The sequence below is a fragment of the Bombus pascuorum genome, chromosome 6 (genome assembly GCF_905332965.1).
Source record: "Bombus pascuorum chromosome 6, iyBomPasc1.1, whole genome shotgun sequence".
Lineage (NCBI taxonomy): Eukaryota > Metazoa > Arthropoda > Insecta > Hymenoptera > Apidae > Bombus > Bombus pascuorum.
The window spans coordinates 1,815,156-1,887,244 of record NC_083493.1 but is presented as its reverse complement, the minus strand read 5'-3'; positions in this window follow the sequence as shown (position 1 = coordinate 1,887,244).

Genomic DNA, 72,089 nt, shown 5'->3' with positions numbered 1-72,089 from the left:
ATATAATACTACGTACTAACTTACAACGATATAAACTATTACGTAATAACGTAAAACGTTATATACTATTACGTAATAACGTATAACGTTATATAGTATTACGTAATGACGTATAACGTTATTTACTATTACGTAATAACGTGTAACGTTATATACTATTACGTAATGACGTATAACGTTATATAGTATTACGTACTAACGTATAACGTTATATACTATTACGTACTAACGTATAACGTTATATAGTATTACCTGATTACGTATAACGTTATATACTATTACGTACTAACGTATAACGTTATATAGTATTACCTGATTACGTATAACGTTATATACTATTACGTACTAACGTATAACGTTATATACTATTACGTACTAACGTATAACGTTATATAGTATTACCTGTTTACGCATAACGTTATATACTATTACGCAGAAACGTATAACGTTATGTAGTATTACCTTATGACGTATAACGTTATGTAGTATTACCTTATAACATATAACGTTATATCCTATTACGTACTAACGTATAACGTTATATAGTATTACCTGATAACGTATAACGTTATATACTATTACGTAATAACGTATAACATTATATACTGTTACGTAATGACGTATAACGTTATATACTATTACGTACTAACGTATAACGTTATATAGTATTACCAGATTACGTATAACGTTATATGCTATTACGTACTAACGTATAACGCTATATACTATTACGTACTAACGTATAACGTTATATAGTATTACCTGATTACGTATAACGTTATATCCTATTACGTACTAACGTATAACGCTTTATACTATTACGCAATAACGTATAACGTTATATACTATTACGTAATAACGTATAACATTATATACTGTTACGTAATAACGTATAACGTTATATACTATTACGTAATAACGTATAACGTTATATGCTATTACGTAATGACGTATAACGTTATATACAATTACGTAATAACGTATAACCTTATATACTATTACGTGCTAACGTATATCGTTATATAGTATTACCTGATTACGTATAACGTTATATACTATTACGTACTAACGTATAACGTTATATACTATTACGTACTAACGTATAACGTTATATACTATTACGTACTAACGTATAACGTTATATACTATTACGTACTAACGTATATCGTTATGTAGTATTACCTTATAACGTATAACGTTATATAATACTACGTACTAACTTAAAACGATATAAACTATTACGTAATAACGTATAACGTTATATACTATTACGTACTAACGTATAACGTTATATAGTATTACCAGATTACGTATAACGTTATATGCTATTACGTACTAACGTATAACGCTATATACTATTACGTACTAACGTATAACGTTATATAGTATTACCTGATTACGCATAACGTTATATACTATTACGCAGAAACGTATAACGTTATGTAGTATTACCTTATGACGTATAACGTTATGTAGTATTAACTTATAACATATAACGTTATATCCTATTACGTACTAACGTATAACGTTATATAGTATTACCTGATTACGTATAACGTTATATACTATTACGTACTAACGTATAACGTTATATAGTATTACCTGATTACGTATAACGTTATATACTATTACGTACTAACGTATAACGTTATATACTATTACGTACTAACGTATAACGTTATATAGTATTACCTGTTTACGCATAACGTTATATACTATTACGCAGAAACGTATAACGTTATGTAGTATTACCTTATGACGTATAACGTTATGTAGTATTACCTTATAACATATAACGTTATATCCTATTACGTACTAACGTATAACGTTATATAGTATTACCTGATAACGTATAAAGTTATATACTATTACGTACTAACGTATAACGTTATATACTATTACGTACTAACGTATACCGTTATATAGCATTACCTGTTTACGCATAACGTTATATACTATTACGCAGAAACGTATAACGTTATGTAGTATTACCTTATGACGTATAACGTTATGTAGTATTACCTTATAACATATAACGTTATATCCTATTACGAACTAACGTATAACGTTATATAGTACTACCTGATTACGTATAACGTTATATACTATTACGTACTAACGTATAACGTTATATACTATTACGTACTAACGTATAACGTTATATAGTATTACCTGATTACGTATAACGTTATATACTATTACGTACTAACGTATAACGTTATATACTATTACGTACTAACGTATAACGTTATATAGTATTACCTGTTTACGCATAACGTTATATACTATTACGCAGAAACGTATAACGTTATGTAGTATTACCTTATGACGTATAACGTTATGTAGTATTACCTTATAACATATAACGTTATATCCTATTACGTACTAACGTATAACGTTATATAGTATTACCTGATAACGTATAAAGTTATATACTATTACGTACTAACGTATAACGTTATATACTATTACGTACTAACGTATACCGTTATATAGCATTACCTGTTTACGCATAACGTTATATACTATTACGCAGAAACGTATAACGTTATGTAGTATTACCTTATGACGTATAACGTTATGTAGTATTACCTTATAACATATAACGTTATATCCTATTACGAACTAACGTATAACGTTATATAGTACTACCTGATTACGTATAACGTTATATACTATTACGTACTAACGTATAACGTTATATACTATTACGTACTAACGTATAACGTTATATAGTATTACCTGATTACGTATAACGTTATATACTATTACGTAATAACGTATAACGTTATACACTATTACATAATAACGTATAACGTTATATACTATTACGTACTAACGTATAACGTTATATAGTATTACCTTATTACGTATAACGTTATATAATACTACGTACTAACTTACAACGATATAAACTATTACGTAATAACGTAAAACGTTATATACTATTACGTAATAACGTATAACGTTATATAGTATTACGTAATGACGTATAACGTTATTTACTATTACGTAATAACGTGTAACGTTATATACTATTACGTAATGACGTATAACGTTATATAGTATTACGTACTAACGTATAACGTTATATACTATTACGTACTAACGTATAACGTTATATAGTATTACCTGATTACGTATAACGTTATATACTATTACGTACTAACGTATAACGTTATATAGTATTACCTGATTACGTATAACGTTATATACTATTACGTACTAACGTATAACGTTATATACTATTACGTACTAACGTATAACGTTATATAGTATTACCTGTTTACGCATAACGTTATATACTATTACGCAGAAACGTATAACGTTATGTAGTATTACCTTATGACGTATAACGTTATGTAGTATTACCTTATAACATATAACGTTATATCCTATTACGTACTAACGTATAACGTTATATAGTATTACCTGATAACGTATAACGTTATATACTATTACGTAATAACGTATAACATTATATACTGTTACGTAATGACGTATAACGTTATATACTATTACGTAATAACGTATAACGTTATATACTATTACGTACTAACGTATAACGTTATATAGTATTACCTGATTACGTATAACGTTATATACTATTACGCAGTCACGTATAACGTTATGTAGTATTACCTTATGACGTGTAACGTTATGTAGTATTACCTTGTAACATATAACGTTATATCCTATTACGTACTAACGTATACCGTTATATAGTATTACCTGATTACGTATAACGTTATATACTATTACGTACTAACGTATAACGTTATATAGTACTACCTGATTACGTACAACGTTATATACTATTATATACCAACGTATAACGTTATATACTATAACGTAATGACGTATAACGTTATATAATATTACGTAATTACGTATAACGTTATATATTATTACGTAATAACGTATAACGTTATATACTATTACGTACTAACGTATAACGTTATATACTATTACGTACTAACGTATATCGTTATGTAGTATTACCTTATAACGTATAACGTTATATAATACTACGTACTAACTTAAAACGATATAAACTATTACGTAATAACGTATAACGTTATATACTATTACGTACTAACGTATAACGTTATATAGTATTACCTGATTACGTATAACGTTATATACTATTACGTACTAACGTATAACGTTATATACTATTACGTACTAACGTATAACGTTATATACTATTACGTAATAACGTATAACGTTATATACTATTACGTACTAACGTACATCGTTATATAGTATTACCTTATAACGTATAACGTTATATAATACTACGTACTAACTTAAAACGATATAAACTATTACGTAATAACGTATAACGTTATATACTATTACGTACTAACGTATAACGTTATATAGTATTACCAGATTACGTATAACGTTATATGCTATTACGTACTAACGTATAACGCTATATACTATTACGTACTAACGTATAACGTTATATAGTATTACCTGATTACGTATAACGTTATATCCTATTACGTACTAACGTATAACGCTTTATACTATTACGCAATAACGTATAACGTTATATACTATTACGTAATAACGTATAACATTATATACTGTTACGTAATAACGTATAACGTTATATACTATTACGTAATAACGTATAACGTTATATGCTATTACGTAATGACGTATAACGTTATATACAATTACGTAATAACGTATAACCTTATATACTATTACGTGCTAACGTATATCGTTATATAGTATTACCTGATTACGTATAACGTTATATACTATTACGTACTAACGTATAACGTTATATACTATTACGTACTAACGTATAACGTTATATACTATTACGTACTAACGTATAACGTTATATACTATTACGTACTAACGTATATCGTTATGTAGTATTACCTTATAACGTATAACGTTATATAATACTACGTACTAACTTAAAACGATATAAACTATTACGTAATAACGTATAACGTTATATACTATTACGTACTAACGTATAACGTTATATAGTATTACCTGATTACGTATAACGTTATATACTATTACGTACTAACGTATAACGTTATATACTATTACGTACTAACGTATAACGTTATATACTATTACGTAATAACGTATAACGTTATATACTATTACGTACTAACGTACATCGTTATATAGTATTACCTTATAACGTATAACGTTATATAATACTACGTACTAACTTAAAACGATATAAACTATTACGTAATAACGTATAACGTTATATACTATTACGTACTAACGTATAACGTTATATAGTATTACCAGATTACGTATAGCGTTATATGCTATTACGTACTAACGTATAACGCTATATACTATTACGTACTAACGTATAACGTTATATAGTATTACCTGATTACGCATAACGTTATATACTATTACGCAGAAACGTATAACGTTATGTAGTATTACCTTATGACGTATAACGTTATGTAGTATTACCTTATAACATATAACGTTATATCCTATTACGTACTAACGTATAACGTTATATAGTATTACCTGATTACGTATAACGTTATATACTATTACGTACTAACGTATAACGTTATATAGTATTACCTGATTACGTATAACGTTATATACTATTACGTACTAACGTATAACGTTATATACTATTACGTACTAACGTATAACGTTATATAGTATTACCTGTTTACGCATAACGTTATATACTATTACGCAGAAACGTATAACGTTATGTAGTATTACCTTATGACGTATAACGTTATGTAGTATTACCTTATAACATATAACGTTATATCCTATTACGTACTAACGTATAACGTTATATAGTATTACCTGATAACGTATAAAGTTATATACTATTACGTACTAACGTATAACGTTATATACTATTACGTACTAACGTATACCGTTATATAGCATTACCTGTTTACGCATAACGTTATATACTATTACGCAGAAACGTATAACGTTATGTAGTATTACCTTATGACGTATAACGTTATGTAGTATTACCTTATAACATATAACGTTATATCCTATTACGAACTAACGTATAACGTTATATAGTACTACCTGATTACGTATAACGTTATATACTATTACGTACTAACGTATAACGTTATATACTATTACGTACTAACGTATAACGTTATATACTATTACGTACTAACGTATAACGTTATATAGTATTACCTGATTACGTATAACGTTATATACTATTACGTAATAACGTATAACGTTATACACTATTACATAATAACGTATAACGTTATATACTATTACGTACTAACGTATATCGTTATATAGTATTACCTTATTACGTATAACGTTATATAATACTACGTACTAACTTACAACGATATAAACTATTACGTAATAACGTAAAACGTTATATACTATTACGTAATAACGTATAACGTTATATAGTATTACGTAATGACGTATAACGTTATTTACTATTACGTAATAACGTGTAACGTTATATACTATTACGTAATGACGTATAACGTTATATAGTATTACGTACTAACGTATAACGTTATATACTATTACGTACTAACGTATAACGTTATATAGTATTACCTGATTACGTATAACGTTATATACTATTACGTACTAATGTATAACGTTATATAGTATTACCTGATTACGTATAACGTTATATACTATTACGTACTAACGCATAACGTTATATACTATTACGTACTAACGTATAACGTTATATAGTATTACCTGTTTACGCATAACGTTATATACTATTACGCAGAAACGTATAACGTTATGTAGTATTACCTTATGACGTATAACGTTATGTAGTATTACCTTATAACATATAACGTTATATCCTATTACGTACTAACGTATAACGTTATATAGTATTACCTGATAACGTATAAAGTTATATACTATTACGTACTAACGTATAACGTTATATACTATTACGTACTAACGTATACCGTTATATAGCATTACCTGTTTACGCATAACGTTATATACTATTACGCAGAAACGTATAACGTTATGTAGTATTACCTTATGACGTATAACGTTATGTAGTATTACCTTATAACATATAACGTTATATCCTATTACGAACTAACGTATAACGTTATATAGTACTACCTGATTACGTATAACGTTATATACTATTACGTACTAACGTATAACGTTATATACTATTACGTACTAACGTATAACGTTATATAGTATTACCTGATTACGTATAACGTTATATACTATTACGTAATAACGTATAACGTTATACACTATTACATAATAACGTATAACGTTATATACTATTACGTACTAACGTATATCGTTATATAGTATTACCTTATTACGTATAACGTTATATAATACTACGTACTAACTTACAACGATATAAACTATTACGTAATAACGTAAAACGTTATATACTATTACGTAATAACGTATAACGTTATATAGTATTACGTAATGACGTATAACGTTATTTACTATTACGTAATAACGTGTAACGTTATATACTATTACGTAATGACGTATAACGTTATATAGTATTACGTACTAACGTATAACGTTATATACTATTACGTACTAACGTATAACGTTATATAGTATTACCTGATTACGTATAACGTTATATACTATTACGTACTAACGTATAACGTTATATACTATTACGTACTAACGTATAACGTTATATAGTATTACCTGTTTACGCATAACGTTATATACTATTACGCAGAAACGTATAACGTTATGTAGTATTACCTTATGACGTATAACGTTATGTAGTATTACCTTATAACATATAACGTTATATCCTATTACGTACTAACGTATAACGTTATATAGTATTACCTGATTACGTATAACGTTATATACTATTACGTACTAACGTATAACGTTATATAGTATTACCTGATTACGTATAACGTTATATACTATTACATACTAACGTATAACGTTGTATACTACTACGTAATGACGTATAACGTTATATACTATTACGTAATGACGTATAACGTTATATACTATTACGTAATAACGAATAACGTTATATACAATTACGTAATAACGTATAACCTTATATAATATTACGTGCTAACGTATATCGTTATATAGTATTACCTGATTACGTATAACGTTATATACTATTACGTACTAACGTATAACGTTATATACTATTACGTACTAACGTATAACGTTATATACTAATACGTACTAATGTATAACGTTATATAGTATTACCTGATTACGCATAACGTTATATACTATTACGCAGAAACGTATAACGTTATGTAGTATTACCTTATGACGTATAACGTTATGTAGTATTACCTTATAACATATAACGTTATATCCTATTACGTACTAACGTATAACGTTATATAGTATTACCTGATTACGTATAACGTTATATACCATTACGTACTAACGTATAACGTTATATAGTATTACCTGATTACGTATAACGTTATATACTATTACGTACTAACGTATAACGTTATATACTATTACGTACTAACGTATAACGTTATATAGTATTACCTGTTTACGCATAACGTTATATACTATTACGCAGAAACGTATAACGTTATGTAGTATTACCTTATGACGTATAACGTTATGTAGTATTACCTTATAACATATAACGTTATATCCTATTACGTACTAACGTATAACGTTATATAGTATTACCTGATAACGTATAACGTTATATACTATTACGTACTAACGTATAACGTTATATACTATTACGTACTAACGTATACCGTTATATAGCATTACCTGTTTACGCATAACGTTATATACTATTACGCAGAAACGTATAACGTTATGTAGTATTACCTTATGACGTATAACGTTATGTATTATTACCTGATTACGTATAACGTTATATCCTATTACGTACTAACGTATAACGTTATATAGTATTACCTGATTACGTATAACGTTATATACTATTACGCAGTCACGTATAACGTTATGTAGTATTACCTTATGACGTATAACGTTATATAGTATTACGTACTAACGTATAACGTTATATAGCATTACCTGTTTACGCATAACGTTATATACTATTACGCAGAAACGTATAACGTTATGTAGTATTACCTTATGACGTATAACGTTATGTGGTATTACCTTATAACATATAACGTTATATCCTATTACGAACTAACGTATAACGTTATATAGTATTACCTGATTACGTATAACGTTATATACTATTACGTACTAACGTATAACGTTATATACTATTACGTACTAACGTATAACGTTATATAGTATTACCTGTTTACGCATAACGTTATATACTATTACGCAGAAACGTATAACGTTATGTAGTATTACCTTATGACGTATAACGTTATATACTATTACGTACTAACGTATAACGTTATATAGTATTACCTGATTACGTATAACGTTATATACTATTACGTACTAACGTATAACGTTATATACTATTACGTACTAACGTATAACGTTATATACTAATACGTACTAACGTATGACGTTATATAGTATTACCTGATTACGCATAACGTTATATACTATTACGCAGAAACGTATAACGTTATGTAGTATTACCTTATGACGTATAACGTTATGTAGTATTACCTTATAACATATAACGTTATATCCTATTACGTCATAACGTATAACGTTATATAGTATTACCCGATTACGTATAACGTTATATACTATTACGTACTAACGTACAACGTTATATAGTATTACCTGGTTACGTATAACGTTATATACTATTACGTACTAACGTATAACGTTATATACTATTACGTACTAACGTATAACGTTATATAGTATTACCTGTTTACGCATAACGTTATATACTATTACGCAGAAACGTATAACGTTATGTAGTATTACCTTATGACGTATAACGTTATGTAGTATTACCTTATAACATATAACGTTATATCCTATTACGAACTAACGTATAACGTTATATAGTATTAGATGATTACGTATAACGTTATATACTATTACGTACTAACGTATAACGTTATATAGTATTACCTGATTACGTATAACGTTATATACTATTACGTACTAACGTATAACGTTATATAGTATTACCTGATTACGTATAACGTTATATACTATTACGTACTAACGTATAACGTTATATACTATTACGTACTAACGTATAACGTTATATACTATTACGTTCTAACGTACATCGTTATATAGTATTACCTTATAACGTATAACGTTATATAATACTACGCACTAACGTATAACGTTATATAGTATTACCTGATTACGTATAACGTTATATCCTATTACGTACTAACGTATAACGTTATATAGTATTACCTGATTACGTATAACGTTATATACTATTACGCAGTCACGTATAACGTTATGTAGTATTACCTTATGACGTATAACGTTATATAGTATTACGTACTAACGTATAACGTTATATAGCATTACCTGTTTACGCATAACGTTATATACTATTACGCAGAAACGTATAACGTTATGTAGTATTACCTTATGACGTATAACGTTATGTGGTATTACCTTATAACATATAACGTTATATCCTATTACGAACTAACGTATAACGTTATATAGTATTACCTGATTACGTATAACGTTATATACTATTACGTACTAACGTATAACGTTATATACTATTACGTACTAACGTATAACGTTATATAGTATTACCTGTTTACGCATAACGTTATATACTATTACGCAGAAACGTATAACGTTATGTAGTATTACCTTATGACGTATAACGTTATATACTATTACGTACTAACGTATAACGTTATATAGTATTACCTGATTACGTATAACGTTATATACTATTACGTACTAACGTATAACGTTATATACTATTACGTACTAACGTATAACGTTATATACTAATACGTACTAACGTATGACGTTATATAGTATTACCTGATTACGCATAACGTTATATACTATTACGCAGAAACGTATAACGTTATGTAGTATTACCTTATGACGTATAACGTTATGTAGTATTACCTTATAACATATAACGTTATATCCTATTACGTCATAACGTATAACGTTATATAGTATTACCCGATTACGTATAACGTTATATACTATTACGTACTAACGTACAACGTTATATAGTATTACCTGGTTACGTATAACGTTATATACTATTACGTACTAACGTATAACGTTATATACTATTACGTACTAACGTATAACGTTATATAGTATTACCTGTTTACGCATAACGTTATATACTATTACGCAGAAACGTATAACGTTATGTAGTATTACCTTATGACGTATAACGTTATGTAGTATTACCTTATAACATATAACGTTATATCCTATTACGAACTAACGTATAACGTTATATAGTATTAGATGATTACGTATAACGTTATATACTATTACGTACTAACGTATAACGTTATATAGTATTACCTGATTACGTATAACGTTATATACTATTACGTACTAACGTATAACGTTATATAGTATTACCTGATTACGTATAACGTTATATACTATTACGTACTAACGTATAACGTTATATACTATTACGTACTAACGTATAACGTTATATACTATTACGTTCTAACGTACATCGTTATATAGTATTACCTTATAACGTATAACGTTATATAATACTACGCACTAACGTATAACGTTATATAGTATTACCTGATTACGTATAACGTTATATACTATTACGTACTAACGTATAACGTTATATACTATTACGTACTAACGTATAACGTTATATAGTATTACCTGATTACGTATAACGTTATATACTATTACGTAATAACGTATAACGTTATACACTATTACATAATAACGTATAACGTTATATACTATTACGTACTAACGTATATCGTTATATAGTAATACCTTATTACGTATAACGTTATATAATACTACGTACTAACTTACAACGATATAAACTATTACGTATTAACGTAAAACGTTATATACTATTACGTAATAACGTATAACGTTATATACTATTACGTAATGACGTATAACGTTATTTACTATTACGTAATAACGTGTAACGTTATATACTATTACGTAATGACGTATAACGTTATATAGTATTACGTACTAACGTATAACGTTATATAGTATTACCTGATTACGTATAACGTTATATACTATTACGTACTAACGTATAACGTTATATACTATTACGTACTAACGTATAACGTTATATAGTATTACCTGTTTACGCATAACGTTATATACTATTACGCAGAAACGTATAACGTTATGTAGTATTACCTTATGACGTATAACGTTATGTAGTATTACCTTATAACATATAACGTTATATCCTATTACGTACTAACGTATAACGTTATATAGTATTACCTGATTACGTATAACGTTATATACTATTACGTACTAACGTATAACGTTATATAGTATTACCTGATTACGTATAACGTTATATACTATTACGTACTAACGTATAACGTTATATACTATTACGTACTAACGTATAACGTTATATAGTATTACCTGTTTACGCATAACGTTATATACTATTACGCAGAAACGTATAACGTTATGTAGTATTACCTTATGACGTATAACGTTATGTAGTATTACCTTATAACATATAACGTTATATCCTATTACGTACTAACGTATAACGTTATATAGTATTACCTGATAACGTATAAAGTTATATACTATTACGTACTAACGTATAACGTTATATACTATTACGTACTAACGTATACCGTTATATAGCATTACCTGTTTACGCATAACGTTATATACTATTACGCAGAAACGTATAACGTTATGTAGTATTACCTTATGACGTATAACGTTATGTAGTATTACCTTATAACATATAACGTTATATCCTATTACGAACTAACGTATAACGTTATATAGTACTACCTGATTACGTATAACGTTATATACTATTACGTACTAACGTATAACGTTATATACTATTACGTACTAACGTATAACGTTATATACTATTACGTACTAACGTATAACGTTATATAGTATTACCTGATTACGTATAACGTTATATACTATTACGTAATAACGTATAACGTTATACACTATTACATAATAACGTATAACGTTATATACTATTACGTACTAACGTATAACGTTATATAGTATTACCAGATTACGTATAGCGTTATATGCTATTACGTACTAACGTATAACGCTATATACTATTACGTACTAACGTATAACGTTATATAGTATTACCTGATTACGCATAACGTTATATACTATTACGCAGAAACGTATAACGTTATGTAGTATTACCTTATGACGTATAACGTTATGTAGTATTACCTTATAACATATAACGTTATATCCTATTACGTACTAACGTATAACGTTATATAGTATTACCTGATTACGTATAACGTTATATACTATTACGTACTAACGTATAACGTTATATAGTATTACCTGATTACGTATAACGTTATATACTATTACGTACTAACGTATAACGTTATATACTATTACGTACTAACGTATAACGTTATATAGTATTACCTGTTTACGCATAACGTTATATACTATTACGCAGAAACGTATAACGTTATGTAGTATTACCTTATGACGTATAACGTTATGTAGTATTACCTTATAACATATAACGTTATATCCTATTACGTACTAACGTATAACGTTATATAGTATTACCTGATAACGTATAAAGTTATATACTATTACGTACTAACGTATAACGTTATATACTATTACGTACTAACGTATACCGTTATATAGCATTACCTGTTTACGCATAACGTTATATACTATTACGCAGAAACGTATAACGTTATGTAGTATTACCTTATGACGTATAACGTTATGTAGTATTACCTTATAACATATAACGTTATATCCTATTACGAACTAACGTATAACGTTATATAGTACTACCTGATTACGTATAACGTTATATACTATTACGTACTAACGTATAACGTTATATACTATTACGTACTAACGTATAACGTTATATACTATTACGTACTAACGTATAACGTTATATAGTATTACCTGATTACGTATAACGTTATATACTATTACGTAATAACGTATAACGTTATACACTATTACATAATAACGTATAACGTTATATACTATTACGTACTAACGTATATCGTTATATAGTATTACCTTATTACGTATAACGTTATATAATACTACGTACTAACTTACAACGATATAAACTATTACGTAATAACGTAAAACGTTATATACTATTACGTAATAACGTATAACGTTATATAGTATTACGTAATGACGTATAACGTTATTTACTATTACGTAATAACGTGTAACGTTATATACTATTACGTAATGACGTATAACGTTATATAGTATTACGTACTAACGTATAACGTTATATACTATTACGTACTAACGTATAACGTTATATAGTATTACCTGATTACGTATAACGTTATATACTATTACGTACTAATGTATAACGTTATATAGTATTACCTGATTACGTATAACGTTATATACTATTACGTACTAACGCATAACGTTATATACTATTACGTACTAACGTATAACGTTATATAGTATTACCTGTTTACGCATAACGTTATATACTATTACGCAGAAACGTATAACGTTATGTAGTATTACCTTATGACGTATAACGTTATGTAGTATTACCTTATAACATATAACGTTATATCCTATTACGTACTAACGTATAACGTTATATAGTATTACCTGATAACGTATAAAGTTATATACTATTACGTACTAACGTATAACGTTATATACTATTACGTACTAACGTATACCGTTATATAGCATTACCTGTTTACGCATAACGTTATATACTATTACGCAGAAACGTATAACGTTATGTAGTATTACCTTATGACGTATAACGTTATGTAGTATTACCTTATAACATATAACGTTATATCCTATTACGAACTAACGTATAACGTTATATAGTACTACCTGATTACGTATAACGTTATATACTATTACGTACTAACGTATAACGTTATATACTATTACGTACTAACGTATAACGTTATATAGTATTACCTGATTACGTATAACGTTATATACTATTACGTAATAACGTATAACGTTATACACTATTACATAATAACGTATAACGTTATATACTATTACGTACTAACGTATATCGTTATATAGTATTACCTTATTACGTATAACGTTATATAATACTACGTACTAACTTACAACAATATAAACTATTACGTAATAACGTAAAACGTTATATACTATTACGTAATAACGTATAACGTTATATAGTATTACGTAATGACGTATAACGTTATTTACTATTACGTAATAACGTGTAACGTTATATACTATTACGTAATGACGTATAACGTTATATAGTATTACGTACTAACGTATAACGTTATATACTATTACGTACTAACGTATAACGTTATATAGTATTACCTGATTACGTATAACGTTATATACTATTACGTACTAACGTATAACGTTATATACTATTACGTACTAACGTATAACGTTATATAGTATTACCTGTTTACGCATAACGTTATATACTATTACGCAGAAACGTATAACGTTATGTAGTATTACCTTATGACGTATAACGTTATGTAGTATTACCTTATAACATATAACGTTATATCCTATTACGTACTAACGTATAACGTTATATAGTATTACCTGATTACGTATAACGTTATATACTATTACGTACTAACGTATAACGTTATATAGTATTACCTGATTACGTATAACGTTATATACTATTACATACTAACGTATAACGTTGTATACTACTACGTAATGACGTATAACGTTATATACTATTACGTAATGACGTATAACGTTATATACTATTACGTAATAACGAATAACGTTATATACAATTACGTAATAACGTATAACCTTATATAATATTACGTGCTAACGTATATCGTTATATAGTATTACCTGATTACGTATAACGTTATATACTATTACGTACTAACGTATAACGTTATATACTATTACGTACTAACGTATAACGTTATATACTAATACGTACTAATGTATAACGTTATATAGTATTACCTGATTACGCATAACGTTATATACTATTACGCAGAAACGTATAACGTTATGTAGTATTACCTTATGACGTATAACGTTATGTAGTATTACCTTATAACATATAACGTTATATCCTATTACGTACTAACGTATAACGTTATATAGTATTACCTGATTACGTATAACGTTATATACCATTACGTACTAACGTATAACGTTATATAGTATTACCTGATTACGTATAACGTTATATACTATTACGTACTAACGTATAACGTTATATACTATTACGTACTAACGTATAACGTTATATAGTATTACCTGTTTACGCATAACGTTATATACTATTACGCAGAAACGTATAACGTTATGTAGTATTACCTTATGACGTATAACGTTATGTAGTATTACCTTATAACATATAACGTTATATCCTATTACGTACTAACGTATAACGTTATATAGTATTACCTGATAACGTATAACGTTATATACTATTACGTACTAACGTATAACGTTATATACTATTACGTACTAACGTATACCGTTATATAGCATTACCTGTTTACGCATAACGTTATATACTATTACGCAGAAACGTATAACGTTATGTAGTATTACCTTATGACGTATAACGTTATGTATTATTACCTGATTACGTATAACGTTATATCCTATTACGTACTAACGTATAACGTTATATAGTATTACCTGATTACGTATAACGTTATATACTATTACGCAGTCACGTATAACGTTATGTAGTATTACCTTATGACGTATAACGTTATATAGTATTACGTACTAACGTATAACGTTATATAGCATTACCTGTTTACGCATAACGTTATATACTATTACGCAGAAACGTATAACGTTATGTAGTATTACCTTATGACGTATAACGTTATGTGGTATTACCTTATAACATATAACGTTATATCCTATTACGAACTAACGTATAACGTTATATAGTATTACCTGATTACGTATAACGTTATATACTATTACGTACTAACGTATAACGTTATATACTATTACGTACTAACGTATAACGTTATATAGTATTACCTGTTTACGCATAACGTTATATACTATTACGCAGAAACGTATAACGTTATGTAGTATTACCTTATGACGTATAACGTTATATACTATTACGTACTAACGTATAACGTTATATAGTATTACCTGATTACGTATAACGTTATATACTATTACGTACTAACGTATAACGTTATATACTATTACGTACTAACGTATAACGTTATATACTAATACGTACTAACGTATGACGTTATATAGTATTACCTGATTACGCATAACGTTATATACTATTACGCAGAAACGTATAACGTTATGTAGTATTACCTTATGACGTATAACGTTATGTAGTATTACCTTATAACATATAACGTTATATCCTATTACGTCATAACGTATAACGTTATATAGTATTACCCGATTACGTATAACGTTATATACTATTACGTACTAACGTACAACGTTATATAGTATTACCTGGTTACGTATAACGTTATATACTATTACGTACTAACGTATAACGTTATATACTATTACGTACTAACGTATAACGTTATATAGTATTACCTGTTTACGCATAACGTTATATACTATTACGCAGAAACGTATAACGTTATGTAGTATTACCTTATGACGTATAACGTTATGTAGTATTACCTTATAACATATAACGTTATATCCTATTACGAACTAACGTATAACGTTATATAGTATTAGATGATTACGTATAACGTTATATACTATTACGTACTAACGTATAACGTTATATAGTATTACCTGATTACGTATAACGTTATATACTATTACGTACTAACGTATAACGTTATATAGTATTACCTGATTACGTATAACGTTATATACTATTACGTACTAACGTATAACGTTATATACTATTACGTACTAACGTATAACGTTATATACTATTACGTTCTAACGTACATCGTTATATAGTATTACCTTATAACGTATAACGTTATATAATACTACGCACTAACGTATAACGTTATATAGTATTACCTGATTACGTATAACGTTATATACTATTACGTACTAACGTATAACGTTATATACTATTACGTACTAACGTATAACGTTATATAGTATTACCTGATTACGTATAACGTTATATACTATTACGTAATAACGTATAACGTTATACACTATTACATAATAACGTATAACGTTATATACTATTACGTACTAACGTATATCGTTATATAGTAATACCTTATTACGTATAACGTTATATAATACTACGTACTAACTTACAACGATATAAACTATTACGTATTAACGTAAAACGTTATATACTATTACGTAATAACGTATAACGTTATATACTATTACGTAATGACGTATAACGTTATTTACTATTACGTAATAACGTGTAACGTTATATACTATTACGTAATGACGTATAACGTTATATAGTATTACGTACTAACGTATAACGTTATATACTATTACGTACTAACGTATAACGTTATATAGTATTACCTGATTACGTATAACGTTATATACTATGACGTAGTCACGTATAACGTTATGTAGTACGACCTTATGAGGTATAACGTTATGTAGTATTACCTTATACCATATAACGTTATATCCTATTACGTACTGACGTATAACGTTATATAGTATTACCTTATTACGTATAACGTTATATAATACTACGTACTAACGTACAACGATATAAACTATTACGTAATAACGTATAACGTTATATACTATTACGTAATAACGTATAACGTTATATACTATTACGTAATGACGTATAACGTTATATACTATTACGTACTAACATATATCGTTATATAGTATTACCTAATAACGTGTAACGTTATATAATACTATGTGCTAACGTATAACGTTATATCCTATTACGTCATAACGTATAACGTTATATACTATTACGTACTAACGTTTGTCGTTATATAGTATTACCTTATAATGTATAACGTTATATACTACTACGTACTAACGTATAACGATATAACCTTTTACGTAATAACGTATAACGTTATATACTATTACGTAATAACGTATAACGTTATACACTATTACGTAATAACGTACAACGTTATATACTATTACGTACTAACGTATATCGTTATAACGTATTACGTAATAACGTATAACGTTATATACCATTACGTAATAACGTATAAAGTTATACACTATTACGTAATAACGTATAACGTTATATACTATTACGTACTAACGTATATCGTTATATAGTATTACCTTATTACGTATAACGTTATATAATACTACGTACTAACGTACAACGATATAAACTATTACGTAATAACGTAAAACGTTATATACTATTACGTAATAACGTATAACGTTATATACTATTACGTAATGACGTATAAAGTTATTTACTATTACGTAATAACGTGTAACGTTATATACTATTACGTAATGACGTATAACGTTATATAGTATTACGTACTAACGTATAACGTTATATAGTATTACGTATTAACGTATAACGTTATATAGTATTACCTGATTACGTATAACGTTATATACTATGACGTAGTCACGTATAACGTTATGTAGTATGACCATATGAGGTATAACGTTATGTAGTATTACCTTATAACATATAACGTTATATCCTATTACGTACTGACGTATATCGTTATATAGTATTACCTTATTACGTATAACGTTATATAATACTACGTACTAACGTACAACGATATAAACTATTACGTAATAACGTAAAACGTTATATACTATTACGTAATAACGTATAACGTTATATACTATTACGTAATGACGTATAAAGTTATTTACTATTACGTAATAACGTGTAACGTTATATAGTATTACCTTATTACGTATAACGTTATATAATACTACGTACTAACGTACAACGATATAAACTATTACGTAATAACGTAAAACGTTATATACTATTACGTAATAACGTATAACGTTATATACTATTACGTAATGACGTATAAAGTTATTTACTATTACGTAATAACGTGTAACGTTATATACTATTACGTAATGACGTATAACGTTATATACTATTACATACTAACGTATAACGTTATATACTATTACGTAATGACGTATAACGTTATATACAATTACGTAATAACGTATAACCTTATATACTATTACGTGCTAACGTATATCGTTATATAGTATTACATGATTACGTATAACGTTATATACTATTACGTACTAACGTATAACGTTATATACTATTACGTACTAACGTATAACGTTATATACTAATACGTACTAACGTATAACGTTATATAGTATTACCTGATTACGCATAACGTTATATACTATTACGCAGAAACGTATAACGTTATGTAGTATTACCTTATGACGTATAACGTTATGTAGTATTACCTTATAACATATAACGTTATATCCTATTACGTCATAACGTATAACGTTATATAGTATTACCCGATTACGTATAACGTTATATACTATTACGTACTAACGTACGTTATATAGTATTACCTGATTACGTATAACGTTATATACTATTACGTACTAACGTATAACGTTATATACTATTACGTACTAACGTATAACGTTATATAGTATTACCTGTTTACGCATAACGTTATATACTATTACGCAGAAACGTATAACGTTATGTAGTATTACCTTATGACGTATAACGTTATGTAGTATTACCTTATAACATATAACGTTATACCCTATTACGTACTAACGTATAACGTTATATAGTATTACCTGATTACGTATAACGTTATATACTATTACGTACTAACGTATAACGTTATATACTATTACGTACTAACGTATAACGTTATATACTATTACGTACTAACGTATAACGTTATATAGTATTACCTGATTACGTAAAACGTTATATACTATTACGTAATAACGTATAACGTTATACACTATTACATAATAACGTATAACGTTATATACTATTACGTACTAACGTATATCGTTATATAGTATTACCTTATTACGTATAACGTTATATAATACTACGTACTAACTTACAACGGTATAAACTATTACGTAATAACGTAAAACGTTATATACTATTACGTAATAACGTATAACGTTATATACTATTACGTAATGATGTATAACGTTATTTACTATTACGTAATAACGTGTAACGTTATATACTATTACGTAATGACGTATAACGTTATATAGTATTACGTACTAACGTATAACGTTATATACTATTACGTACTAACGTATAACGTTATATAGTATTACCTGATTACGTATAACGTTATATACTATGACGTAGTCACGTATAACGTTATGTAGTATGACCTTATGAGGTATAACGTTATGTAGTATTACCTTATAACATATAACGTTCTATCCTATTACGTACTGACGTATAACGATATATAGTATTACCTTATTACGTATAACGTTATATAATACTACGTACTAACGTACAACGATATAAACTATTACGTAATAACGTATAACGTTATATACTATTACGTAATAACGTATAACGTTATATACTATTACGTAATAACGTATAACGTTATATACTATTACGTAATAACGTATAACGTTATATACTATTACGTAATGACGTATAACGTTATATACTATTACGTAATGACGTATATGGTTATATAGTATTACCTTATTACGTATAACGCTATATAATACTACGTACTAACGTACAACGATAAAAACTATTACGTACTAACGTATAACGTTATATACTATTACGTCATAACGTATAACGTTGTATACTATTACGTACTAACGTTTGTCGTTATATAGTATTACCTTATAATGTATAACGTTATATACTACTACGTACTAACGTATAACGATATAACCTTTTACGTAATAACGTATAACGTTATATACTATTACGTAATAACGTATAACGTTATACACTATTACGTAATAACGTACAACGTTATATACTATTACGAACTAACGTATATCGTTATAACCTATTACGTAATAACGTATAACGTTATATACCATTACGTAATAACGTATAAAGTTATACACTATTACGTAATAACGTATAACGTTATATACTATTACGTACTAACGTATATCGTTATATAGTATTACCTTATTACGTATAACGTTATATAATACTACGTAGTAACGTACAACGATATAAACTATTACGTAATAACGTAAAACGTTATATACTATTACGTAATAACGTATAACGTTATATACTATTACGTAATGACGTATAAAGTTATTTACTATTACGTAATAACGTGTAACGTTATATACTATTACGTAATGACGTATAACGTTATATAGTATTACGTACTAACGTATAACGTTATATACTATTACGTATTAACGTATAACGTTATATAGTATTACCTGATTACGTATAACGTTATATACTATGACGTAGTCACGTATAACGTTATGTAGTATGACCATATGAGGTATAACGTTATGTAGTATTACCTTATAACATATAACGTTATATCCTATTACGTACTGACGTATAACGTTATATAGTATTACCTTATTACGTATAACGTTATATAATACTACGTACTAACGTATAACGTTATATAGTTCTACCTGATTACATACAACGTTATATACTATTACATACTAACGTATAACGTTATATACTATTACGTACTAACGTATAACGTTATATAGTATTACCTGATTACGTATAACGTTATATACTATGACGTAGTCACGTATAACGTTATGTAGTATGACCTTATGAGGTATAACGTTATGTAGTATTACCTTATAACATATAACGTTATATCCTATTACGTACTGACGTATAACGTTATATAGTATTACCTTATTACGTATAACGTTATATAATACTACGTACTAACGTACAACGATATAAACTATTACGTAATAACGTATAACGTTATATACTATTACGTAATAACGTATAACGTTATATACTATTACGTAATGACGTATAACGTTATATACTATTACGTAATGACGTATAACGTTATATACTATTACGTAATGACGTATAACGTTATATACTATTACGTAATGACGTATATGGTTATATAGTATTACCTTATTACGTATAACGCTATATAATACTACGTACTAACGTATAACGTTATATACTAATACGTACTAACGTATAACGTTATATAGTATTACCTGATTACGCATAACGTTATATACTATTACGCAGAAACGTATAGCGTTATGTAGTATTACCTTATGACGTATAACGTTATGTAGTATTACCTTATAACATATAACGTTATATCCTATTATGTACTAACGTATAACGTTATATACTATTGCGTACTAACGTATAACGTTATATAGTATTACCTGATTGCGTATAACGTTATATACTATTACGTACTAACGTATAACGTTATATACTATTACGTACTAACGTATAACGTTATATAGTATTACCTGTTTACACATAACGTTATATACTATTACGCAGAAACGTATAACGTTATGTAGTATTACCTTATGACGTATAACGTTATGTAGTATTACCTTATAACATATAACGTTATATCCTATTACGAACTAACGTATAACGTTATATAGTATTACCTGATTACGTATAACGTTATATACTATTACGTACTAACGTATAACGTTATATAGTATTACCTGATTACGTATAACGTTATATACTATTACATACTAACGTATAACGTTATATACTAATACGTAATGACGTATAACGTTATATAGTATTACCCGATTACGTATAACGTTATATCCTATTACGCAGTCACGTATAACGTTATGTAGTATTACCTTATGACGTATAACGTTATGTAGTATTACCTTATAACATATAATGTTATATAGTATTACCTAATAACGTGTAACGTTATATAATACTACGTGCTAACGTATAACGTTATATCCTATTACGTCATAACGTATAACGTTATATACTATTACGTACTAACGTTTGTCGTTATATAGTATTACCTTATAATGTATAACGTTATATCCTATTACGTACTAACGTATAACGTTATATAGTATTACCTGATTACGTATAACGTTATATACTATTACGTACTAACGTATAACGTTATATAGTATTACCTGATTACGTATAACGTTATATACTATTACGCAGTCACGTATAACGTTATGTAGTATTACCTTATGACGTGTAACGTTATGTAGTATTACCTTGTAACATATAACGTTATATCCTATTACGTACTAACGTATAACGTTATATAGTATTACCTGATTACGTATAACGTTATATACTATTACGTACTAACGTATAACGTTATATAGTACTACCTGATTACGTACAACGTTATATACTATTACATACTAACGTATAACGTTATATACTATTACGTAATGACGTATAACGTTATATAATATTACGTAATGACGTATAACGTTATATACTATTACGTAATAACGTATAACGTTATATACTATTACGTACTAACGTATAACGTTATATACTATTACGTACTAACGTATATCGTTATATAGTATTACCTTATAACGTATAACGTTATATAATACTACGTACTAACTTAAAACGATATAAACTATTACGTAATAACGTATAACGTTATATATTATTACGTACTAACGTATAACGTTATATAGTATTACCTGATTACGTATAACGTTATGTACTATTACGTACTAACGTATAACGTTATATACTATTACGTACTAACGTATAACGTTATATACTATTACGTACTAACGTATAACGTTATATACTATTACGTACTAACGTATAACGTTATATAGTATTACCTGATTACGTATAACGTTATATCCTATTACGTACTAAAGTATAACGCTTTATACTATTACGCAATAACGTATAACGTTATATACTATTACGTACTAACGTATAACGTTATATAGTATTACCTTATTACGTATAACGCTATATAATACTACGTACTAACGTACAACGATAAAAACTTTTACGTAATAACGTATAACGTTATATACTATTACGTAATAACGTATAACGTTATATACTATTACGTAATGACGTATAACGTTATATACTCTTGCGTAATAACGTGTAAGGTTATATACTATTACGTAATTACGTATAACGTTATATAGTATTACGTACTAACGTATAACGTTATATACTAATACGTACTAACGTATAACGTTATATAGTATTACCTGATTACGCATAACGTTATATACTATTACGCAGAAACGTATAGCGTTATGTAGTATTACCTTATGACGTATAACGTTATGTAGTATTACCTTATAACATATAACGTTATATCCTATTATGTACTAACGTATAACGTTATATACTATTACGTACTAACGTATAACGTTATATAGTATTACCTGATTACGTATAACGTTATATACTATTACGTACTAACGTATAACGTTATATACTATTACGTACTAACGTATAACGTTATATACTATTACGTACTAACGTATAACGTTATATAGTATTACCTGTTTACACATAACGTTATATACTATTACGCAGAAACGTATAACGTTATGTAGTATTACCTTATGACGTATAACGTTATGTAGTATTACCTTATAACATATAACGTTATATCCTATTACGAACTAACGTATAACGTTATATAGTATTACCTGATTACGTATAACGTTATATACTATTACGTACTAACGTATAACGTTATATAGTATTACCTGATTACGTATAACGTTATATACTATTACATACTAACGTATAACGTTATATACTAATACGTAATGACGTATAACGTTATATAGTATTACCCGATTACGTATAACGTTATATCCTATTACGCAGTCACGTATAACGTTATGTAGTATTACCTTATGACGTATAACGTTATGTAGTATTACCTTATAACATATAATGTTATATAGTATTACCTAATAACGTGTAACGTTATATAATACTACGTGCTAACGTATAACGTTATATCCTATTACGTCATAACGTATAACGTTATATACTATTACGTACTAACGTTTGTCGTTATATAGTATTACCTTATAATGTATAACGTTATATCCTATTACGTACTAACGTATAACGTTATATAGTATTACCTGATTACGTATAACGTTATATACTATTACGTACTAACGTATAACGTTATTTAGTATTACCTGATTACGTATAACGTTATATACTATTACGCAGTCACGTATAACGTTATGTAGTATTACCTTATGACGTGTAACGTTATGTAGTATTACCTTGTAACATATAACGTTATATCCTATTACGTACTAACGCTATATAATACTACGTACTAACGTACAACGATAAAAACTATTACGTAATAACGTATAACGTTATATACTATTACGTAATAACGTATAACGTTATATACTATTACGTAATGACGTATAACGTGATATACTCTTGCGTAATAACGTGTAAGGTTATATACTAGTACGTAATTACGTATAACGTTATATAGTATTAGGTACTAACGTATAACGTTATATACTAATACGTACTAACGTATAACGTTATATAGTATTACCTGATTACGCATAACGTTATATACTATTACGCAGAAACGTATAGCGTTATGTAGTATTACCTTATGACGTATAACGTTATGTAGTATTACCTTATAACATATAATGTTATATCCTATTATGTACTAACGTATAACGTTATATACTATTACGTACTAACGTATAACGTTATATAGTATTACCTGATTACGTATAACGTTATATACTATTACGTACTAACGTATAACGTTATATACTATTACGTACTAACGTATAACGTTATATAGTATTACCTGTTTACACATAACGTTATATACTATTACGCAGAAACGTATAACGTTATGTAGTATTACCTTATGACGTATAACGTTATGTAGTATTACCTTATAACATATAACGTTATATCCTATTACGAACTAACGTATAACGTTATATAGTATTACCTGATTACGTATAACGTTATATACTATTACGTACTAACGTATAACGTTATATAGTATTACCTGATTACGTATAACGTTATATACTATTACATACTAACGTATAACGTTATATACTAATACGTAATGACGTATAACGTTATATAGTATTACCCGATTACGTATAACGTTATATCCTATTACGCAGTCACGTATAACGTTATGTAGTATTACCTTATGACGTATAACGTTATGTAGTATTACCTTATAACATATAATGTTATATAGTATTACCTAATAACGTGTAACGTTATATAATACTACGTGCTAACGTATAACGTTATATCCTATTACGTCATAACGTATAACGTTATATACTATTACGTACTAACGTTTGTCGTTATATAGTATTACCTTATAATGTATAACGTTATATCCTATTACGTACTAACGTATAACGTTATATAGTATTACCTGATTACGTATAACGTTATATACTATTACGTACTAACGTATAACGTTATATAGTATTACCTGATTACGTATAACGTTATATACTATTACGCAGTCACGTATAACGTTATGTAGTATTACCTTATGACGTGTAACGTTATGTAGTATTACCTTGTAACATATAACGTTATATCCTATTACGTACTAACGTATAACGTTATATAGTATTACCTGATTACGTATAACGTTATATACTATTACGTACTAACGTATAACGTTATATAGTACTACCTGATTACGTACAACGTTATATACTATTACATACTAACGTATAACGTTATATACTATTACGTAATGACGTATAACGTTATATAATATTACGTAATGACGTATAACGTTATATACTATTACGTAATAACGTATAACGTTATATACTATTACGTACTAACGTATAACGTTATATACTATTACGTACTAACGTATATCGTTATATAGTATTACCTTATAACGTATAACGTTATATAATACTACGTACTAACTTAAAACGATATAAACTATTACGTAATAACGTATAACGTTATATATTATTACGTACTAACGTATAACGTTATATAGTATTACCTGATTACGTATAACGTTATGTACTATTACGTACTAACGTATAACGTTATATACTATTACGTACTAACGTATAACGTTATATACTATTACGTACTAACGTATAACGTTATATACTATTACGTACTAACGTATAACGTTATATAGTATTACCTGATTACGTATAACGTTATATCCTATTACGTACTAAAGTATAACGCTTTATACTATTACGCAATAACGTATAACGTTATATACTATTACGTACTAACGTATAACGTTATATAGTATTACCTTATTACGTATAACGTTATATAATACTACGTACTAACTTACAACGATATAAACTATTACGTAATAACGTAAAACGTTATATACTATTACGTAATAACGTATAACGTTATATACTATTACGTAATGACGTATAACGTTATTTACTATTACGTAATAACGTGTAACGTTATATACTATTACGTAATGACGTATAACGTTATATAGTATTACGTACTAACGTATAACGTTATATACTATTACGTACTAACGTATAACGTTATATAGTATTACCTGATTACGTATAACGTTATATACTATGACGTAGTCACGTATAACGTTATGTAGTATGACCTTATGAGGTATAACGTTATGTAGTATTACCTTATAACATATAACGTTATATCCTATTACGTACTGACGTATAACGTTATATAGTATTACCTTATTACGTATAACGTTATATAATACTACGTACTAACGGACAACGATATAAACTATTACGTAATAACGTATAACGTTATATACTATTACGTAATAACGTATAACGTTATATACTATTACGTAATGACGTATAACGTTATATACTATTACGTAATAACGTATAACGTTATATACTATTACGTAATGACGTATAACGTTATATACTATTACGTAATGACGTATAACGTTATATAATATTACGTAATAACGTATAACGTTATATAGTATTACGTACTAACGTCTATCGTTATATAGTATTACCTGATTACGTATAACGTTATATAATACTACGTACTAACGTACAACGATATAAACTATTACGTAATAACGTAAAACGTTATATACTATTACGTAATGACGTATAACGTTATATAATATTACGTAATGACGTATAACGTTATATACTATTACGTAATAACGTATAACGTTATATACTATTACGTACTAACGTATAACGTTATATACTATTACGTACTAACGTATATCGTTACATAGTATTACCTTATAACGTATAACGTTATATAATACTACGTACTAACTTAAAACGATATAAACTATTACGTAATAACGTATAACGTTATATATTATTACGTACTAACGTATAACGTTATATAGTATTACCTGATTACGTATAACGTTATGTACTATTACGTACTAACGTATAACGTTATATACTATTACGTACTAACGTATAACGTTATATACTATTACGTAATAACGTATAACGTTATATACTATTACGTAATAACGTATAACGTTATATACTATTACGTAATGACGTATAACGTGATATACTCTTGCGTAATAACGTGTAAGGTTATATACTATTACGTAATTACGTATAACGTTATATAGTATTAGGTACTAACGTATAACGTTATATACTAATACGTACTAACGTATAACGTTATATAGTATTACCTGATTACGCATAACGTTATATACTATTACGCAGAAACGTATAGCGTTATGTAGTATTACCGTATGACGTATAACGTTATGTAGTATTACCTTATAACATATAACGTTATATCCTATTATGTACTAACGTATAACGTTATATACTATTACGTACTAACGTATAACGTTATATAGTATTACCTGATTACGTATAACGTTATATACTATTACGTACTAATGTATAACGTTATATATTATTACGTACTAACGTATAACGTTATATAGTATTACCTGTTTACACATAACGTTATATACTATTACGCAGAAACGTATAACGTTATGTAGTATTACCTTATGACGTATAACGTTATGTAGTATTACCTTATAACATATAACGTTATATCCTATTACGAACTAACGTATAACGTTATATAGTATTACCTGATTACGTATAACGTTATATACTATTACGTACTAACGTATAACGTTATATAGTATTACCTGATTACGTATAACGTTATGTACTATTACGTACTAACGTATAACGTTATATACTATTACGTACTAACGTATAACGTTATATACTATTACGTACTAACGTATAACGTTATATACTATTACGTACTAACGTATAACGTTATATAGTATTACCTGATTACGTATAACGTTATATCCTATTACGTACTAAAGTATAACGCTTTATACTATTACGCAATAACGTATAACGTTATATCCTATTACGTACTGACGTATAACGTTATATAGTATTACCTTATTACGTATAACGTTATATAATACTACGTACTAACGGACAACGATATAAACTATTACGTAATAACGTATAACGTTATATACTATTACGTAATAACGTATAACGTTATATACTATTACGTAATGACGTATAACGTTATATACTATTACGTAATAACGTATAACGTTATATACTATTACGTAATGACGTATAACGTTATATACTATTACGTAATGACGTATAACGTTATATAATATTACGTAATAACGTATAACGTTATATAGTATTACGTACTAACGTCTATCGTTATATAGTATTACCTGATTACGTATAACGTTATATAATACTACGTACTAACGTACAACGATATAAACTATTACGTAATAACGTAAAACGTTATATACTATTACGTAATGACGTATAACGTTATATAATATTACGTAATGACGTATAACGTTATATACTATTACGTAATAACGTATAACGTTATATACTATTACGTACTAACGTATAACGTTATATACTATTACGTACTAACGTATATCGTTACATAGTATTACCTTATAACGTATAACGTTATATAATACTACGTACTAACTTAAAACGATATAAACTATTACGTAATAACGTATAACGTTATATATTATTACGTACTAACGTATAACGTTATATAGTATTACCTGATTACGTATAACGTTATGTACTATTACGTACTAACGTATAACGTTATATACTATTACGTACTAACGTATAACGTTATATACTAATACGTACTAACGTATAACGTTATATACTATTACGTACTAACGTATAACGTTATATAGTATTACCTGATTACGTATAACGTTATATCCTATTACGTACTAAAGTATAACGCTTTATACTATTACGCAATAACGTATAACGTTATATACTATTACGTACTAACGTATAACGTTATATAGTATTACCTTATTACGTATAACGTTATATAATACTACGTACTAACTTACAACGATATAAACTATTACGTAATAACGTAAAACGTTATATACTAATACGTACTAACGTATAACGTTATATAGTATTACCTGATTACGCATAACGTTATATACTATTACGCAGAAACGTATAACGTTATGTAGTATTACCTTATGACGTATAACGTTATGTAGTATTACCTTATAACATATAACGTTATATCCTATTACGTCATAACGTATAACGTTATATAGTATTACCTGATTACGTATAACGTTATATCCTATTACGTACTAACGTATAACGCTTTATACTATTACGCAATAACGTATAACGTTATATACTATTACGTAATAACGTATAACATTATATACTGTTACGTAATAACGTATAACGTTATATACTATTACGTAATAACGTATAACGTTATATACTATTACGTAATGACGTATAACGTTATATACAATTACGTAATAACGTATAACCTTATATACTATTACGTGCTAACGTATATCGTTATATAGTATTACCTGATTACGTATAACGTTATATACTATTACGTACTAACGTATAACGTTATATACTATTACGTACTAACGTATAACGTTATATACTAATACGTACTAACGTATAACGTTATATAGTATTACCTGATTACGCATAACGTTATATACTATTACGCAGAAACGTATAACGTTATGTAGTATTACCTTATGACGTATAACGTTATGTAGTATTACCTTATAACATATAACGTTATATCCTATTACGTCATAACGTATAACGTTATATAGTATTACCCGATTACGTATAACGTTATATACTATTACGTACTAACGTACAACGTTATATAGTATTACCTGATTACGTATAACGTTATATACTATTACGTACTAACGTATAACGTTATATACTATTACGTACTAACGTATAACGTTATATAGTATTACCTGTTTACGCATAACGTTATATACTATTACGCAGAAACGTATAACGTTATGTAGTATTACCTTATGACGTATAACGTTATGTAGTATTACCTTATAACATATAACGTTATATCCTATTACGTACTAACGTATAACGTTATATAGTATTACCTGATTACGTATAACGTTATATACTATTACGTACTAACGTATAACGTTATATACTATTACGTACTAACGTATAACGTTATATACTATTACGTACTAACGTATAACGTTATATACTATTACGTACTAACGTATAACGTTATATAGCATTACCTGTTTACGCATAACGTTATATACTATTACGCAGAAACGTATAACGTTATGTAGTATTACCTTATGACGTATAACGTTATGTAGTATTACCTTATAACATATAACGTTATATCCTATTACGAACTAACGTAGAACGTTATATAGTATTAGATGATTACGTATAACGTTATATACTATTACGTACTAACGTATAACGTTATATAGTATTACCTGATTACGTATAACGTTATATACTATTACGTACTAACGTATAACGTTATATAGTATTACCTGATTACGTATAACGTTATATACTATTACGTACTAACGTATAACGTTATATACTATTACGTACTAACGTATAACGTTATATACTATTACGTACTAACGTATAACGTTATATAGTATTACCTGATTACGTATAACGTTATACACTATTACGTAATAACGTATAACGTTATATACTATTACGTACTAACGTATATCGTTATATAGTATTACCTTATAACGTATAACGTTATATAATACCACGTACTAACTTACAACGATATAAACTATTACGTAATAACGTAAAACGTTATATACTATTACGTAATAACGTATAACGTTATATACTATTACGTAATGACGTATAACGTTATTTACTATTACGTAATAACGTGTAACGTTATATACTATTACGTAATGACGTATAACGTTATATAGTATTACGTACTAACGTATAACGTTATATACTATTACGTACTAACGTATAACGTTATATAGTATTACCTGATTACGTATAACGTTATATACTATGACGTAGTCACGTATAACGTTATGTAGTATGACCTTATGAGGTATAACGTTATGTAGTATTACCTTATAACATATAACGTTATATCCTATTACGTACTGACGTATAACGTTATATAGTATTACCTTATTACGTATAACGTTATATAATACTACGTACTAACGGACAACGATATAAACTATTACGTAATAACGTATAACGTTATATACTATTACGTAATAACGTATAACGTTATATACTATTACGTAATGACGTATAACGTTATATACTATTACGTAATAACGTAAAACGTTATATACTATTACGTAATGACGTATAACGTTATATACTATTACGTAATGACGTATAACGTTATATACTATTACGTAATAACGTATAACGTTATATAGTATTACGTACTAACGTCTATCGTTATATAGTATTACCTGATTACGTATAACGTTATATACTATTACGCAATATAGAACAATATATCAACCAATTGAGAGAGCTAAAACCCGATTCCAAGGAACACCTAAACCAATGTCAAGAAACTTCCAGCAAGCTGAGCGAACGCCACTTACCCAAAGAACTCAACTGAAGTGCTTCAAATGCAGCCAAATCGGACATGTCTCCAATCAGTGTAAAAATTTTCAAACACCCAGCCAACACCCGAGACCACCAGCAGTCCACAATCTCGAGACACACAACACAGAAACGGAAACTTACGACAAAACAACGGAAGACCAAGGAAAATTCCAAGAGTCAACACCACGACAGGCAAGCTTCTCACAATACGGTTTAACACAAGGACTGGACACGAGACACACCTCATCGACACAGGAGCAGGAATCAACCTATTGAAAAGGGACAAGGTAGACTGTCAAACCTTCAAGACCGACGAACCTCGAATGTTCTCCATGGGACGAGACAGATATACCACTAACGAATTTATTATATCTAAATTGTTTGGCAAGGAACATAAATTTTATATAGTACCGGATGACTTTCCCTTAATAGAAGACGGAATAATAGGTCTACCTTGTTTAGAGAAGTATCAATATGAAATCTCCAACGATAGATTAAAACTTGACAATAATATTTTGTACTTTCAGAAACCGGAAACAATACAACCAGGCGAAAAAAGAGTTCGAACCATCTACCTCGAAGGCAAACCAACGCGAGTATGTTTCTTCAATTCTGGTGAGACAAACCATGAAATTTCTAACGACATTGATAACAGTAAAGAATTAGATCAAATTGCTAGATTTAAAACCGTAGTGAGAACAAATCATATTGAACGCGAACTCCGCGAACCCATAGAGAAAATATTAATGCATTACGTCGACGTATTCAATTTAGAAACAGACCTTTTACCATGTACTAATCTGACAAAACATACAATCACATTAAAACAAGACAAAATCATAAACACCAAATCATACAGACCACCAGAGTGCCACAAACGAGAAATCGAGGGACAAATAACAGACATGCTAAACAAAAACATTATAGAAGAATCAGACTCTCCTTTCAATTCACCAGTATGGGTTGTTCCCAAGAAGTTAGACGCGTCGGGAAAACAGAAATGGAGAATAGTTATTGACTTTAGAAAACTAAACGAACTGACTGACCAAGACGCCTACCCATTACCCGACATAGAAGACATATTAAGCCAACTAGGTGACGCGAAGTTTTTCTCAGCACTCGATCTATCATCCGGTTTTCATCAAATCCCTATGGACGAAGACTCAAAGAAATACACCGCTTTCTCAACACCACAAGGACATTTCCAATTTAACAGAATGCCTTTTGGACTCAAAAACGCACCAGCCACATTCCAAAGAATGATGGATACAGCGTTTCGCGGATTAATTAATAAACATTGCTTTGCATATTTAGACGACATTATTATATTTGGAAGCACTATTCAAAAACATAATGAGAACTTAGCCATAGTATTACAAAGACTAAGAGAATTAGGACTAAAAATCCAACCAGATAAATGTGAATTTCTAAAACCAGAACTCGAATATTTAGGACACATAGTAACGTCAGAAGGAGTAAAACCCAATCCGAAGAAAATAGAAGCAGTCGAGAACTTTAAAATTCCTAGAAACCTAACTGAAGTCAAATCATTCTTAGGACTCGTGGGATACTACCGGAAATTTATACGTAACTTCTCTAAAATAGCCAAACCCCTGACGGACCTAAACAAAAAAGACACCAACTTCCATTGGACGGACAAACAACAAAACAGTTTCGATACACTCAAACGAAAACTTTGTCAAGCACCTGTTCTGTCATACCCAGATTTCTCTAAAACATTCGTATTAACGACAGACGCTAGTAACGAAGGACTAGGAGCCGTACTATCACAAGACGGACACCCGTGCTGCTACATCTCTCGAACACTAAACCCTCCAGAGAAAAATTATACGACTACAGAAAAAGAATTATTAGCTATCGTATGGGCATTGAAACGACTACGACAATACTTGTTAGGAAGAAAATTTGTTATTAGAACAGACCATCAAGCCTTGAAATGGTTGAATAATTGCAAAGACCCGTCATCTAGATTAATGCGATGGAGACTAAAACTAGAGGAGTACGAATACACGATCGAATACGTTAAAGGCAAAGAAAACCCAGTCGCAGATAGCTTATCTAGAATTCACGCGATTCAAAAGGTAGAAATCCCTGAGGGAACAGTAACATTAGATTTCTTACAACATTTTAATACATGGAAAAAGAAGTCAGAAATCCCAAAGCGATTAGAAATAAAACCTAACGACCAATCCTTCTATCAATTAACTAAAACAGAATTATGAGAGTTCGACGAGGCAATATGGTTACGGAAAATTGACAACATATTACGAAATAACAAGAAAGTAGGTATAGGAGACAATACGTTTACAGAATTAGAAAAAAACCAGATCAAACTCATACTTATATATTTCAATGATACCCGATACCCTGTCATTTTCGCGTGGGACCTAATCCAAGAATTAACCGAGGAAGAGATAGAGAAAATAATTCACGAAAATCATAACGGTACGATAGGACATTTAGGGGTACAAAAGACCTACCAAAGAATAAAAGAGCGATATAAAATTCCATATTTATTGAATAAAGTCGAAGAGTTTATAAAGAAATGTGAAGCTTGTCAAAAGGAGAAATTAACGCGTATTAGACCGAAAGAAGAACCAATAATATCTGACACACCATTACAACCTAACGACAAAATTGCTATGGACATCATAGGACCTATGACCAAAACTAAGAAAGGAAACCAATTTATACTCTCAATACATGACGAACTGACAAAATACTTGATCCTAGTACCACTAAAAACACAACGGACAGAATCCATAATAAATGCACTCTTAGAACACTACATTTACATATTTTCTGCACCCAAGACAATTCTAACAGACCAGGGACAAAACTTCATTAGTGAACTTATGTTAAAATTCGAAGAGGCATTTAAGATTAAACACATTAAAACCACTAGCTTTCACCCTCAGTCAAACGGATCTCTAGAAAGAACACACGCCGTAGTAAAAGATTTAATCCGTACAAGTCTGCGTGATAACAATGATAAAGAATGGGATGAGATATTAAACTTCATATGTTTGGGTTATAATACAGCCGTACACGAAGGTACCGGATTTTCACCTTTTAAACTAACGTTCGGTAGAGACGCAAACCTACCATCGGCAATCGCGAAAACTTCGAATTTAACTTACAATGATATGTTCTCACTCTGGCAAAAGCAGTTAAATAAATATTTAGATATCGCGAGAAAAACATTAATAAACAGTAAGAAACGATACCTTCGAGACCAAAAGAGAAAGATAGTTCGAATTCAAACGGTATTTAAAGAAGGAGATTTTGTATTAATCCATAATGATCACAAAAGGGACAAATTGGACACTGAATGGTTAGGACCATACAGAATCCACTCTGTCAAAACCCCTTATTACGAAATCTTAATTGATAACATTATAAAGAAAATACACGGTAATCGTTTAAAACCTTACTTTCCAGGTCGACGCTCCTCTTTATCAGAATAATATCCGCGCAAATAAATATTACACCACTAGAAGGAAACTCTGTATTCATAGAAAACATAAGGAAAGGATATTTGTATAGCGATACTGCCAATATTATTGTAGGATTAGACACTAGCGACATACACGAGCAAATAAACACGATAGAATTACATAAATCGACAATAAACTCACGCGCAATCAGCAAAGAATACACTGAAGAGTTAGACAGTTTACAAACTCGTATCAATAACCTGAAACAACTCGCAAAACACTTGAAAACGTTAATACACACCCGAAACAAACGAGGTTTACTTAACATCATAGGTTCCGTATCGAAAAGCCTATTCGGAACTCTCGACGAGGACGATCTTACACTCATAAACGAAAACATAGATAAACTATTCGACAACAACAATAAAATCAGGACTGTAATAGCAGATCAGACAGCACTTATTAGGAAAATTGTAAACTCGGAAAACCTAAATCACCTAGAGGAAACATATAACGATGTATTAAGACAACAACAACAGGCAAATATCGACAGATTTACGCTTAAAATGATTATGAAACTCGACACCGCGATACAAACTTTACACTTTCAATTAGACGAGATACTTAACGTCATAATATTAGGCAAACAGGGAATAATTAGCCCACAAATACTCGACCCCGATGAATTTATAGAAAACTACGCCAAAGCAATAGGCAGGCAGACGTACAACACCGCAATCTCTGCCAAAACCGAACATTTTCAGTTCATACTCGACATCAGTGATCTTAAAATCTTCACAATAGGTGACAAAATATTCTTTAAAATCATAGTACCTTTAGTCTCTAACACGGAATGGAATATATTACAGGTATATCCTATCCCGAGTAAGAGAAACGGAGTATTTTTGACTCCAGTAGTCGAACATCAGATCTATTTAACTTCAGGACTTTCATTTATAAACACTGATATCGAATATCTCGACAAACTTTGTAAAGAACGAGCCGGAACCACTATATGCAAGCAAACAATACCAATCCATGACAGAAACTCGAGAACCGATTGTCACAGCGAAATAATAAACTTCAAAAATCATATCGAACATTGCCAAATAACTGTGTTTAAGATTGAAGACATTAGCTTTATACCACTCAGAACTAGCAACAACTACATTGCGATACCGGCGAACCCGATAGAAATAGACACAATTTGCCAAACGAAACACACCTTGCAAAAACTTGACAAGCCCTCTATTATAAGAGCCAACACTTCCTGCGATTTATTGTACAAAGATGAACACATGCGTATAGGCGAGACGAAACACGAAGTCAAATACGAAATCAAAACTAAGATCCTGGCGCTCGGAACAAACGATAGCTTCACTCATCTGTTGGATAAACTCGAGCGAGCACCAAAGATAATAGATAACTTACAAGGGTATAAGACCACGATCGATAAAATAGGTGACGAGATAAAAAATCTTAATTTCGAACATAGAATCAAGAGTATACAGTATTGGGGGTTAACCACAATCCAGATATTAGGGTACATAGCATTAAGCATGATAGGTATATACGGATTAAACAAGATGGGGGTATTCAAATGCGTCAAGAAATGTATACCGAATAGTTTATGTATTAATTTATTTTGCTGTCGAAATGAAACCGTGATCAATAGCCACAATGCCACATCCCCACCAAGCGCCCCGGTCGCAACATCCAACATCCATAACCCAACCGACTCATACCACCTCGAAGAAGAAGAGGAATCAGCTGTGATTTTCAAGCCACGCCGAGTCCGATTCCACAAGAGTCTCCTGAGGAAAACTTGAGGGACCAAGTTCAATCTAAGAAGGGGGGAATGTCACGTACGAAATACCGCAGACAAAATCCGACTAAACAAAGCGATAAGATAACGAAATTCCAAGCGCCTTAGCATAAGTAAGCACCGGATAACATCCGGTCACTCTATACGTTCTCAGAAATATATGACCGAAGCCTTTTCCCACTCCCACGAACAAAAGAATTTAAATACTCACCCTAAAATCATCCAAGTCAGTCTTGAATAATCACGCCTAGAGCTCGGAAGTGTATCGCAAATAAAAGTTCGTTTTTTTAATTACTTCTTCTTTTTTATTTTACGTGACAATGACGTAGTCACGTATAACGTTATGTAGTATGACCTTATGAGGTATAACGTTATGTAGTATTACCTTATAACATATAACGTTATATCCTATTACGTACTGACGTATAACGTTATATAGTATTACCTTATTACGTATAACGTTATATAATACTACGTACTAACGGACAACGATATAAACTATTACGTAATAACGTATAACGTTATATACTATTACGTAATAACGTATAACGTTATATACTATTACGTAATGACGTATAACGTTATATACTATTACGTAATAACGTATAACGTTATATACTATTACGTAATGACGTATAACGTTATATACTATTACGTAATGACGTATAACGTTATATACTATTACGTAATAACGTATAACGTTATATAGTATTACGTACTAACGTCTATCGTTATATAGTATTACCTGATTACGTATAACGTTATATAATACTACGTACTAACGTACAACGATATAAACTATTACGTAATAACGTAAAACGTTATATACTATTACGTAATAACGTATAACGTTATATGCTATTACGTAATGACGTATAAAGTTATTTACTATTACGTAATAACGTGTAACGTTATATACTATTACGTAATGACGTATAACGTTATATAGTATTACGTACTAACGTATAACGTTATATACTATTACGTATTAACTTATAACGTTATATAGTATTACCTGATTACGTATAACGTTATATACTATGACGTAGTCACGTATAACGTTATGTAGTATGACCATATGAGGTATAACGTTATGTAGTATTACCTTATAACATATAACGTTATATCCTATTACGTACTGACGTATAACGTTATATAGTATTACCTTATTACGTATAACGCTATATAATACTACGTACTAACGTACAACGATAAAAACTATTACGTACTAACGTATAACGTTATATACTATTACGTACTAACGTATAACGTTATATAGTATTACCTGATTACGTATAACGTTATATACTATTACGTAATAACGTATAACGTTATACACTATTACATAATAACGTATAACGTTATATACTATTACGTATTAACTTATAACGTTATATAGTATTACCTGATTACGTATAACGTTATATACTATGACGTAGTCACGTATAACGTTATGTAGTATGACCATATGAGGTATAACGTTATGTAGTATTACCTTATAACATATAACGTTATATCCTATTACGTACTGACGTATAACGTTATATAGTATTACCTTATTACGTATAACGCTATATAATACTACGTACTAACGTACAACGATAAAAACTATTACGTACTAACGTATAACGTTATATACTATTACGTACTAACGTATAACGTTATATAGTATTACCTGATTACGTATAACGTTATATACTATTACGTAATAACGTATAACGTTGTACACTATTACATAATAACGTATAACGTTATATACTATTACGTACTAACGTATATCGTTATGTAGTATTACCTTATAACGATTAACGTTATATAATACTACGTACTAACTTAAAACGATATAAACTATTACGTAATAACGTATAACGTTATATACTATTACGTACTAACGTATAACGTTATATAGTATTACCTGATTACGTATAACGTTATATACTATTACGTACTAACGTATAACGTTATATACTATTACGTACTAACGTATAACGTTATGTACTATTACGTAATAACGTTATAAGGTTATATACTATTACGTACTAACGTATATCGTTATATAGTATTACCTTATAACGTATAACGTTATATAATACTACGTACTAACTTAAGACGATATAAACTATTACGTAATAACGTATAACGTTATATACTATTACGTACTAACGTATAACGTTATATAGTATTACCTGATTACGTATAACGTTATATCCTATTACGTACTAACGTATAACGCTTTATACTATTACGCAATAACGTATAACGTTATATACTATTACGTAATAACGTATAACATTATATACTGTTACGTAATAACGTATAACGTTATATACTATTACGTAATAACGTATAACGTTATATACTATTACGTAATGACGTATAACGTTATATACAATTACGTAATAACGTATAACCTTATATACTATTACGTGCTAACGTATATCGTTATATAGTATTACCTGATTACGTATAACGTTATATACTATTACGTACTAACGTATAACGTTATATACTATTACGTACTAACGTATAACGTTATATACTAATACGTACTAACGTATAACGTTATATAGTATTACCTGATTACGCAAAACGTTATATACTATTACGCAGAAACGTATAACGTTATGTAGTATTACCTTATGACGTATAACGTTATGTAGTATTACCTTATAACATATAACGTTATATCCTATTACGTACTAACGTATAACGTTATATACTATTACGTACTAACGTATAACGTTATATACTATTACGTACTAACGTATAACGTTATATACTATTACGTACTAACGTATAACGTTATATAGCATTACCTGTTTACGCATAACGTTATATACTATTACGCAGAAACGTATAACGTTATGTAGTATTACCTTATGACGTATAACGTTATGTAGTATTACCTTATAACATATAACGTTATATCCTATTACGAACTAACGTATAACGTTATATAGTATTAGATGATTACGTATAACGTTATATACTATTACGTACTAACGTATAACGTTATATAGTATTACCTGATTACGTATAACGTTATATACTATTACGTACTAACGTATAACGTTATATAGTATTACCTGATTACGTATAACGTTATATACTATTACGTACTAACGTATAACGTTATATACTATTACGTACTAACGTATAACGTTATATACTATTACGTACTAACGTACATCGTTATATAGTATTACCTTATAACGTATATCGTTATATAATACTACGTACTAACGTATAACGTTATATAGTATTACCTGATTACGTATAACGTTATATACTATTACGTACTAACGTATAACGTTATATACTATTACGTACTAACGTATAACGTTATATAGTATTACCTGATTACGTATAACGTTATATACTATTACGTAATAACGTATAACGTTATACACTATTACATAATAACGTATAACGTTATATACTATTACGTACTAACGTATATCGTTATATAGTATTACCTTATTACGTATAACGTTATATAATATTACGTACTAACTTACAACGATATAAACTATTACGTAATAACGTAAAACGTTATATACTATTACGTAATAACGTATAACGTTATATACTATTACGTAATGACGTATAACGTTATTTACTATTACGTAATAACGTGTAACGTTATATACTATTACGTAATGACGTATAACGTTATATAGTATTACGTACTAACGTATAACGTTATATACTATTACGTACTAACGTATAACGTTATATAGTATTACCTGATTACGTATAACGTTATATACTATGACGTAGTCACGTATAACGTTATGTAGTATGACCTTATGAGGTATAACGTTATGTAGTATTACCTTATAACATATAACGTTATATCCTATTACGTACTGACGTATAACGTTATATAGTATTACCTTATTACGTATAACGTTATATAATACTACGTACTAACGTACAACGATATAAACTATTACGTAATAACGTATAACGTTATATACTATTACGTAATAACGTATAACGTTATATACTATTACGTTGTCACGTAAAATAATAAAGAAAAAGGAGAAGTAATTAAAAAAGGAACTTTTATTTATTTGCGATACACTTCCGAGCTCTAGGCGTGATTATTCAAGACTGACTTGGATGATTTTAGGGTGAGTATTTAAATTCTTTTGTTCGTGGGAGTGGGAAAAGGCTTCGGTCATATATTTCTGAGAACGTATAGAGTGAGAGTGGGAAAAGGCTTCGGTCATATATTTCTGAGAACGTATAGAGTGACCGGATATTATCCGTTGCTTACTTATGCTAAGGCGCTTGGAATTTCGTTATCTTATCGCTTTGTTTAGTCGGATTTTGTCTGCGGTATTTCGTACGTGACATTCCCCCCTTCTTAGATTGAACTTGGTCCCTCAAGTTTTCCTCAGGAGACTCTTGTGGAATTGGACTCGGCGTGGCTCGAAAATCACAGCTGATCCCTCTCTTTCTTCGAAGTGGTATGAGTCGGTTGGGGTATAGACGTTGGATGTGGCGACCGGGGCGCTTGGTGGGGATGTAGCATCGTGGCTATTGATCACGGTTTCATTTCGACAGCAAAATAAATTAATACATGGATTATTTGGTATACATTTCTTGACGCATTTGAATACTCCTATCTTGTTTAGGCCGTGTACAATTAGATTCGTGTGTTTTACATGAATGATAAAAAAAAGAAAAAGATCGCCAATCTCATTTTTACATACCAATTATTCGACCGTGGGTGCTTATGCATTTTTGATAAATTTAGGATCCAAATATCTGCAGAATGCATATAATATACAGAAGTATAAAACGATATTTCAAGTACAACGTCTATTATAAATCTTAATTTCTAGTTAGATTGGTGTTAGGTTAGTCATAAAATTGCATAAATATCCACAGTTTACCAATTATTTTTTTTTTCTAACGTGCTTGAAAAAGCATTACATATCAAACTGTGCCTACTCCGAAGCATCCCCTATAATGAAACCCTATAGTTATACTACAATCTATGTGCATCGTCGAAGTTTCTCGTACTTTGATTGACTATCGAAGGCTTTCGTGGCGTGCTAATGTCTAATCCTATAATAATATTGGCAGTATCGCTATACAAATATCCTTTCCTTCTAGTATCTCAATTTTATTACAGAGTAACATTAAATTCTAGAAATTCACTTCAACAGATTGAATCATAGGGAATTATTTTCTTCTGTTTCTTATCTTGAATACATATGCATGTTAGTCCTGGCATCACATTTCGCATTTGAGATTTTCATCAAATAAAAATGAAATTTTTCACGTACATCCTTATTAGTTTATAAAATAAATATTTTGTTAAGAGTTTATAGAAACAAACACAAAATGTATAATCGAAAGCCAAGTAACGCAAGGTTCTATTAAAAAATCAGTACCATATTATCATCCTGTCAGCAACGTAGAAAACCTATGTTTCCGTCTCATAAAATGCCGCTGTATTATGTTTACGGAATACTGTTATAATTACGGGTAATGTGAATTTCCAATGTTTCATTTCCTCTTCTATAAACCTTCAATTTTATATACGATAGTTTTGCGATGCTGCAAATGAATTGGAGTTAGTACACGTGCGTTAATATTAGATACTCAACCTCAAAATTTGTCATAAAATAAATTTACAAAGAATATCAACATAGAAAGCACGAATAGCGTAACTTTTAATTCTCTCTTTTTCGATCAGAAGAGAAATTTGAAACAGTAGAAACTTCTGTGTCAGACATTATTTAAACACGAATCCTTTAAGTTCTAGTGGTGTAATACTTATTTGCGCGGACATTATTCTGATAAAGAGGAGCGTCGACCTGGAAAGTAAGGTTTTAAACGATTACCGTGTATTTTCTTTATAATGTTATCAATTAAGATTTCGTAATAAGGGGTTTTGACAGAGTGGATTCTGTATGGTCCTAACCATTCAGTGTCCAATTTGTCCCTTTTGTGATCATTATGGATTAATACAAAATCTCCTTCTTTAAATACCGTTTGAATTCGAACTATCTTTCTCTTTTGGTCTCGAAGGTATCGTTTCTTACTGTTTATTAATGTTTTTCTCGCGATATCTAAATATTTATTTAACTGCTTTTGCCAGAGTGAGAACATATCATTGTAAGTTAAATTCGAAGTTTTCGCGATTGCCGATGGTAGGTTTGCGTCTCTACCGAACGTTAGTTTAAAAGGTGAAAATCCGGTACCTTCGTGTACGGCTGTATTATAACCCAAACATATGAAGTTTAATATCTCATCCCATTCTTTATCATTGTTATCACGCAGACTTGTACGGATTAAATCTTTTACTACGGCGTGTGTTCTTTCTAGAGATCCGTTTGACTGAGGGTGAAAGCTAGTGGTTTTAATGTGTTTAATCTTAAATGCCTCTTCGAATTTTAACATAAGTTCACTAATGAAGTTTTGTCCCTGGTCTGTTAGAATTGTCTTGGGTGCAGAAAATATGTAAATGTAGTGTTCTAAGAGTGCATTTATTATGGATTCTGTCCGTTGTGTTTTTAGTGGTACTAGGATCAAGTATTTTGTCAGTTCGTCATGTATTGAGAGTATAAATTGGTTTCCTTTCTTAGTTTTGGTCATAGGTCCTATGATGTCCATAGCAATTTTGTCGTTAGGTTGTAATGGTGTGTCAGATATTATTGGTTCTTCTTTCGGTCTAATACGCGTTAATTTCTCCTTTTGACAAGCTTCACATTTCTTTATAAACTCTTCGACTTTATTCAATAAATATGGAATTTTATATCGCTCTTTTATTCTTTGGTAGGTCTTTTGTACCCCTAAATGTCCTATCGTACCGTTATGATTTTCGTGAATTATTTTCTCTATCTCTTCCTCGGTTAATTCTTGGATTAGGTCCCACGCGAAAATGACAGGGTATCGGGTATCATTGAAATATATAAGTATGAGTTTGATCTGGTTTTTTTCTAATTCTGTAAACGTATTGTCTCCTATACCTACTTTCTTGTTATTTCGTAATATGTTGTCAATTTTCCGTAACCATATTGCCTCGTCGAACTCTCATAATTCTGTTTTAGTTAATTGATAGAAGGATTGGTCGTTAGGTTTTATTTCTAATCGCTTTGGGATTTCTGACTTCTTTTTCCATGTATTAAAATGTTGTAAGAAATCTAATGTTACTGTTCCCTCAGGGATTTCTACCTTTTGAATCGCGTGAATTCTAGATAAGCTATCTGCGACTGGGTTTTCTTTGCCTTTAACGTATTCGATCGTGTATTCGTACTCCTCTAGTTTTAGTCTCCATCGCATTAATCTAGATGACGGGTCTTTGCAATTATTCAACCATTTCAAGGCTTGATGGTCTGTTCTAATAACAAATTTTCTTCCTAACAAGTATTGTCGTAGTCGTTTCAATGCCCATACGATAGCTAATAATTCTTTTTCTGTAGTCGTATAATTTTTCTCTGGAGGGTTTAGTGTTCGAGAGATGTAGCAGCACGGGTGTCCGTCTTGTGATAGTACGGCTCCTAGTCCTTCGTTACTAGCGTCTGTCGTTAATACGAATGTTTTAGAGAAATCTGGGTATGACAGAACAGGTGCTTGACAAAGTTTTCGTTTGAGTGTATCGAAACTGTTTTGTTGTTTGTCCGTCCAATGGAAGTTGGTGTCTTTTTTGTTTAGGTCCGTCAGGGGTTTGGCTATTTTAGAGAAGTTACGTATAAATTTCCGGTAGTATCCCACGAGTCCTAAGAATGATTTGACTTCAGTTAGGTTTCTAGGAATTTTAAAGTTCTCGACTGCTTCTATTTTCTTCGGATTGGGTTTTACTCCTTCTGACGTTACTATGTGTCCTAAATATTCGAGTTCTGGTTTTAGAAATTCACATTTATCTGGTTGGATTTTTAGTCCTAATTCTCTTAGTCTTTGTAATACTATGGCTAAGTTCTCATTATGTTTTTGAATAGTGCTTCCAAATATAATAATGTCGTCTAAATATGCAAAGCAATGTTTATTAATTAATCCGCGAAACGCTGTATCCATCATTCTTTGGAATGTGGCTGGTGCGTTTTTGAGTCCAAAAGGCATTCTGTTAAATTGGAAATGTCCTTGTGGTGTTGAGAAAGCGGTGTATTTCTTTGAGTCTTCGTCCATAGGGATTTGATGAAAACCGGATGATAGATCGAGTGCTGAGAAAAACTTCGCGTCACCTAGTTGGCTTAATATGTCTTCTATGTCGGGTAATGGGTAGGCGTCTTGGTCAGTCAGTTCGTTTAGTTTTCTAAAGTCAATAACTATTCTCCATTTCTGTTTTCCCGACGCGTCTAACTTCTTGGGAACAACCCATACTGGTGAATTGAAAGGAGAGTCTGATTCTTCTATAATGTTTTTGTTTAGCATGTCTGTTATTTGTCCCTCGATTTCTCGTTTGTGGCACTCTGGTGGTCTGTATGATTTGGTGTTTATGATTTTGTCTTGTTTTAATGTGATTGTATGTTTTGTCAGATTAGTACATGGTAAAAGGTCTGTTTCTAAATTGAATACGTCGACGTAATGCATTAATATTTTCTCTATGGGTTCGCGGAGTTCGCGTTCAATATGATTTGTTCTCACTACGGTTTTAAATCTAGCAATTTGATCTAATTCTTTACTGTTATCAATGTCGTTAGAAATTTCATGGTTTGTCTCACCAGAATTGAAGAAACATACTCGCGTTGGTTTGCCTTCGAGGTAGATGGTTCGAACTCTTTTTTCGCCTGGTTGTATTGTTTCCGGTTTCTGAAAGTACAAAATATTATTGTCAAGTTTTAATCTATCGTTGGAGATTTCATATTGATACTTCTCTAAACAAGGTAGACCTATTATTCCGTCTTCTATTAAGGGAAAGTCATCCGGTACTATATAAAATTTATGTTCCTTGCCAAACAATTTAGATATAATAAATTCGTTAGTGGTATATCTGTCTCGTCCCATGGAGAACATTCGAGGTTCGTCGGTCTTGAAGGTTTGACAGTCTACTTTGTCCCTTTTCAATAGGTTGATTCCTGCTCCTGTGTCGATGAGGTGTGTCTCGTGTCCAGTCCTTGTGTTAAACCGTATTGTGAGAAGCTTGCCTGTCGTGGTGTTGACTCTTGGAATTTTCCTTGGTCTTCCGTTGTTTTGTCGTAAGTTTCTGTTTCTGTGTTGTGTGTCTCGAGATTGTGGACTCCTGGTGGTCTCGGGTATTGGCTGGGTGTTTGAAAATTTTTACACTGATTGGAGACATGTCCGATTTGGCTGCATTTGAAGCACTTCAGTTGAGTTCTTTGGGTAAGTGGCGTTCGCTCAGCTTGCTGGAAGTTTCTTGGCATTGGTTTAGGTATTCCTTGGAATCGGGCCTTAGCTCTCCCAATTGGTTGATATATTGTTCTTCCTAATCTTTTGTTGCGTTCGATCTCCCCTATGACTAACTCCGCCTCGAAAGCTGCATCTTGCGCTTCTTGGAGATTCTTTGGCCTTGTAGCTGATGTGCGTATCTCTATTTCGGGTTTTAAATTCAGCACGAAAATTTTGGTCGCTCGTTCGGTTTCAAGATCTATGGCGACTGCTCGGCGTACTGGATCGCGAATTTCATGTTGGAGCGCGTATATCAGTTCGTTGAGGTTGTGTCGAAACCTCTTCACATAATTGTGTACCGATTCGGTTTGTCGCGTACGTTGCAACTTATCACGAGCTCCATTGGAAGTAATGCTTACAGATACAAATTTTCTGAGGCTTTCAAATAGGTCCTCGTAGTTCTCGATTTCAGAGTGACGGATACTACGTTCCGCTTCTCCGATAATTCTTTGTGTCAAAATTAGTCGTAGTAATGCGCGTTTTTCTCTACATTCGGCTCGAGCTTCCCTTACCCGTTTAATGAACCCTTCTACTCCTATATCATCTTGTCCGTTGAGTATGGGGATAAAGTCTAAGCAGGTTTTTGCATCGTACATGAGGTTGTTACATTTTACTGCTTCTTCTTCACTGTCCGTATCGTCCACTTCGTTAGGTTTTACAGGTGGTTGCTTTCTCTGAATATTGCTGGTATTAGACTCATCCATCGTAACAAGGGAGCCTAACTCGGTAGTACCGTCACGTCCTAAACTTAATTTAGTGATATGTTTCCCTAATAGTTCTATCTCCGCTGCACGTTTTTTGTTTTCGGTATCGGCTATTCGTTGCGCCTCTTCTATTCGTCGCACAAGAAGTTCGAATCGCTCGAGTGTGGCACGGGTTGAATTGTCCATAACTTCGGTTGCAGAGGCAGTATTAACGGTTTCGATTTTATCTTTTCTCGGCGCGGACATGATTCTATTTAAGTTTACTGAGTCCGAACTATTGTTGCTGTTTGAGCTCGAAACGCTCGAAACGCTTGAGAAACTTGATTTTCTCGTACGGTAGTGTACAAATGAATCCAGATTTTCGGCTTACCGTAGTAGCTATGGCCGTTGAGGAGTCTCTGGGATGTTTTCCTCTCTGGTTGGTTCCAGATTCCGAATCTTATTCGTAGGTTTGCTCTGCGCTGACCGTAGTCCTCTCGTCTAGTTTCACCGTAGTGGAACGTTGAAAGTTGCTGCAGGGCGTCGTAGTAGCAAAGATTCGCAGTGGTCCGCTGATCCTTCAATCTTCAATGATGCGCGTACGCCGAAATCGTAATTTCGTTTTCACTGAAGCGAATGGATCCTGGCAGGATCGCCAAAATGTCACGTAAAATAATAAAGAAAAAGGAGAAGTAATTAAAAAAGGAACTTTTATTTATTTGCGATACACTTCCGAGCTCTAGGCGTGATTATTCAAGACTGACTTGGATGATTTTAGGGTGAGTATTTAAATTCTTTTGTTCGTGGGAGTGGGAAAAGGCTTCGGTCATATATTTCTGAGAACGTATAGAGTGAGAGTGGGAAAAGGCTTCGGTCATATATTTCTGAGAACGTATAGAGTGACCGGATATTATCCGTTGCTTACTTATGCTAAGGCGCTTGGAATTTCGTTATCTTATCGCTTTGTTTAGTCGGATTTTGTCTGCGGTATTTCGTACGTGACAACGTAATGACGTATAACGTTATATACTATTACGTAATGACGTATAACGTTATATACTATTACGTAATAACGTATAACGTTATATAGTATTACGTACTAACGTCTATCGTTATATAGTATTACCTGATTACGTATAACGTTATATACTATTACGTACTAACGTATAACGTTATATACTATTACGTACTAACGTATAACGTTATATACTATTACGTACTAACGTACATCGTAATATAGTATTACCTTATAACGTATAACGTTATATAATACTACGTACTAACGTATAACGTTATATAGTATTACCTGATTACGTATAACGTTATATACTACTACGTACTAACGTATAACGTTATATACTATTACGTACTAACGTATAACGTTATATAGTATTACCTGATTACGTATAACGTTATATACTATTACGTAATAACGTATAACGTTATACACTATTACATAATAACGTATAACGTTATATACTATTACGTACTAACGTATATCGTTATATAGTATTACCTTATTACGTATAACGTTATATAATATTACGTACTAACTTACAACGATATAAACTATTACGTAATAACGTAAAACGTTATATACTATTACGTAATAACGTATAACGTTATATACTATTACGTAATGACGTATAACGTTATTTACTATTACGTAATAACGTGTAACGTTATATACTATTACGTAATGACGTATAACGTTATATAGTATTACGTACTAACGTATAACGTTATATACTATTACGTACTAACGTATAACGTTATATAGTATTACCTGATTACGTATAACGTTATATACTATGACGTAGTCACGTATAACGTTATGTAGTATGACCTTATGAGGTATAACGTTATGTAGTATTACCTTATAACATATAACGTTATATCCTATTACGTACTGACGTATAACGTTATATAGTATTACCTTATTACGTATAACGTTATATAATACTACGTACTAACGTACAACGATATAAACTATTACGTAATAACGTATAACGTTATATACTATTACGTACTAACGTATAACGTTATATACTATTACGTACTAACGTATAACGTTATATACTATTACGTACTAACGTATAACGTTATATAGTATTACCTGATTATGTGTAACGTTATATAATACTATGTGCTAACGTATAACGTTATATCCTATTACGTAATAACGTATAACGTTATATACTATTACGCAGTCACGTATAACGTTATGTAGTATTACCTTATGACGTATAACGTTATGTAGTATTACCTTATAACATATAACGTTATATCCTATTACGTACTAACATATATCGTTATATAGTATTACCTAATAACGTGTAACGTTATATAATACTATGTGCTAACGTATAACGTTATATCCTATTACGTCATAACGTATAACGTTATATACTATTACGTACTAACGTTTGTCGTTATATAGTATTACCTTATAATGTATAACGTTATATACTACTACGTACTAACGTATAACGATATAACCTTTTACGTAATAACGTATAACGTTATATACTATTACGTAATAACGTATAACGTTATACACTATTACGTAATAACGTACAACGTTATATACTATTACGTACTAACGTATATCGTTATAACCTATTACGTAATAACGTATAACGTTATACACTATTACGTAATAACGTATAACGTTATATACTATTACATACTAACGTATATCGTTATATAGTATTACCTTATTACGTATAACGTTATATAATACTACGTACTAACGTACAACGATATAAACTATTACGTAATAACGTAAAACGTTATATACTATTACGTAATAACGTATAACGTTATATGCTATTACGTAATGACGTATAAAGTTATTTACTATTACGTAATAACGTGTAACGTTATATACTATTACGTAATGACGTATAATGTTATATAGTATTACGTACTAACGTATAACGTTATATACTATTACGTATTAACTTATAACGTTATATAGTATTACCTGATTACGTATAACGTTATATACTATGACGTAGTCACGTATAACGTTATGTAGTATGACCATATGAGGTATAACGTTATGTAGTATTACCTTATAACATATAACGTTATATCCTATTACGTACTGACGTATAACGTTATATAGTATTACCTTATTACGTATAACGCTATATAATACTACGTACTAACGTACAACGATAAAAACTATTACGTACTAACGTATAACGTTATATACTATTACGTACTAACGTATAACGTTATATAGTATTACCTGATTACGTATAACGTTATATACTATTACGTAATAACGTATAACGTTATACACTATTACATAATAACGTATAACGTTATATACTATTACGTACTAACGTATATCGTTATGTAGTATTACCTTATAACGTATCACGTTATATAATACTACGTACTAACTTAAAACGATATAAACTATTACGTAATAACGTATAACGTTATATACTATTACGTACTAACGTATAACGTTATATAGTATTACCTGATTACGTATAACGTTATATACTATTACGTACTAACGTATAACGTTATATACTATTACGTACTAACGTATAACGTTATGTACTATTACGTAATAACGTTATAAGGTTATATACTATTACGTACTAACGTATATCGTTATATAGTATTACCTTATAACGTATAACGTTATATAATACTACGTACTAACTTAAGACGATATAAACTATTACGTAATAACGTATAACGTTATATACTATTGCGTACTAACGTATAACGTTATATAGTATTACCTGATTACGTATAACGTTATATCCTATTACGTACTAACGTATAACGCTTTATACTATTACGCAATAACGTATAACGTTATATACTATTACGTAATAACGTATAACATTATATACTGTTACGTAATAACGTATAACGTTATATACTATTACGTAATAACGTATAACGTTATATACTATTACGTAATGACGTATAACGTTATATACAATTACGTAATAACGTATAACCTTATATACTATTACGTGCTAACGTATATCGTTATATAGTATTACCTGATTACGTATAACGTTATATACTATTACGTACTAACGTATAACGTTATATACTATTACGTACTAACGTATAACGTTATATACTAATACGTACTAACGTATAACGTTATATAGTATTACCTGATTACGCATAACGTTATATACTATTACGCAGAAACGTATAACGTTATGTAGTATTACCTTATGACGTATAACGTTATGTAGTATTACCTTATAACATATAACGTTATATCCTATTACGTCATAACGTATAACGTTATATAGTATTACCCGATTACGTATAACGTTATATACTATTACGTACTAACGTACAACGTCATATAGTATTACCTGATTACGTATAACGTTATATACTATTACGTACTAACGTATAACGTTATATACTATTACGTACTAACGTATAACGTTATATACTATTACGTACTAACGTATAACGTTATATAGCATTACCTGTTTACGCATAACGTTATATACTATTACGCAGAAACGTATAACGTTATGTAGTATTACCTTATGACGTATAACGTTATGTAGTATTACCTTATAACATATAACGTTATATCCTATTACGAACTAACGTATAACGTTATATAGTATTAGATGATTACGTATAACGTTATATACTATTACGTACTAACGTATAACGTTATATAGTATTACCTGATTACGTATAACGTTATATACTATTACGTACTAACGTATAACGTTATATAGTATTACCTGATTACGTATAACGTTATATACTATTACGTACTAACGTATAACGTTATATACTATTACGTACTAAGGTATAACGTTATATACTATTACGTACTAACGTACATCGTTATATAGTATTACCTTATAACGTATAACGTTATATAATACTACGCACTAACGTATAACGTTATATAGTATTACCTGATTACGTATAACGTTATATACTATTACGTACTAACGTATAACGTTATATACTATTACGTACTAACGTATAACGTTATATAGTATTACCTGATTACGTATAACGTTATATACTATTACGTAATAACGTATAACGTTATACACTATTACATAATAACGTATAACGTTATATACTATTACGTACTAACGTATATCGTTATATAGTATTACCTTATTACGTATAACGTTATATAATACTACGTACTAACTTACAACGATATAAACTATTACGTAATAACGTAAAACGTTATATACTATTACGTAATAACGTATAACGTTATATACTATTACGTAATGACGTATAACGTTATTTACTATTACGTAATAACGTGTAACGTTATATACTATTACGTAATGACGTATAACGTTATATAGTATTACGTACTAACGTATAACGTTATATACTATTACGTACTAACGTATAACGTTATATAGTATTACCTGATGACGTATAACGTTATATACTATTACGTAATAACGTATAACGTTATATACTATTACGTAATGACGTATAACGTTATATACTATTACGTAATGACGTATAACGTTATATACTATTACGTAATAACGTATAACGTTATATACTATTACGTAATGACGTATAACGTTATATACTATTACGTAATAACGTATAACGTTATATAGTATTACGTACTAACGTCTATCGTTATATAGTATTACCTGATTACGTATAACGTTATATACTATTACGCAGTCACGTATAACGTTATGTAGTATTACCTTATGACGTATAACGTTATGTAGTATTACCTTATAACATATAACGTTATATCCTATTACGTACTAACATATATCGTTATATAGTATTACCTAATAACGTGTAACGTTATATAATACTATGTGCTAACGTATAACGTTATATCCTATTACGTAATAACGTATAACGTTATATACTATTACGTAATGACGTATAACGTTATATACTATTACGTAATAACGTATAACGTTATATACTATTACGTAATGACGTATAACGTTATATACTATTACGTAATGACGTATAACGTTATATACTATTACGTAATAACGTATAACGTTATATAGTATTACGTACTAACATCTATCGTTATATAGTATTACCTGATTACGTATAACGTTATATACTATTACGTACTAACGTATAACGTTATATACTACTACGTACTAACGTATAACGTTATATACTATTACGTAATAACGTATAACATTATATACTATTACGTAATAACGTATAACGTTATATACTGTTACGTAATAACGTATAACGTTATATTCTATTACGTAATAACGTATAACGTTATATACTATTACGTAATAACGTATAACATTATATACTATTACGTAATGACGTCTAACGTTATATACTTTTACGTAATGACGTATAACGTTATATACTATTACGTAATGACGTATAACGTTATATACCATTACGTGATAACGTATAAAGTTATATACTATTACGTACTGACGTATATCGTTATATAGTATTACCTTATAACGTATATCGTTATATAATACTACGTACTAACGTAAAACGATATAAACTATTACGTAATAACGTATAACGTTATATACCATTACGTAATGCCGTATAACGTTATATACTATTACGTAATAACGTAAACGTTATATACAATTACGTAATAACGTATAACATTATATACTATTACGTAATAACGTATAACGTTATATAGTATTACCTAATAACGTGTAACGTTATATAATACTACGTGCTAACGTATAACGTTATATCCTATTACGTCATAACGTATATCGTTATATACTATTACGTACTAACGTATATCGTTATATAGTATTACCTTATAATGTATAACGTTATATACTACTACGTACTAACGTATAACGTTATATAGTATTACCTGATTACGTATAACGTTATATCCTATTACGTACTAACGTATAACGTTATATACTATTACGTAATAACGTATAACGTTATATACTATTACGTAATAACGTATAACATTATATACTATTACGTAATAACGTATAACGTTATATACTGTTACGTAATAACGTATAACGTTATATACTATTACGTAATAACGTATAACATTATATACTATTACGTAATAACGTATAACGTTATATACTATTACGTAATAACGTATAACGTTATATACTATTACGTAATAACGTATAACCTTATATACTATTACGTACTAACGTATAACGTTATATAGTATTACCTGATTACGTATAACGTTATATACTATTACATACTAACGTATAACGTTATATACTATTACGCAGTCACGTATAACATTATGTAGTATTACCTTATGACGTATAACGTTATGTAGTATTACCTTATAACATATAACGTTATATCCTATTACGTACTAACGTATAACGTTATATAGTATTACCTGATTACGTATAACGTTATATAATATTACGTACTAACGTATAACGATATAACCTATTACGTAATAACGTATAACGTTATATACTATTACGTAATAACGTATAACGATATATACTATTACGTAATAACGTATAACGTTACATACTATTACGTAATAACGTATAACCTTATATACTATTACGTGCTAACGTATATCGTTATATAGTATTACCTAATAACGTGTAACGTTATATAATACTACGTGCTAACGTATAACGTTATATCCTAATACGTCATAACGTATAACGTTATATACAATTACGTACTAACGTGTAACGTTATATCCTATTACGTTATAACGTATAACGTTATATACTACTACGTACTAACGTATAACGTTATATAGTATTACCTGATTACGTATAACGTTATATCCTATTACGTACTAACGTATAAAGTTATATACTATTACGTAATAACGTATAACGTTATATACTATTACGTAATAACGTATAACATTATATACTATTACGTAATAACGTATAACGTTATATACTATTACGTACTAACGTATATCGTTATATAGTATTACCTTATTACGTATAACGATATATACAATTACGTACTAACGTATAACGTTATATCCTATTACGTCATAACGTATATCGTTATATACTACTACGTACTAACGTATAACGTTATATAGTATTACCTGATTACGTATAACGTTATATCCTATTACGTACTAACGTATAAAGTTATATACTATTACGTAATAACGTATAACGTTATATACTATTACGTACTAACGTATAACATTATATACTATTACGTAATGACGTATAACGTTATATAATACTACGTGCAATCGTATAACGATATATAGTATTACCTGATTACGTATAACGTTATATCCTATTACGTACTAACGTATAACGTTATATACTATTACGTAATAACGTATAACGTTATATACTATTACGTAATAACGTATAACATTATATACTAATACGTAATAACGTATATCGTTATATACTATTACGTAATAACGTATAACGTTATATACTATTACGTAATAACGTATAACCTTATATACTATTACGTGCTAACGTATATCGTTATATAGTATTACCTAATAACGTGTAACGTTATATAATACTACGTGCTAACGTATAACGTTATATCCTATTACGTCATAACGTATATCGTTATATACTATTACGTACTAACGTATATCGTTATATAGTATTACCTTATAACGTATAACGTTATATACTACTACGTACTAACGTATAATGATATAACCTATTACGTAATAACGTATATCGTTACATACTATTACGTACTAACGTAAAACGGTATAAACTATTGCGTATTAACGTACAACGTTATATACTATTACGTACTGACGTATAACGTTATATAGTATTACCTGATTACGTATAACGTTATATACTACTACGTACTAACGTATAACGATATAACCTATTGCGTAATAACGTATAACGTTATATACTATTACGTAATATCGTATAACGTTATATGCTATTACGTTCTGACGTGTAACGTTATATAGCGTTACCTGATTACGTATAACGTTATATACTATTACGTACTAACGTATAACGTTATATCCTATTACGTTATAACGTATAAGGTAATATACTATAACGTACTAACGTATATCGTTATATAATATTACCTTCTAATGTATAACGTTATATACTACTACGTACTAACGTATAACGTTATATAGTATTACCTGATTACGTATAACGTTATATCCTATTACGTACTAACGTATAAAGTTATATACTATTACGTACTAACGTATATCGTTATATAGTATTACCTTATAACGTATATCGTTATATAATACTACGTACTAACGTAAAACGATATAAACTATTACGTAATAACGTATAACGTTATATACCATTACGTAATGCCGTATAACGTTATATACTATTACGTAATAACGTAAACGTTATATACAATTACGTACTAACGCGTAACGTTATATAGTATTACCTTATTACGTATAACGTTATATAATACTACCTACTATCGTACAACGATATAACCTATTACGTAATAACGTATAACGTTATATACTATTACGTAATAACGTATAACGATATATACTATTACGTAATAACGTATAACGTTACATACTATTACGTAATAACGTATAACCTTATATACTATTACGTGCTAACGTATATCGTTATATAGTATTACCTAATAACGTGTAACGTTATATAATACTACGTGCTAACGTATAACGTTATATCCTAATACGTCATAACGTATAACGTTATATACAATTACGTACAAACGTGTAACGTTATATCCTATTACGTTATAACGTATAACGTTATATACTACTACGTACTAACGTATAACGTTATATAGTATTACCTGATTACGTATAACGTTATATCCTATTACGTACTAACGTATAAAGTTATATACTATTACGTAATAACGTATAACGTTATATACTATTACGTAATAACGTATAACATTATATACTATTACGTAATAACGTATAACGTTATATACTATTACGTACTAACGTATATCGTTATATAGTATTACCTTATTACGTATAACGATATATACAATTACGTACTAACGTATAACGTTATATCCTATTACGTCATAACGTATATCGTTATATACTACTACGTACTAACGTATAACGTTATATAGTATTACCTGATTACGTATAACGTTATATCCTATTACGTACTAACGTATAAAGTTATATACTATTTCGTAATAACGTATAACGTTATATACTATTACGTACTAACGTATAACATTATATACTATTACGTAATGACGTATAACGTTATATAATACTACGTGCAATCGTATAACGATATATAGTATTACCTGATTACGTATAACGTTATATCCTATTACGTACTAACGTATAACGTTATATACTATTACGTAATAACGTATAACGTTATATACTATTACGTAATAACGTATAACATTATATACTAATACGTAATAACGTATATCGTTATATACTATTACGTAATAACGTATAACGTTATATACTATTACGTAATAACGTATAACCTTATATACTATTACGTGCTAACGTATATCGTTATATAGTATTACCTAATAACGTGTAACGTTATATAATACTACGTGCTAACGTATAACGTTATATCCTATTACGTCATAACGTATATCGTTATATACTATTACGTACTAACGTATATCGTTATATAGTATTACCTTATAATGTATAACGTTATATACTACTACGTACTAACGTATAATGATATAACCTATTACGTAATAACGTATATCGTTATATACTATTACGTACTAACGTAAAACGGTATAAACTATTGCGTATTAACGTACAACGTTATATACTATTACGTACTGACGTATAACGTTTTATAGTATTACCTGATTACGTATAACGTTATATACTACTACGTACTAACGTATAACGATATAACCTATTGCGTAATAACGTATAACGTTTTATACTATTACGTAATATCGTATAACGTTATATGCTATTACGTTCTGACGTGTAACGTTATATAGCGTTACCTGATTACGTATAACGTTATATACTATTACGTACTAACGTATAACGTTATATCCTATTACGTTATAACGTATAAGGTAATATACTATAACGTACTAACGTATATCGTTATATAATATTACCTTCTAATGTATAACGTTATATACTACTACGTACTAACGTATAACGTTATATAGTATTACCTGATTACGTATAACGTTATATCCTATTACGTACTAACGTATAAAGTTATATACTATTACGTACTAACGTATATCGTTATATAGTATTACCTTATAACGTATATCGTTATATAATACTACGTACTAACGTAAAACGATATAAACTATTACGTAATAACGTATAACGTTATATACCATTACGTAATGCCGTATAACGTTATATACTATTACGTAATAAAGTAAACGTTATATACAATTACGTACTAACGCGTAACGTTATATAGTATTACCTTATTACGTATAACGTTATATAATACTACCTACTAACGTACAACGATATAAACTATTACGTAATAACGTATAACGTTATATAGTATTACGTACTAACGTATAACGTTATATACTATTACGTAATAACGTAAACGTTATATACAATTACGTACTAACGCGTAACGTTATATAGTATTACCTTATTACGTATAACGTTATATAATACTACCTACTAACGTACAACGATATAAACTATTACGTAGTAACGTATAACGTTATATAGTATTACGTACTAACGTATAACGTTATATACTATTACGTACTAACGTATAACGTTATATAGTATTACCTGATTACGCATAACGTTATATAGTATTACCTGATTACGTATAACGTTATATACTATTACATACTAACGTATAACGTTATATACTATTACGCAGTCACGTATAACATTATGTAGTATTACCTTATGACGTATAACGTTATGTAGTATTACCTTATAACATATAACGTTATATACTATTACGTAATAACGTATAACATTATATACTATTACGTACTAACGTATAACGTTATATAGTATTACCTGATTACGTATAACGTTATATACTATTACATACTAACGTATAACGTTATATACTATTACGCAGTCACGTATAACATTATGTAGTATTACCTTATGACGTATAACGTTATGTAGTATTACCTTATAACATATAACGTTATATCCTATTACGTACTAACGTACAGTAGCGGACAAAAGTTTAAGACGATGATTTGTAAACCGGATTACAAACATCTTATACGCATATTGTTCTTCTATTCGGTTTGTCTCTTTGGAATAACGTAGCTGTATGTTTGACCTTCGTAACCTCAGACAGTCAGTTGTTAAATACAAACAATGTAGGAGTTACAACAGTTAGTTACCGCCTAGCACTTGGAAACAGTGGACATTAGTTTAAGACGATCTGTGTAAAACGTGAGTACGAGTACAGTTTTTGAACATTTTGATTCTGGAATGTCAAAATCATTGTTTAGTGTACCTTTTATTGCTTAAAATTCATTTAGGTAGGAACAGACTATGGGTAAATCAAAGAATTTACTTGAAAACGAAAGGGAACAAATCGTAAGGCTGCGAAAGCAAAGTAAAACCTTCACCGAAATAGCAAATATAGTGAACAGGTCAGAAACAGCTTGTAAACAAGCTTGGTATAAATGTTTAAAGACAGGCATGTATTGCGATCAACCGAAAAACGGAAGACCACGGAAAACAACACCGAAAATGGATCGCCGGATTCATCGATTGAGCGAAAAGGATCGTTTTCGTAGTGCAAATAATATTGCTGCGGAGATAAACTATGAAAACGATACACAAATTAGTGCTAGAACTGTTAGGAGAAGATTAGAAGACTTTAACTTAAGAGGACGAAAACCCCAAAAGAAACCACTGCTGAGTTCTAGGAATCGAAAAAGACGACTTGCATTTGCTAAAGCTCATAAGCATTGGACAAGTGAAGATTGGCAAAAGGTATTGTTTTCTGACGAATCGAAATTCAGTCGCGTCTCTTCTGACGGGGTACGGTACGTTAGACGTCGAATTGGCGAAAGTTTGAAAACACAGTGCGTTTTAAAAACTCTTAAACATGGTGGTGGCAACGTTATGGTGTGGGCGTGTTTTTCTCGAAGCGGCCCTGGTCCGATATGTCGTATCAATGGAATTATGGACCGTTTTCAATACAAGGACATACTCAAGAACACAATGTTACCTTTTGCACGCAACAATATGAGTGATGATTTTATTTTTCAAAATGATAATGATCCGAAGCACACGGCTCGGGTTGTGAAACAGTTTTTTCAAGAAGAAAATATCACCGTGCTGCCGTGGCCGTCCCAATCACCAGATATTAATCCAATCGAGAACTTGTGGAGCATCATAAAAAAGACAGTACAAGGTTATAAACCGAAAAATTTAAATGAACTTTACTCTACGATTGAAACAGCCTGGAATAATATTACGGTAGATTAATATAAAAAATTAATAGATTCTATGCCAAGAAGATGTACCGAAGGGATAAGAAATAACGGATATTGGACAAAATATTGAATTTAAACAAAAATTGTGTATATTTTTTAACCAAAAATTAATATTTTTTGTATAGTCTTAAACTTTTGACCGACGAAATATTATACAGATTTCGTTCCTTTTTTATAACTTAGCTATTGAGCAAAATATCAAAATGAAATTTTTTTTCTAAGTGTACAAACAAATGTACAATTAGTTAATACCAAAAGTAGAACACCGTATTTATATTTTTTATGGAAAGTAAATCAATTATTTATTTCTTCCATTTCGTCTTAAACTTTTGTCCGCTACTGTATAACGTTATATAGTATTACCTGATTACGTATAACGTTATATAATATTACGTACTAACGTATAACGATATAACCTATTACGTAATAACGTATAACGTTATATACTATTACGTAATAACGTATAACGTTATATACTATTACGTAATAACGTATAACGTTATATACTATTACGTAATAACGTATAACCTTATATACTATTACGTGCTAACGTATATCGTTATATAGTATTACCTAATAACGTGTAACGTTATATAATACTACGTGCTAACGTATAACGTTATATCCTAATACGTCATAACGTATAACGTTATATACAATTACGTACTAACGTGTAACGTTATATAGCGTTACCTGATTACGTATAACGTTATATACTATTACGTACTAACGTATAACGTTATATCCTATTACGTTATAACGTATAACGTTATATACTACTACGTACTAACGTATAACGTTATATAGTATTACCTTATTACGTATAACGTTATATAATACTGCGTACTAACATACAACGATATAAACTATTACGTAATAAAGTATAACGCTATATACTATTACGTAATAACGTGTAACGTTATATACTATTACGTAATGACGTATAACGTTATATAGTATTACGTACTAACGTATAACGTTATATACAATTACGTACCAACGTATAACGTTATATAGTATTACCTGATTACGTATAACGTTATATAATATTACGTAGTCACGTATAACGTTATATACTATTACGTACTAACGTATAACGTTATATATTATTACGTACTAACGTATAACATTATATACTATTACGTAATGACGTATAACGTTATATAATACTACGTGCAATCGTATAACGATATATAGTATTACCTTATAATGTATAACGTTATATACTACTACGTACTAACGTATAATGATATAACCTATTACGTAATAACGTATATCGTTATATACTATTACGTACTAACGTAAAACGGTATAAACTATTGCGTAATAACGTACAACGTTATATACTATTACGTACTGACGTATAACGTTATATAGTATTACCTGATTACGTATAACGTTATATACTACTACGTACTAACGTATAACGATATAACCTATTGCGTAATAACGTATAACGTTATATACTATTACGTAATATCGTATAACGTTATATGCTATTACGTTCTGACGTGTAACGTTATATAGCGTTACCTGATTACGTATAACGTTATATACTATTACGTACTAACGTATAACGTTATATCCTATTACGTTATAACGTATAAGGTAATATACTATAACGTACTAACGTATATCGTTATATAATATTACCTTCTAATGTATAACGTTATATACTACTACGTACTAACGTATAACGTTATATAGTATTACCTGATTACGTATAACGTTATATCGTATTACGTACTAACGTATAAAGTTATATACTATTACGTACTAACGTATATCGTTATATAGTATTACCTTATAACGTATATCGTTATATAATACTACGTACTAACGTAAAACGATATAAACTATTACGTAATAACGTATAACGTTATATACCATTACGTAATGCCGTATAACGTTATATACTATTACGTAATAACGTAAACGTTATATACAATTACGTACTAACGCGTAACGTTATATAGTATTACCTTATAACGTATAACGTTATATAATACTACCTACTAACGTACAACGATATAAACTATTACGTAATAACGTATAACGTTATATAGTATTACGTACTAACGTATAACGTTATATAGCGTTACCTGATTACGTATAACGTTATATACTATTACGTACTAACGTATAACGTTATATCCTATTACGTTATAACGTATAAGGTAATATACTATAACGTACTAACGTATATCGTTGTATAATATTACCTTCTAATGTATAACGTTATATACTACTACGTACTAACGTATAACGTTATATAGTATTACCTGATTACGTATAACGTTATATCCTATTACGTACTAACGTATAACGTTATATACTATTACGTAATAACGTAAACGTTATATACAATTACGTAATAACGTATAACATTATATACTATTACGTAATAACGTATAACGTTATATAGTATTACCTAATAACGTGTAACGTTATATAATACTACGTGCTAACGTATAACGTTATATCCTATTACGTCATAACGTATATCGTTATATACTATTACGTACTAACGTATATCGTTATATAGTATTACCTTATAATGTATAACGTTATATACTACTACGTACTAACGTATAACGTTATATAGTATTACCTGATTACGTATAACGTTATATCCTATTACGTACTAACGTATAACGTTATATACTATTACGTAATAACGTATAACGTTATATACTATTACGTAATAACGTATAACGTTATATACTATTACGTAATAACGTATAACCTTATATACTATTACGTGCTAACGTATATCGTTATATAGTATTACCTAATAACGTGTAACGTTATATAATACTACGTGCTAACGTATAACGTTATATCCTATTACGTCATAACGTATATCGTTATATACTATTACGTACTAACGTATATCGTTATATAGTATTACCTTATTACGTATAACGTTATATAATACTACGTACTAACATACAACGATATAAACTATTACGTAATAACGTATAACGCTATATACTATTACGTAATAACGTATAACGTTATATACTATTACGTAATGACGTACAACGTTATATACTATTACGTAATAACGTGTAACGTTATATACTATTACGTAATGACGTATAACGTTATATAGTATTACGTACTAACGTATAACGTTATATACAATTACGTACTAACGTATAACGTTATATAGTATTACGTACTAACGTATATCGTTATATAGTATTACCTTATTACGTATAACGTTATATAATACTACGTACTAACATACAACGATATAAACTATTACGTAATAACGTATAACGCTATATACTATTACGTAATAACGTATAACGTTATATACTATTACGTAATGACGTACAACGTTATATACTATTACGTAATAACGTGTAACGTTATATACTATTACGTAATGACGTATAACGTTATATAGTATTACGTACTAACGTATAACGTTATATACAATTACGTACTAACGTATAACGTTATATAGTATTACCTGATTACGTATAACGTTATATAATATTACGTAGTCACGTATAACGTTATATACTATTACGTACTAACGTATAACGTTATATATTATTACGTACTAACGTATAACATTATATACTATTACGTAATGACGTATAACGTTATATAATACTACGTGCAATCGTATAACGATATAAACTATTACGTAATAACGTATAACGTTATATACTGTTACGTACTAACGTTTATCGTTGTATAGTATTACCTTATTACGTATAACGTTATATAATACTACGTACTAACGTTCAACGATATAAAGTATTACGTAATAACGTATAACGCTATACACTATTACGTACTAACGTATAACGTTATATACTATTACGTACTAACGTATAACGTTATATAGTATTACCTGATTACGTATAACGTTATATACTATTACGTAGTCACGTATAACGTTATGTAGTATTACCTTATGACGTATAACGTTATGTAGTATTACCTTATAACATGTAACGTTATATCCTATTACGTACTAACGTATAACCTTATATAGTATTACCTGATTACGTATAACGTTATATACTATTACGTACTAACGTATAACGTTATATACTATTACGGAATGACGTATAACGTTATATAGTATTACGTACTAACGTATAACGTTATATACTATTACGTACTAACGTATAACGTTATATACTATTACGTAATGACGTATAACGTTATATACTATTACGTAATAACGTATAACGTTATATACTATTACGTACTAACGTATATCGTTATATAGTATTACCTTATAATATATAACGTTATATACTACTACGTACTAACGTATTACGATATAACCTATTACGTAATAACCTATAACGTTATACACTATTACGTAATAAAGTATAATGTTATATACTAATACGTACTAACGTATATCGTTATATAGTATTACCTTATAACGTATAACGTTATATAATACTACGTACTAACGTAAAACGGTATAAACTATTACGTAATAACGTATAACGATATATACTATTACGTACTGACGTATAACGTTATATAGTATTACCTGACTACGTATAACGTTATATACTATTACGTACTAACGTATAACGTTATACACTATTACGTAATAACGTATAAAGATATATACTATTACGTACTAACGTATATCGTTATATAATACTACGTGCAATCGTATAACGATATAAACTATTACGTAATAACGTATAACGTTATATACTATTACGTACTAACGTATAACGTTATATACTATTACGTACTAACGTATAACGTTATATAGTATTACCTGATTACGTATAACGTTATATACGATTACTTACTAACATATATCGTTATATAGTATTACCTAGTAACGTGTAACGTTATATAATACTACGTGCTAACGTATAACGTTATATCCTATTACGTCATAACGTATAACGTGATATACTATTACGTACTAACGTTTGTCGTTATATAGTATTACCTTATATGCTATTACGTTCTGACGTGTAACGTTATATAGCGTTACCTGATTACGTATAACGTTATATACTATTACGTACTAACGTATAACGTTATATCCTATTACGTTATAACGTGTAAGGTTATATACTATAACGTACTAACGTATATCGTTATATAATATTACCTTCTAATGTATAACGTTATATACTACTACGTACTAACGTATAACGTTATATAGTATTACCTGATTACGTATAACGTTATATCCTATTACGTACTAACGTATAACGTTATATACTATTACGTAATAACGTATAACGTTATATACTATTACGTAATAACGTATAACATTATATACTATTACGTAATAACGTATAACGTTATATACTATTACGTTCCAACGTATAACGTTATATTCTATTACGTAATAACGTATAACGTTATATACTGTTACGTAATAACGTATAACATTATATACTATTACGTAATGACGTATAACGTTATATACTTTTACGTAATGACGTATAACGTTATATACTATTACGTAATGACGTATAACGTTATATACTATTACGTACTAACGTATAACGTTATATACTATTACGTACTAACGTATAACGTTATATACTATTACGTAATGACGTATAACGTTATATACTATTACGTAATAACGTATAACGTTATATACTATTACGTACTAACGTATAACGTTATATAGTATTACCTGATTATGTATAACGTTATATACGATTACTTACTAACATATATCGTTATATAGTATTACCTAGTAACGTGTAACGTTATATAATACTACGTGCTAACGTATAACGTTAAATCCTATTACGTCATAACGTATAACGTGATATACTATTACGTACTAACGTTTGTCGTTATATAGTATTACCTTATAATGTAGAACGTTATATACTACTACGTACTAATGTATAACGATATAACCTATTACGTAATAACGTATAACGTTATATACTATTACGTAATAACGTATAACGTTATACACTATTACGTAATAACGTATAACGTTATATACTGTTACGTACTAACGTTTATCGTTGTATAGTATTACCTTATTACGTATAACGTTATATAATACTACGTACTAACGTACAACGATATAAAGTATTACGTAATAACGTATAACGCTATACACTATTACGTACTAACGTATAACGTTATATACTATTACGTACTTACGTATAACGTTATATAGTATTACCTGATTACGTATAACGTTATATACTATTACGTAGTCACGTATAACGTTATGTAGTATTACCTTATGACGTATAACGTTATGTAGTATTACCTTATAACATGTAACGTTATAACCTATTACGTACTAACGTATAACCTTATATAGTATTACCTGATTACGTATAACGTTATATACTATTACGTACTAACGTATAACGTTATATACTATTACGTAATGACGTATAACGTTATATAGTATTACGTACTAACGTATAACGTTATATACTATTACGTACTAACGTATAACGTTATATACTATTACGTAATGACGTATAACGTTATATACTATTACGTAATAACGTATAACGTTATATACTATTACGTACTAACGTATATCGTTATATAGTATTACCTTATAATATATAACGTTATATACTACTACGTACTAACGTAATACGATATAACCTATTACGTAATAACCTATAACGTTATACACTATTACGTAATAAAGTATAATGTTATATACTAATACGTACTAACGTATATCGTTATATAGTATTACCTTATAACGTATAACGTTATATAATACTACGTACTAACGTCAAACGGTATAAACTATTACGTAATAACGTATAACGATATATACTATTACGTACTGACGTATAACGTTATATAGTATTACCTGAATACGTATAACGTTATATACTATTACGTACTAACGTCAAACGGTATAAACTATTACGTAATAACGTATAACGATATATACTATTACGTACTGACGTATAACGTTATATAGTATTAGCTGAATACGTATAACGTTATATACTATTACGTAATAACGTATAACATTATATACTATTACGTAATAACGTATAACGTTATATACTATTACGTAATAACGTATAACATTATATACTATTACGTAATAACGTATAACGTTATATACTATTACGTAATAACGTATAACGTTATATACTATTACGTAATAACGTATAACCTTATATACTATTACGTGCTAACGTATATCGTTATATAGTATTACCTAATAACGTGTATCGTTATATAATACTACGTGCTAACGTATAACGTTATATCCTATTACGTCATAACGTATATCGTTATATACTATTACGTACTAACGTATATCGTTATATAGTATTACCTGATTACGTATAACGTTATATACTACTACGTACTAACGTATAACGATATAACCTATTGCGTAATAACGTATAACGTTATATACTATTACGTAATATCGTATAACGTTATACACTATTACATAATAATTATAACGTTATATACTATTACGTACTAACGTATATCGTTATATAGTATTACCTTATAACGTATAACGTTATATAATACTACGTACTAACGTAAAACGATATAAATCATTACGTAATAACGTATAACGTTATATGCTATTACGTTCTGACGTATAACGTTATATAGTATTACCAGATTACGTATAACGTTATATACTATTACGTACAAACGTATAACGTTATATACTAGTACGTACTAACGTATAACGTTACATAGTATTACCTGATTACTTATAACGTTATATACTATAACGTACTAACGTATAACGTTATACACTATTACGTACTAACGTATAACGTTATATAGTATTACCTGATTACGTACAGACGTTATATACTATTACGTACTAACGTATAACGTTATATTCTATTACGTAATAACGTATAACGTTATATACTATTACGTAAAAACGTATAACATTATATACTATTACGTAATGACGTATAACGTTATATACTTTTACGTAATGACGTATAACGTTATATACTCTTACGTAATGACGTATGACGTTATATACTATTACGTGATAACGTATAAAGTTATATACTATTACGTACTAACGTATATCGTTATATAGTATTACCTTATAACGTATATCGTTATATAATACTACGTACTAACGTAAAACGATATGAACTATTACGTAATAACGTATAACGTTATATACCATTACGTAATGCCGTATAACGTTATATACTATTACGTAATAACGTAAACGTTATATACAATTACGTACTAACGCGTAACGTTATATAGTATTACCTTATTACGTATAACGTTATATAATACTACCTACTAACGTACAACGATATAAACTATTACGTAATGACGTATAACGTTATATAGTATTACGTACTAACGTATAACGTTATATACTATTACGTACTAACGTATAACGTTATATAGTATTACCTGATTACGCATAACGTTATATACTATTACGTACTAACGTATAACGTTATATAGTATTACCTGATCACGTATAACGTTATATACTATTACACACTAACGTATAACGTTATATACTATTACGCAGTCACGTATAACATTATGTAGTATTACATTATGACGTATAACGTTATGTAGTATTACCTTATAACATATAACGTTATATCCTATTACGTACTAACGTATAACGTTATATAGTATTACCTGATTACGTATAACGTTATATACTATTACGTACTAACGTATAACGTTATATAGTATTACCTGATTACGTATAACGTTATATACTATTACATACTAACGTATAACGTTATATACTATTACGTAGTGACGTATAACGTTATATACTATTACGTACTAACGTATAACGTTATATACAATTACGTACTAACGTATAACGGTTATATAGTATTACCTGATTACGTATAACGTTATATAATATTACGTAGTCACGTATAACGTTATATACTATTACGTACTAACGTATAACGTTATATATGATTACTTACTAACATATATCGTTATATAGTATTACCTAATAGCGTGTAACGTTATATAATACTACGTGCTAACGTATAACGTTATATCCTATTACCTCATAACGTATAACGTTATATACAATTACGTACTAACGTGTAACGTTATATAGCGTTACCTGATTACGTATAACGTTATATACTATTACGTACTAACGTATAACGTTATATCCTATTACGTTATAACGTATAACGTTATATACTATAACGTACTAACGTATATCGTTATATAATATTACCTTCTAATGTATAACGTTATATACTACTACGTACTAACGTTATATAGTATTACCTGATTACGTATAACGTTATATCCTATTACGTACTAACGTATAACGTTATATACTATTACGTAATAACGTATAACGTTATATACTATTACGTA